The sequence below is a fragment of the Abrus precatorius genome, unplaced genomic scaffold (assembly GCF_003935025.1).
Source record: "Abrus precatorius isolate BTA unplaced genomic scaffold, Abrus_2018 Scaffold3, whole genome shotgun sequence".
Taxonomy (NCBI): domain Eukaryota; kingdom Viridiplantae; phylum Streptophyta; class Magnoliopsida; order Fabales; family Fabaceae; genus Abrus; species Abrus precatorius.
Genome location: NW_020874373.1, coordinates 19708987 through 19781075, shown reverse-complemented (window position 1 = coordinate 19781075; position 72089 = coordinate 19708987). Strand labels below are relative to the sequence as shown.

Here is a 72089-nt window from a genome sequence, read left to right as displayed (position 1 = left end):
TTCTCAAAATGCCATCTACTCCAATTTTGAATAGATGAGGATCTTCCCAAATATAGAACTTGCTGTCATGAAGAAATTTCTTTCTTTGCTGCCAATTCATTCTCTTTGGAATGTGTTGAGTGGCCTTAAAATTCGCTATATCAGCAAACCAAGGTAATTCATCCACAGTTAGCAGCTTTTCATCAGGAAATTCTTCATTAATATCCAAGTAATCTGATGACATTGTATGCAATGGAATTCTGGATAGATGGTCTGCAACACCATTCTCTTTTCCTTTCTTATCTCGAATTTCTAACTCAAATTCTTGAAGTAATAGAATCCATCTCAGCAGTCTTGGTTTAGCATCCTGCTTAGAAAACAAATATTTCAGAGCAGCATGGTCAGTATATACCACAACCTTGGACCCTACTAAATAAGACCTGAATTTATCAAAAGAAAATACTATAGCAAGTAACTCTTTTTCAGTGGTTGTGTAATTAATCTGTGCAGAGTTTAAGACTCTACTAGCATAGTAAATCACATGTAGTCTTTTATCTTTTCTTTGTCCTAATACAGCACCCACTGCATTGTCACTTGCATCACACATTAGCTCAAATGGTATAGTCCAGTCAGGTTTAACAAAAATTGGAGCAGAAATCAGTTTTTCTTTTAAAATAGTAAAAGCATGCATACAAGATTCATCAAATACAAATGCTGCATCCTTTACAAGCAAGTCACTCAGAGGTTTGGCAATTTTAGAAAAATCTTTAATGAACCTCCTATAAAACCCAGCATGGCCTAAGAAACTTCTAATTCCTTTCACATTCATAGGTGGAGGTAATTTACTAATCACTTCTATTTTAGCTTGATCAACCTCCATCCCTCTAATTGAAATCTTATGCCCAAGCACTATTCCTTCTTGCACCATAAAGTGACATTTCTCCCAATTCAACACCAAGTTGGTGTCTTGACATCTCTGCAAAACAATGGACAAGTTAGATAAACAATTATCAAATGAATTCCCAAAAACAGAAAAATCGTCCATGAATACCTCAATTATTTTCTCAACTAAGTCAGAAAAAATAGCTAACATGCACCTTTGAAATGTAGCTGGAGCATTACACAGCCCAAAAGGCATTCTTCTATATGCAAATATTCCAAAGGGACAAGTAAAAGCAGTTTTTTCTTGATCAATTGGATCTACAGCAATTTGGTTATAGCCAGAATATCCATCTAAAAAGCAGTAAAATGCATGTCCAGCTAACCTTTCTAGCATTTGGTCTGCAAAAGGTAGAGGAAAATGATCTTTTTTGGTTGCATCATTCAGCTTTCTATAATCTATACACATCCTCCATCCTGTGACAGTCCTTGTGGGTATCAACTCATTCTTTTCATTTGGTACTACAGTCATTCCACCCTTTTTAGGTACCACTTGCACAGGACTTACCCAATTGCTGTCTGAAATAGGATATATGATCCCTGCATCTAATAGTTTAATGACTTCCCTCCTTACCACTTCCTTCATGGCAGGGTTTAATCTTCTTTGAGGTTGCATAACTGGTTTAAAATTTTCTTCAAATAAAATTCTATACTTACAAAAGGATGGATTTATACTTTTCAAATCTGAGATGTTCCACCCTATTGCTGATTTATGGGTTCTTAAAATTCTCACAACTTCTCCTCTCTTCTTCCTTGAGTTCATTGCTTATGATAACTGGATTTTCATGTTTATGATCAAGAATGCATATCTCAAGTAAGATGGAAGTTGCTTTAATTCCAGCTTCTGACTTTTCTCTTCTTTCCTTCATTTTTTAACTCCTCTTTGATTGATTCTTCTGCAGGTATTAAAATAGGGAGAGTTCCAATTGCTGCTCCATTTCAAATACGTTTTCATCTTCAAAATGCAGAGATTTAGTATTTCCTGCAGCTATGGTTTCTCTCAACACAGAAATTTCATCAAATCCATTTAAAGAATAAGGAGTGATCATAGAATCCAATGTATCTACTCTCATACATGTGTTATCATCAATTGGATATTTCAAAGCTTCAAATACATTAAATATTACCTTTTCCTCTTGAACTCTAAGCATTAACTCTCCTTTTTGCACATCAATGAGAGCTCGTCCAGTTGCAAGGAAAGGTCTGCCCAAGATTAATGGTATGTTTGCATCTACCTCCATGTCCAATATGACAAAATCTGCAGGAAAAATAAATTTGTCAACTTTAACCAACAAATCCTCTATTACTCCATATGGATAAGTATATGATCTATCAGCTAATTGCAATGTAATGTTGGTTGGTTTCACTTCCTCTATCCCCAATTTCTTCATAATGGCTAATGGCATCAAATTAATGCTTGCCCCAAATCACACAATGCTTTTCCCACAGTACAATTTCCTATTTCAAAGGTATACTAAGGATCCTGGGTCTTTTAATTTTTGAGGAAGTTTTCTTCTAAGAATAGCACTGCACTCCTCTGTCAAGGGTATAGTCTTATCATGTTCTAACTTCCTTTTCTTGGAGAGTAGTTCCTTCATGAATTTGGCACAAGATGGCATTTGCTCCAAAGCTTCAGCAAATGGGATGTTAATTTGCAGCTTTTTGAACACGTTTAGAAACCTCTCAAACTGCTCCTCTTGCTTAGGATTTTGCACTCTTTGAGGATAAGGTAGTCTCTTATATTTTTCTGGATCAATTAGCTTGTAAGTGTCCTCAAATAATTACTTCATTGTCTTTCTTTCAGGACTTTTATGAACTTCTTCATTCTTTTCTGAATGTTCTCTCTTTAGTAGCTTGAAGTTCCTTGTGCAATTCTTCTTTTAATCTCTTTCTCTGCTGCATTTTCTACTTGTTTTTCTGCTGCAACATTATTCAGATTCTTTTCAGCTGGTTTTGGACTGGCTACAACAGCTCCATTTCTTCTAACTATAGCTTGACATTGTTCCTTTGGATTCACTACTGGTTGCTTGGAAATCTTCCTTCCTCTCTACTTGTTAATTGTTTAGCCAGCTGTCCAATTTGAGTTTCTAACTTCTTCATAGAAGCTTCTTAATTCTTTATGCTAGACTGAGTGACTTTATGAATTGTAACATTGTTTCCTCAATCTCGTTCATTCTTTCACTCATTGGTCTAGCTGAATGTTGACTCCTTTGAGGTTGAGTAGAAGAATTTCCTTGAAAGTACTGCTGTTGTTGGTGATTTCCTGCATTTGAAAATGCAAGAGATGTATTAGTGCTTTTCGTTGCAGAATTATGAGGATTCCATTTATAAAATTGTTGATTCCTATTATTAGAATACTGAAATCCAGGAGGAAATGATTGTTGAGGATAAGATTGTTGCTGTCTTTGATAATTCCCCATATAATTGACTTGCTCTTATGGTTCAGGGGTAGGTACATCACATGCACCATTAGCATGATTCCCTCCACAAAAATCGCATGTCAACTAACTTGTTACCACATTTCCAGTCTGCAAATTATTAATCTGCTAAGTCAAAGCTGCTATTTGATCAGAAAATAATTGGTTCTGCAGCTGATTCTGTGCAAGAAAAGTTTCCATCATCTTTGCTTCATATTCATTGCCTCTTTTTGTATTCCTCAAGTTGGAATTCTGATACATGGATGAAGCCATCATCTTAATGATTCTTTGGGCTTCTTCCAAGGATTTCATGCTCAAAGATCCTCCTGCAGCTGCATCAATCATAGTTCTAGTTACTACATTCATTCCATTATAAAAAGTTTCCAGCTGCATCCATTCTGGAATACAATGATGTGGACATCTTCTAAGCAACTCTTTATATCTTTCCCATGCTTCATAAAGTGATTCTCCTTCCTGCTGCACAAAAGATGTTATTTCTCCTCTCAGCTTAGCAGCTTTTGAGGGAGGAAAATATTTTGTTAGAAATTTATTCACAAGTTCAGTCCATGTGATGATACTTCCCTGAGGCTGTGCTTGTAACCAACATTTGGCTTTGTCTCTTAAAGAAAATGCAAATAGCCTCAGTCTTATAGCATCTTCACTTACTCCATTCATCCTTATAGTATCACACAACTGCGGAAAATTAGAAATATGCAGATTAGGATCATAAAAATTCCACCAGAAAATTGGTCCTGCTGCACTAGGTGAAGTAAGGCTGGTTTTATCTCAAAATGATTGGCTTGAATGGTTGGTCTAACAATTGAAGAATTATAGCCTTGCATATCTGGAATTGCATAATCTCCTAGTGTTCTCATTCTATGTTGTTCTGCCATTTCAACTTTTGGAGTTGGTTGTCTAAAAGGTGAATGTTTCCTATTTGCAAAAGGAGTGACTTGAAATTCTGGAGAATGTATAACCTCTAGATCACTGTCACTTCCTAAAGATCTCTCTGCTCTAGTCCCTTTTCTTAATCTCCTAAGAGTTCTATCAATGTCAGGATCAAAGACAAGAGTAGATTTATTTTTGTTTTTGCCACACATATACAACTAAACACAGATATAGTATAATGAAAACAGAAAACTGCACATGTAATGTAATATTTGCAGAAAATTTAAAGAAACAAATGCTCAATCTAGTTATTTTCCTGTTACTAATGATATTGGAACAAATTATTCCCCAGCAACAGCGCCAAAAACTTGTTACTCTTACAACTGCTGTTGTACTGAAAGTAAACTGACTAGAAAGTGTACTAGTGTTGTTGTAGCAAGTTATAAAAAATCTTAGAATCAAATTAAGTTCCAAGTATCGTCCTCAGGGAATAAAGTTCTCAATTACCACTTCACAAGATCACAATTAGTTGAGCTTTACAAATTTCAGATGGATTTGGTATGAATGTATCAAAAATGAAATTAGAAAGTAAAACAGAAAAGTTAGTACAAAAGTATATAGTAAACAGATGTAGAAAAAGTAGTTAGGAAATTGTTTCATCAAAACTTCAACATTGAATCAATAAAGTTCTGAACTTTCAAGCATTTAGATGGAATGACAATCAGTTTCACGTTATATTAATCAAAGGACAATCCCTTGCCTCAATGAATCTAACATTTAATCAAATCACTCTAATCCCTTAGATCTAATCCAATCAAATGCTACATTAAGTTTGAGAAACCAAAAGATTACAAGATTAAGATATCTTATTGCTAAGAAACCAATAACCTTGGCAATTAATTCAGATCTGAGAAACAAATTCAATTCCCATTGATAAGAGTTCCTCTATGATTAGTTGATCAAATTTCCATTCAATCACTACTTTAACAGCAGAATCAATCACTCAATCCAATCCAAAACTCAAAGTTCAGATCTAAAATCAATTCAACATTTCCATTTCAGATTCACAGTTCCTAACCACAAAGAGTTTAAGCAAACATTACAAAAAGAGAAGAGAAGAGGAGAAGAGAATGAACAAAGAAGAAACATCTTCAAGCCAATCTCCAATCTGATCCCTCAAGAAATGAAGCTTGGTGTTCGTCCTCAATTTCCCTCTCTGACTCTCTCAAAATCAAAAACAAATGGAAAATGAAAAATGAACAAAAAACTCTCTTAATTCCTGAGCTAACTGCCTTTTATAGAATTCCCGCTCTGATGGCGTGATCACTTTTTCCAGCAATAGTAATCACGTAGAGGCTAATTCTTCATTTCCACTTGCGCGTGTTCACTTTTGCTGGTGATAGTAGCCATGCGCACTTCAAAGTGTTCACTTTTGTTGAAAATAGTAGCCACGCAGAAGCTTCCCTTACTAATGTCATGCGCGTGTTCACTTCTGCTAGAAATAGTAAACACGCAGAGGCTACCTTCTTGCGCGTGCTCACTTTTGCAGATAATAGTGAACACGTGCAACAACTCTTCTTGGAGGACTCTTTGAAACGCTCACTTTTTTCAGAAAAAGTGATTACGCAGAAGCTCTTCTCCATTTTATGGTTCTGGAGTGATCACTTTCACCAGCGAAAGTGATCACTCAAAAGTTGTTCTTTAATTATCAATTTCTTTCCTCCAATTTTTGCTACTTTTCTTATATTTTTCCTTTGATCATCCAATCCTCATGAACTTAGCTCAGAATTCCCTACAAAAGCATACTTGAAATGTCACTTTTTACATAGAAAATCAATAAATTTTAAAATAACTATGTTTAAAAGTGACATGCAACATTTTATTATTTTTTTAAGGGTTTTTTACTATTTCTAGCATGTTTTCTTTATTAATTGCACTAAAAACTATTGTAAAATACTAGTAAAATATGGATTCATCATAATACATTCTTATTTGAAATATTTTAATGAATTATGTATTGGGAAGTATTTGAATGAAAAATTTTATTATTCCTATTTTTGTGAAATTTATTTATTCTAGAAATTAAATTTAAGGTGTTATAGTAGACATGTCATTGGTTGATAATGAATAATGTGAAATGATTGAAAATACATGTGAATGGCATGATGATTGTGTTTGAATATGTTGAAAAACTTTGAATGGTTCAGCGATATACTGGGGTGCAGAAGATGGGGGCGGTAGAAATACCTTGGGAAAGTGTCACACTTGAGAGGAGAAGTTAATTTGACTAGCAAGTGTACTAGTGTTGATGTAGCAAGTTATAAAAATGATAGAACTGTGTTAGAGTCCTAAGTATCGATCTCAGGGAATAAAAGTATTCAATTACCACTTCACAAGGCCACAATTAGTTGAGCTTAACGAATTTCAAAGAGTGTTTGGAATTAAAATTGACAAATATTGAAATCAGAAGAAAAATAGAACAATGAACAAGCAAATGTGAGAAAACAAAGGTAGAAACTATAGCTAGGGAGTTGCTTCACCAAAACTCCAATGTTGAATTAATAAAGTTTTGAACTTACAAGTAATTGGAAAGAATGGCAATCAGTTTCACATTGTATTATTCAGAGGTTAATTCCTTAACTCAGTGAACCTAATATTCAATTAAATCACTCTAATTCCTTAGATCTGGTTCAATTCAATGTTTCTTTAAGTGTGAGAAACCAGAGGATTGCAAGATCAAGTTCTCTTATCCCTAAGAAAGCTATAATCTTGGTGATTGGTTTAGATCTGAAGAACAAATTCAATTTCCATTGATAAGAGTTCCTCTAAAATTAGTTAATCAAATTTCTATTCAATTACTATGTAAGGTGCAGAATCAACCACTCAATCCATTCTAAAACTTGAAATCCAGATCCAAAATCAATTCAACATGTTCGTTTTGGATCTACAATCCCTAACTATGAAGAAATTACACAGCCATTTCAGTAGAGAAAGAAAAAGAAAGAGAAGAAGAGGAAGAACACAGAAGATCCATCTTCAGTCGATCCCCAATCTGATTCCTCTAGGTTGGAGCTCAAAGTTCGTCCCCAATCTCTCTCTCATACTCTCTCCACACCCAAGAACTAAGTAGAAATGAAAAATAAACAAAAGATCCAAAAATCTGAGCGTTTCTGCAATTTATAATTTTTTCTGACTTTGGGCGTTGTCACTTTGCTTCATAAGAGTGGCCACGCAAAGGCTTATGTAGTTTCTGGAAAACTGAAAATTCACTTTCGTTGATAAAAGTAGCAACGCAGGAGATCGAAGAGTGCGCATGATCACTTTCGAGAGCAAGAGTGGCCACGTGCAACTTGCAGAGCTGAAAGTCTCTCTGGAACGTTCACTCTTGCTGATGAGAGTGACCACGCGCTTCTTGCTATGGATGGGGTCTCTCTGGAGCACTCACTTTCGCCAGCGAAAGTGACAACGCGCAAGTCTGCTAAGTTTGAAGTCATCTAGAATACTCACTTTCGCTAGCGAAAGTGACAATGCACAACATGCAATGTTTGGAGCTTCTCTGGAACGCTCACTTTCACCAGCGAAAGTGACAACGCACAACATGCAATGTTTGGAGCTTCTCTGGAATGCTCACTTTCACCAGCGAAAGTGACAACGCACACTGTGTTCTTCTGAGAAACGCTCTAGAACACTCACTTTCACTGATAATGGTGACTACGCCCAAACTCTACTTCTCAATTAAGCTCTGGATCACTCACTTTCACTGGCAAGAGTGATCACGCCCAGCCCAAACTCCATACATCTTGTTCTTTGAGTCCAGACTTGCTACTTTTCTTCTTTCTCTCCATTGATCTTCCATCTTCATGAACATTGCTCAGGATTTTCTACAAAAACATGCTTGAATTACTAATTTCTATGCAGAAAATACACAAATGCTAAAATAACTATGTATTTAAAGACAACCTTTAATCCTTCTATTTTTATGAGTTTTTCTGCTTTTTCTAATATATTTTCCATATCAAATGGATTAAAACTATATTAAAATATTAGTAAAAATATGGATTCATCAGAAAGAGAGGGTGATGGTAACATTAACAGTAAGCAGGGGTGCGCCACAGGCCACACTCTCCTCTTAACTCTACCTCTGACTAACACCTTTGTTTGGGGGCTCAATACTACACACGTTGTATTCGTAGAGCAGGAGCTATTCGGCGACCATTCATAGTGTGAATTGAGTAAATCCCTAAGGTTGAGGGCATCAGGAATCTGTGATTACAGTACCACAGTAATGAGCGCACGTGTGTGTGAATTGTTTGATGGTGTGTGAATGAGAATGGAACGATGAAATGATTACTTGTGTTTGTTAATGAATGATTTAAATTCTATTAGAAAACGTATGGAATGGGCAAGTGAGACTCTATACTTGTGTATGTGTGTGTGATAGTGTAGAGTACTCTCCTTTATAGTTATTTTTCAGGTGACAAAGATGATCAGCATCGGGCTTAATGAAAGGATGAATGAAACTGCTATAGGACTTAGAAAGTTATTTTGAAAACTCTGATGTATTTAAATTAGTCTTGTAGCAATCATTTGATATAAACTTGTAATCCATCCTTATTTTGAAATACTTTATTGAACTATGTATTGGGAACCATTTGAATGAAAATTTTATTATTCCCATTTTTATGAAATTTATTTATTTGAAAATTAAATTAAGGTGTTACACAAAGAGCAAAGCAAACAACCAAAAATCTCATCTCAAACTTATATTTATGAAATAAAGAAATACATAATCACACTTATATGAGCATGAGCAAAAGGAGTATGTGATGTTTTAATGATGAGATAGAGTTCTCTTTACCTTGAGTAAATGATTTGCAAAGGATTTTGCGTAAGATATCGTTTAAAAGACCAAGTTCTTCCTAAGTATTACAAAGTGGAGTAACTTTTTGAGATAGAAGGAAATGAAGAAATAGAAGTGAGATCTGAAGATTAAGTTCTTATAAACTTACATGGAATCAAGGGAAAAAGACATTCAACCTTGGATTTGAGAGAGGTTCGAGTTCTTAAGGTGATTTGACTATGGAAGGGAAGTGAGAGAACAAAGAGTAATGTGAGAAATGGTTGCTTGGCTTATAATCCAAGTTTTAAAACATCAAAGTTACTTATATTTCCTTTTTGCTCACAGCTTCTCGCCTAAGCGGGACCATTCTCACCTAAACGAGACAACCAAACAGAAGTTTTTTATATATTTTATGATATTCTCTCTTTGTTGAGCATTTTCAGTGTATTAAGCTTATATGTAATTACATTTGTATTTACATTATTACTATGGCTATTTATTTTGTAAGTTCGCCCTTGCATTTTATCTATATTGGCATGTGTGTTGCAATGACCATACGGTAGTACGTAAGCAGGAGTAACACATAAAGCGTCCACTTCCCGTACTAGAGGGTCTGCCTGAGGAAGGATCCGTGTTGAAAATCTTTGGTATATGTAGTTTTACTTTTGTTAGTCTAGATCTTAGCTGTGAGTCTAAACTATTTAGCTATAGATTTGATCATGGAATGTAAATTTTGATATAATTTGTATTTTGAGATCCGTGTCGAGCAACTTTGGTGTTCAAATTTTATAACGAGACCTTATTTTACTATTGAGATGTCGAGTTCTTTATTTTTCGTTGATCATCTTAATTAACTTTTAATTCTTCTTATATGCTTAAAATTTATATAAGTTTAAGTATGTTACAGATCCTTCCTAAAAAAGGTGTTGTGACAATTCAATCATTAACTTAAGGAAATTTTCAATGAATTTTGATAAACCAAACCTTTTTCCTCATTAGTACACTTTACTATAGTTGATTCTTTGTCCAATTTTTGACAAATTAGATCTCTTTCTCATGCTAAAGTCATTTATAAAATTTTTTGATAATTAATTTCTTTTAAAATTAAATTATTTTAGTATTATTTTATCTGATTTTCTTTAATTTAACTCTTTTTCGAGTAAATTTCACCAAATGTATTTTGATTTCTAACTTTTTATATATTATTTAATTTTAATTTATTTAAATTGATATGATTAGTAATTAATTTAGAAGTAGTGAAATTTTAGAGTATTATAATAAATATAACTTTTTCATATGAAATAGATAAGGTTTGACTTACATTATTAATTAATAAATATTTTTATTAAAATTAATATAAATAAATACATTGTTTTATTTTTAGGAAAAATTATTTATGTTTCTTCTATCAAATCTTAATATTAATTAATATTTAAAATATATATATATTAATTAACAGACAATCTTGGTGATTTGAAAACTCATTTCTATGCAATTAAACATAAAATTATTATAAACAATAAAACTCTTTTTTTAAATATTTAATACAATTATATTTTTTAAAACTTTCAAACTAGAAATCACATAAAGTGAAAGAACTCAAACTCCTACTAATTAATTATGTGCTCGATGAGTAATTGCAATACTAATACGATATTTTTTAACTGAAATAAAATAGAGTGAGATTGATTTCGAAATTGATTTAGATGTTCCATACAAAAATCATCATACCTGTATACTATCAAAATTTTCACGGATAACATTACTCGGATTCCTAATCTAAATATATTAATTATATGAAAAAGTTTGCTGTTACGATTTTATTTTATTACAACAACTTAAAAAAAACGTGGTCCATTTTTGTGTTCTATTAATTTTTTCACTAATTTATTCATGAACTAATAAAAAATCACTTCTCAGAATCGGCACCCACTACCTATATTATATTAGTGTGGTAATCTTGGTTAAACAAAACAAAATAATATTTTTATTCAAAATCATGATAAATTATGTTAAAAAAAATTATACTAATAATGTTTTTCATAAATAAATTCATGAAAATCATTCTAAATCTTTTTAATTTTTTTATTAACTTAATTTTTTATTTTAGAAACTTAATAACTAAATAAAATAATATAAAAGTTTTTATATATTAAAATAATATATAAATAAATTTTTATTTAATACTTACTTTATAAAATAATATAAAATACTAATTTTTTAATTATCCCTGTAAACATTCTTATTTCATTAATATTTAAACATTGTTTTATGAGACGACAAATAAGCATTACGTGTACGCAGGTGACACTAAAGAATGTACGCGGGTGATAAAATTTACTATAAGATCGTTAACACAAAATTATATTTATTTAAAATATTACTATTCATTCTCTTAAATATTTGGCATTATTAATCATTATATTAGAATTAAAATCTTTAATTACTTTTTAAATATAAATAATTATTTATCTGAGAAAAATTATTTATGAATTTTGCTATTGTTTGAGTTTTTGTTATTATTATTTTAATTTTAACTGTTTAGATTTATATAATAAATAATTATAAATTATTAATCTCTTAATTTATTAAAATATTCTATTAAAAGTATAAAAAAGATTGGTTAACAAAATCTCGTAATAAAATTACTTTTTCTGAGAAAGTCATGACCGTTTTCCTTTGTTGAAATGCTCGGCCTCTGGTTTATAAGAAGCAGTTTCCACGTGGGTCATTGATTACTCTTTCATTAATTAGTGGCTATCCTGCATCTTCCTTCCTTCCTTTAAACTTCCGAGTAATACTTAGTAACGGTTGTTGCCAACAACCCTCACTCACTCAACACTTTATTTTCTCCTTATAAAGCCCCTTAAATTCGTAGATTCAATCTAAACAAACAATCCATGGCGGCGCAAGTTTCCGACCACCTTGAGCCGTGGCACACCCTCGCCGGAAAAGTGGTGATGGTTACCGGCGCTTCCTCCGGCCTCGGCCGCGACTTCTGCCTCGACCTCGCCCGCGCCGGCTGCCGGATTGTCGCGGCGGCACGCCGCGTCGACCGACTCGTGTCGCTCTGCGCCGAAATTAACCGACAGTTGCCGCCGCAGGAAATCGGCGACGCTGAACGGAGCCTCCGCGCCGCTGCGGTGGAACTGGATATCACAGCCGACGGCCCTGCCATTGAGAGGTACGTGCAGAAGGCGTGGGAGGCGTTTGGCCACATTGATGCGTTAATCAACAATGCCGGTATTAGAGGTAATTGGAATTTTCTTTTGAACCTTGGGATGAACATTTTAGATGCATCGAGGTTTGAGAAATTGATAATGGTTTTGAACAATTGGGGACTCTTTTGTCTGAGCAGGTATTAGTAGATATGAAATTTGATTTTTATAAATTTTATATAACATGAGTTTTTTTTTTTTTGCTAAAATATAACTTGAGCTTTAGTTGATATGAAATTATTGTTTTAATATTTGTCAGTAACGATTTAACTTTAACTTTGAGATTTTTTTTTAATTGATACTGATTTGCAATTTATTTTCATTGTATAAGATTGATAATTTGTTTTGAACTCAGGATTGTCGTTTTAAACTTTTACGGTTGAGATTAATATTTTGAAATTTCGCAATTTTTTTATATATTAATATATACTAAAAATGGATAATTTTGAACTCCACAAGTCTGTAATGTTTTTAAAAGTGGTTGTGTTTAATTGTTGGTGTGGTGTAGGAAATGTGAAATCAGCCTTGGAATTATGTGAGGAGGAATGGAATCAAGAGTTCAAGACGAACATAACTGGGACCTGGTTGGTGTCAAAATATGTGTGCAAACACATGAGTGATGCACACCGGAAAGGGTCAATTATCAACATTGCTTCAATTGCAGGTTTGAATCGCGGTCAATTGCCTGGAGGTGTTGCATATTCATCTTCGAAAGCAGGCGTTAATATGCTCACAAGGGTAAATTATATAATCATGATTATCTAAACTGATTCTTGAACAACAAATAAAAAAGAACAACAGTAAAGTTATTTTGATTCTTAAAAATTTATCATTTAATATTTTAATATTATTTTTTAATTTTCTGAAAATAACTAAATATTTTTAGACTAATTTAATGATCATGATAAAAGGACAGGATGTAATATTTTATTTTATTTTTAATATTTATTAAACAATATGATATGATAGTCTATTCTGTCAAATTATTTTATTTTCTATAGTAATTAATAAAATTAATTGTTTTTAAAAGTATATGGCTGACATTAAATGCATCTAAAATAAAATAAAGATAATATATTATGATTTTTATGTTTGTTGAGTGATACTTGACAGGTGATGGCATTGGAATTGGGGCCACAGAAAATAAGAGTGAATTCCATATCACCTGGACTTTTCAAATCTGAAATCACTGAGAAATTAATGGAGAAAAATTGGTTGAATAACGTGGCCTTGAAAACAGTACCCTTGAGGAAATTCGGCACTGCCGATCCAGCATTAACATCGATGGTTCGTTTTTTAATTCATGATTCTTCTGAATATGTGTCAGGCAACAATTTTATTGTGGACGCCGGAGCCACCTTACCAGGTGTACCTATTTATTCCTCCCTTTAAATGAAAGGATGTATTCTTCTTTGGTCTAAACTAAGATGATTGATTTGTCATGATTTAAACAATTGTTTTGATGAAAAGAAAATTATTTTGGAACACAAGTTATGATGATCTCACTTCCTTGTATCTAAAGAAAATATGTTCATTTCATTCTTTTTCAATTGCTCAAAATGTCTCAAGTATGTGTATTTTTTTTCTTAAATTTACCCTTATTTAGTGCGTTAGGTATCGATAAACATATAGTATGTTTGAATTTATACCAAAATTACTTTTTAAAATAATTATAAGCGTCATAAGTATTATTTTAATAAAATTAGATATAACTTAAGATGTAATTAGTTACATTTTAAGTATTAATTAAATTATTTTTTAATATTCTTATTTATTTTTCTTTAATTTAATTTATTTTATTTATAAAACATTTAATATGAATTTATTAAACTTTTATAATAATATAAAAATATTTATATAATTTAAAAATCACGTTAGCAAACGCATTCTTTTAATTACAATTTGTCTATTTTATGAACAGATTGATATCGCATTCGATTAAATAAAAAACAATTTAAAAACAGTAATTAAGAGACATTTAAGTACTTTAATTAAAAACGCTAAAAATGAAACAGAAAATCAGGAGAAATTTTAAATATAAATAAGAAAATAATCAACAAATTAAAATATGGAAAATTTTAATAAATCAAAAGTAATTGATTTATGATTTCTACTCAACAAAATAGTAAATGGTTACAAAATAATCTCAATTTGTGAATTCAATTTAAATAACAACCGTCTTTAATTCGAATTCTTTAAATATTGTTTAATAGGCATTCTTAATTCAAATTTTTTTAATAGTCATTGAACATGCATCAATAGATTTAACATGGTTCTTTTAAATTTGATCTCAAAAGTTTGAATTAACGAACAAATATTTTGATATTGCACGAGTAATGAATTTGATACGTGCAAATTATTTGGAATCATAACAACGTGATTTGAGACCGAATTAAAAGTATTTGTAATAAAATTGAGAAGGTAAGAAATAAGGTTTTGAATTAGATTGAAGTGAAAAACATTACCTCAAATTCATAGATCCATCTAAGAAATTACTTATCCATCATAATGTAAACACAAACCCAAGTTTAGAGACAATTATCATGGAAAAACTAAAATAAATTAGCAAGAAGGAAGAGAATAAATAAGAAATAATTCAAATGTTAACTCCAAATTGAAATAACTACAAAAACGTAAAAAGAAAAAAGTCAAAAATATATTCTCAATTCCTCCAAAGCTAACAAATTCATAAAGTAAAATGGATCATAAAGTTTAATTAGGCCTAATCCTAATTACAAACTACTAATAGACACTTCATCTCGTAATTTTGGTAACAATATGAGGAGGTTAATTTCAAATTCCTTTAACTTTCAACTTAGAACTCCAAATATGATAAATGAGATGTTAAAATGAAACTCTAAGTTATCTTTCTAACGTAAAAGGAATCACTAAAAAACTTTATCTATATCAAAAGTTATAGCCAAAATAGTGAGCACGTGTCAATGTACTAAAATACAAAAAATATGTAGAATTACTAATTAAGACCTAAATAAGACCAAACATATAAAACTAGCCTAAACAGTGAAGTAATCATAAAAATAGTGTCAAAGTAGTGTTAAAGATATTAAAGTATCACTATAATATAATTCATCACATATCTATACAAGTACTACAACAATATTCATCCAATACTATTAAAAACAAATCTAGAATAATGTGAGCAACATAGTTTGTAATTTTTTGAATTCTCAAACTAGTTATTCTAAGAAAATAAATATTATATTTCTTAACTTTTCACTCAAATATCAAATTAGGGTATGTAACGCCCCAGATTTATGTAATAATATATTGATATATTAATATAAGGGTATATGTGAAATTTTCATATGTTTATATATTTGATATATATATATATATATATATATATATGATGTGTATGAATATGATTGTGAAGAGGTTCATATAGTGTGGTTGAAATGTGATATGGATTTGATTGAGCTGTAATTGATTGAAAATTTGGCTAAGTGTGTAATGCAGGGCCTTCTCGCTATAGCGAGAAGGCCCTGGGCAAGCTGGGTGATTCTGTTATGTTCTTGCTGTAGCGAGAGGCTCCTCGCTGTAGTGAGAAGCCAACAGAGAGGGGTGCATTTCTGGGCGTAGTCTCACTGTAGTGAGATTCTGCAGAAATCAGAGTGCAGTTTCTTTTGAAATTTTTGCAAATATCTCGCTGTAGTGAGAGTATCGCGACCAGAAGGGTATTTGAGAGATTTAGGGTTTGGGAAACACGTTCCCACTCTTTTGGCTTCATCTCTTATCCGATTCTCTCTATTCCTAACCCGTTCTTACTGATTAAACAGCCTTCAAAGTTGTTCGTGAGTTGGATTGAATGGTTGGAAATGTGTGTGAATGGCATGTTGATGTTGATTGTGAATGTGTTTGAATATGTTGGAAGCTATGAATGGTTCAACGATATACTAGAAATGTGGAAGATGGGGGCGGTAAAATTACCATGGGGAAAAGAGGGTGGTGGTGACACCAACAGTAAACGTGAGTGCACCACAGGCCACACACTCTCCTCCTGACTCAGCCTCTGACTAACACCTTTGGTAAGGGACCCGTGACCGCACACTTTGTATCCGTGAGGCAGAGGTTATCCACTAGTGCCACAGTGAGCCTTGATAGCGTGCAGTGAGCGTACGTGGATGTAAATTTTTTGATGGTACAGTGAGCGCATTTGTGTGTAGATGAGAATGAAATGTTGAAATTATTGCTTGTGTTTGTATAATGAATGATTTATATTATGATTGTGATAGGAATGTGTGGAAGTATGTCAGATGAGTCTCTATGCTTATGCATGTTGGATAGTGTGGAGTACCCACCCCTACATTTATTTTTCAGGTGACCAAGACAATCAACACCAAGCTCAATGAAGGGACGGATGAAACTGCTATAGGACTAGAAAGTTATTTTGGAAACTCTGATGTATTTAAAATTAGTCATGTAGCAATCTTTAATATAAACTTGTAATTCATCCTTATTTGAAATACTTTATTGAACTTATGCATTCAAAAATCGTTTGAATGAAAAATTTTATTTATTCCCATCTTTACAAAATTTATTTATTTATTGAAAATTTAAATTAAGATGTTACAGGGTACTCTATTTTCCTCTCTCTCTAAATGTCTAGAGACAAAAGGAAACATCACTCAATACCTCCAAAGAGAAATATACTACTATAGGCTTTACCATAAATCAACTCTCTATTAAGGAAATTAAATGTGAGTAAAAATTATAAGTTTTTTTCCAGGCTGGAAAAAGTGATTATAATTGATGAATGAATAATTTTTGTTTTGCATAAAAGATTTGTTGTCAACTTTCATCAAAATATGCAAAAAAATTTATGTAGTCTAGGATGCAAGCCTAGGTTGTCTCCAATGACTTTGGTTTGTAACATACATTGAACATGTTGTAAACATTTACTATGAAAGCAATTAAAACAAGGGGGTTTTGTGTGATTCCAATTTTAATGTAAAGGCAAGTAATGAAATTAATGAATCCAATCAATGAAATGTGCAATCCTTAGTTTGTTCATGTAATTCTATCCCTATCCCTCTCAAGATTCAATACTTTTCCTCTTTCTTTGAATTAGGGTAACTCAAAACGTAAGAATTAACCTCAAAGTCCCATATGAATTAAGCAATTTACATGGGCTCCAACCCTTTTCCTAAGATTACGCAACCTTAGAAACTAACTTAGGATTAACCAAACCAAGTTAATTAAGCAATGTTCCTTTTTTCAAACATTAATTCAATTCAAAGAGTTGGGAAATAAAATTCATAAAGGAAAGGGAATTATATTGACATTCATACCCAGGAATTCAAGAATCCATGAACTCACTAAGGATTACAAGAAAGTTTAGCCCTCCATGAGGATGGGTCTTACAAATTTAAGATGAAAGCAAAAGGAATTCAATGACATTAATGCAAGAATTAAAGGAAAGTGAAGAGAAATTGTAAATCAAACCCTAAGATTGGCCTTGGCTGTCACCCAAGGATCCTAAGCTCTGCAAAATGCTCCCAAAGTGGCAAAAGAATCCAAAATTATGAAAAGGTCCATACCCTAATTTCTAAAAATCTATATATGCTAAGCCTGATATGGCCCCATAGTGATTACTCTGTAAACAAGAGTGTTTACGCGTAGCAACTTCAAATTTTTTTCCTTTCTAGAGTGATCACTCTCACTTCTGAGAGTGTTTACGCGCAGGTACTTTGAATCTGGAGCTGTTGGAGTGATCACTCTCACTTCTGAGAGTGATTACGCGCAGGCCTGGTGGTTCTCTCTAGCTCTGGAGTGATCACTGCTACTTCTGAAAGTGGTTACTCTGGTCTACCTCTTGGAATAAGCTCCCTGGAGTGATCACTATGGTACCTGAGAGTGATTACTCTCGGTTCATATTTTCCCCAGAGCCAAAAATTCATGAAATTTCTAGAATTTCCTGCACAATTATTCAAATGATCAAAATTGCAAAATATATTCACAAAAATTAGTGGAAATAAGACAAAAATTAAGAAAGCTATAATATTTGACCTAAATGAGGTTTTTATGTTATTTACAATCTCTAAGTCTATTTTTCATATTAAAATTCTATAAAAAGCTAGACAAAATATCTATAAATTGTGGATTCATCACAACCCCAAACTTAAACTTTTGCTTGTCCTCAAGCAAATCAAAACTCAAGAAAATTGAGGGTAAAGGATTGGATTTATCTAAAAAAATTTCTCAAAATTTTCATCCCAATATTAGACCCTAATTGGCACTTCCAATATTTCCAAAATCATGGATTCATTCAATAAAGCAATCACACTCATATCAATTATTTTCATGCAAAGTCCCACTAAACTGAAACAAAAATCCAATAAGGTTTCATGCAAATTACACAATGCAAAGAAACCATCTAGCTCACAGTATTTGTGTTTCACTCTTCACTCATTAATGTTTTAGGCTAAGTGTTTTCCCTCAATTCATGCATTTTACCTCATCCTACCATATGCTTGCCCATATTCTCAATCTCCTTTGCCTAGATACAATGAACCACCTATCATAAGGGCTTTGTTAGTCACAAATGTGGTTAGATTAGGTTCAATTTATTTTGTTATTATCAAGGAAGGGCAAAAGCTCAAGTGGGTTTATAAGAGGAAGGAATTCTTTTGAGTGAATGAGTACAACAACTAGAATGGAATGCATTAAATGATGCAGTTAGTGAGATTCAAGCACTCTTTCACCATGTTTTTCATTATTTTGCCTTATGTGGGAATTTCTTTTTCCATAAAAAATGCCTTGCTGTATTTCTATATATATTTTTTCTTTTTCTTCCATTCATTCATTTTTGTAATTTATTGGACTTTGGCAATCATTCTTTTCTTCAAATTCAAGCATTTTTTTTACATGTAATATTGACATGTATAATGCTCACCACCCCAAACTTGAGATCTTGCTTGTCCTCAAGTAACTACAGTCATAATTAGCACCCCAAACTTAGTTTCTTGCAATCACTCTTGACGCAACTTAAAAGAAATACCTCTCCTAAGGGAAGGAAATTATGTTTGCAGAAGGGCGTGTAAAACAAGGGAAATTTAGTGGAAGGGTGTTCTAGGGTGGGTATGTGCAAAGAAGGCCTCAATCATCTAGATGAAAAATTGCACAATGCATATTCAATTAAGAAGCAGGGCAAGTTCTAGAGGATAGATGCAAAAATAAATGTAATGTGCACACAGAAAAGAAATTTAAGGCCTAATTCTCTACCATGGTAAAAGATGATAATTACTTAACAACATGTGAGTACAATTCACCTTACAAGAAACTATGTTCAATATGGTAGGAGCGGTAATTATTTACAAAACATAGAATGATTGAGTTGAGTAGGAAGTGCAATCAGAATATAAAATCAGAATTAGAAAACTGAACTTCATAAAAAATAAAGAAACAAAGAAATTGTTTTTGTATTTTATCTATGAACTACGCAGGAAAACAGATTAAAATAATGTGAAACAGAGGCAAAGAGATCACCCCCTTTCAAAGTCACACTCAGAGATCAATTTCATGCTCCTCTTGATGTTATTGAGGGCATTCTTTGCACAAAGACGCATAGTGGATTCAACATAGAGTATAATAATGGAAATTAAACTGCAAATAGTATATATGAAAGCGTCAAATATCGTTCAAAGGGTGATGCAGAAAAATAAAGGGGAAAGGGTACTAAAGATAGTAAAGTACGATCTTTACAAGGAAAATAGTAGTTACTAAATACAGGGAAATAAACTAGAAATTGCAAAAATGTAAATGACATAAGGGAAAGTAGAGCTAAATGAGATATTCATCTGAGATGGAGGATGAAAGGTTGTCATCGTCCTCATCATCATCATCTTCCTCCTCTGAAGAACTGGAGCTGCTATCTTTTTTAGCTGCAGGTGCATGGGTGGTGGCTGTGAAAGGAGCTAAATCCTAGTTAACTGCTGCTTTAAGGAAATGTGCAATGAATGTAGGAGTGTCATAAATTTGTTCTGATGTCATGCCTAGTTTCTTTCCTATGTTAAGTGACATAGTTTCCAGGAGGGTCAGCATGGATTTCTGGCCAGCATGGATTGCATCCTGCCTTAGTGCTATTTGCTTGACTTGTTCTCTGAGGTTAAACTGGGTTCTCTTCCTATATTCAGCAGGTAGGGAGAGACCTGGGTCAACAGTCTTCTTCTTAGCATTAAAAAGATCCTTCACCATGGCAGTAGTGATGGGAGGGGGCTGCTTTAATTCTCTGCTGGTATTCATGTATGTCTACTCCAGCATCCTGGCAGAGCATGATGATGATGGATGGAAAAGCAAGGGAGTCCCTCTTGGTACTTAGGATTCCCATGATGAAGTGACTGATAATGTCTCCCACATAGATGGGCATGCTAGTGAGGATGGCATATATAAGTTCAGCTCTCTTGACAGCCAATGTAGATGAATGGCGTACTGGCATGAAGGAGCTCAGAAGGAAGATGCTCCATACCTTGGCTGGTGAAAGGAGGTGTTTGGTGGTCAAATTCTTGGGCATGAACTACATATCAAACTCCCAATTTTCCCTGGTTTACAGATGGCCTGGAGTATAGGCTTGTAGTCCTTCTCTTCCAAATAGCTGAATGTGGAAAAATCAAGTTGTCCAGTTCGCCTCTCCACTAGAGGTATGTTCAGAACCTTTTGAATGTTGGATGGGGAAAAATCAATTTCTACACCTCGCACCATGGTGTGTCTGAGGGGCAGCTAGTCTCCTTTCACCCTCATTGCATTAGCATAAAATTCCTGGGTGATCTCCTTCCACCCATTTCCAGCACAAGTGGTAAATAGCTCCCAGCTCTGTGTCTGAATTTCTTCCTAAAATTGAGTGTATGTGCCCTCCTGGATCTCAAAATTACGATCCTGCACTATCTACCTTCGCAGGATGTTGGTTTTGAAGTATTCTTCATGAGCCAGGGATCTAAACTTCGGGTCATGGGCAAGAGGGGGTCTGGATGATGAAGCTCCAGCAGCTCTGGCTCTCTTGGTTCTAGGAGTGTTCTTCCTGGGTGTATTTGCCATATTGCTGCTGGGAAAGAAAGAAAAAAGTGAGTTGGTTATATAAGGAGATAGTTACAAGCATTGAAGTTGACTTTATCAGATTCACAGTTTAAGTGGATGTCAGAGTGTGCACTGTGAGGTTTGTGCTTCCAAAGTGTTCACTATGTAGAATGACAGTAACTACTCTGGATACAGGGCAACAAACAATTGATGCAGAAAAGTTAAAACAAATCAGTTCAAAAGGGCAGATTGCACAATAACTAGTGTGCAGAACAACTGATGCATGTGTGGTGGCAGATATGCTATACATATGCAGTAAAGAACATTGCAAATGATGATTATGGCACACAGTAATCACTCTGGAATCTAGTCCTGGCAAGTATTATGCAGCAAATTTCATAAATAACTAGGCTAAGCTTGTGGATTGGGGTTCAAAGTAACTATCCAGGCTCCAGAAAATTCAGACACAGTCAGTGAATGCATTTGGGCATGAGAGTGAACAAACAATTATGCATTTGCAAAATGATGATTATGCGCCTAAATGCTCAATATGAAGAAGAATGGTAGATAGTAGCTACTTTGAGTTTTAACTCTGTCAAGTGTTACTCAGCAGTAATCCAACATAGTGTGGCAATATGGAAATTGACAGGAGTGAATGAAAATGTAGAAGAATGTGCTTATTAGAGGTTGAATTGGTGCAGCAGATAACAAAAACAATGAGTTCAAGCAAATGGAATGCAGTACAAAATAACTACTCTAGCTTCAGAGATTGTATACATGGACAGGGCATATTTGTGGACATGAGAATGACCATTCTCAATGTGCAAAGCATTAAAAAGGATGTGTATTAAGTGTATGATCACGCAGATTTCCAGCAACATGAAAGAGGTGCTCAAGGGTGATTGAATGTGTATAATAAAAATGCAGCAATGATAAAATCTGTCACATTCAAAACAGCAAAGAATCCCAAAATATCACACTGTGGTGAGGGAAAGTGCAGACAAAGTGGTTCCTTGTGTTCATGGCAATTAACACTATAGGGCATATTTGCTGCCAAAACAACTAGGATAACACAAGGGACAATGTAATTAGCTGTAAATTTAGGAAATGCAGCATAAATGAAGAATTACACATCCTAATTGAACCTAGGTTAAGCACTAACACAACAGAACATGCAAAGTGAGCAGTCTCACAAATGGGAGTGACTACCCTAAGGTTCAACACCCCTAATTTCAGCAAAACAATCAAATTAAATGCTCCCATCACCCTTCAATGACACAAAAATCCTTATAATGACTACTGTAAGTTACCAATTCCAGTCCAAAAGTTCCCAATTCAGGACATCTGACATCCAATTCAGGACAAGGTTATTACCCTAGGGTTTAAAATGGCCAAAGTTTAGCAATGAAATGCAATTAACTGGTTCCATTAAGTCTCAATCGTAGAAATACTCATGGAATTACAAATTAAACCATTGATCGCGAGTGTCGCTCTCGGACAAATTAATAAAAATCGAATTGCATAAAAATTATGTAGTAAGAGGTGCAATCCGAGTCGTCTCCCAACGATGATAACGTTATACGATTATAAAATTTTTAGAGGGGGTTTGATTTATAGAATAACTAATTAGAATCAAAAGTTAAAAATAATTAAAAACTCTAATCCAAAAATTTAGAAGAACTACGACCACTCTATCACTGGATTCCAAGAAGATGCATCAACCAACAAATTAGTGATTAACATTAAATTCGAATGAAACCTCAATTCAAATTAAGCATTCACACGAGAACCCTCATGCATTCGATTAACACACAATTTGCTCAAAGTTCAGAAACCTCTAGAACCTAATCGATTTGTGTTAATTTAATTCACCAATGCCATTAATCTTACATCTCAAACATGAAAATCTAATTCACACTCCTTCAAGAATTAATTACATACATCAACCGAATAATATGTAATCAAACAACTGCACAATTATCAATCCAAACGAAGAACTTCAATTCAAAATCATAATTAGCAAAAGGAGAAAGAAGGAAGATATGAAACCAAATTTGTTGTTGAATAAATTGCGAAACCGATCCTCAAGAGTGTCTTAGTCCTTTTTCAATCCTTGGACTAGATGAAAGTCTAAGCCTCCATGGATGGAGGGAAACAAGTCGTAAAAGGGGAGAAAAAAACGAAAAAGAGAAGAGAGGAGAAGAGAGGAGAGGAGCCAAAAAATTAAAATTCAAAATTCAAAATTCCGTTCGTCACTTTGTTCCTTTTTTTCAGCTATGAAAACGGCCTCTTTTTGGTTCATGGCCTGAAGGACAATTGTAGCCTTGGATGTTAGCTTCAAAACACCACTAGAATGGGCTTAATCGGATGTCTGTGGACTGAGATATGGCCCAAATACTGCACCTTACTCAGAATCCGCGACTGCAGTGTTCTGACTTTTTCCAGGCCCAGTTTCAACTTCTTATCATCAAAATTGGTTTCTTACCTCTCATAGGAATTATGCACCTTTCTCTTAGCTTTTCTACAAATCAAGAATAATAATGAAAGGAGTTCTACAACTCAAGATATGGTCCAGAAACCAAAATAGTATTAAAATTTGCTAAATACTGGAAAAATTAAATAAAGCCCAAATAAAATTCAAACATCATAAAATGATCCAATTCAAACCAATTAGGCACAAAAGAGGATTAATGAGCTAGGAATGAGAGAAAATAAGGTTATAAAATTCCAATTGATCAACCATACAATTACAGTCCATAAGATTGCGAATTCGAAATCTCCAATTTCATAGTAAGGAACCCTAGTGAAAGAGAATGAGGGGTGAAGGAATACATGAATCAGCTGTGCAGAACACAGGAAAGGTGTAATTAAAGTGAATCCTTGGTGCAAGAGACCAAATATGAATGAGGAGAGGGAAGGAATTTGAGAATGGAAGTGAGAGATGTTCAGAATTGGGGTGAGAGTGTGTGTGAGAGTGAGCACTATGTATATATATATATGGCCAGAGTGTTTACTCTAAAAAATTAATAGTGAACGCGCGCACCAACTTTTGGTGTATATGAGCTGTGCATGTTCACTCTGCTTTTTAAGAGTGAACACTCCAGAGGCACCCAAGTTCAAAATGAATAACGAGCACTGCGTGTGTTTACTGTCAATTTTGCAAGAGTAAACACTCCAGAGAAACCCAAGTTCAAAATGAATAACGAGCATTGCTAAAGTGCTTAGGCGTGTTCACTATGACTTTTTAAGAGTAAACACGCGCATCACCTTGGGCTTACATGCAATGGAAGTAATCATTATATAATGTGAGAGTGCTCACTACAGAGAGTGAATATGCAAGTTAGAATTGAAAGTGATTACTTTTGTTCAGGAAAGTGCTTACTTTCAGGATGAGCTTTTGTTTTCTTACCAAAGGGATTGCCTGAAGCCTGAAAAATATTTACCATCCTACTGCATCAAAACTTCCTTGACTTTGTGCAGCATTTAGCCCCCACAATCACAATCACAATCTCACCCTACAAAAATGGGAATTATGCAGAAAAAACCATATTAGGTGATGCAACAAGGTACCAAGATAAGGAAGTATCAAAATAAAGAGGCTCAAATGCATAAGACCAGCATTTATTGCAGAAAAAATAATTAAAATTCCTAAGATCATTGTGAGTTGTCTCTCACACAGCTCTTCTTTAATGTCACTAGCTTGACATATGAAGTGAATTACTCAGGCCATAGGTTGTAGGAGAGATTTGTGCATGGTGAGTGCAGTTCAATCTCCTCAACTTCCTCCAAGGTAACTGAATTTTGCAAGAACGACTTCAACCGCTGTCCATTCACCATAACGTTTTTGCTAGTGGAGTCACTTATGATTTCCACTGCACCATGGAAAAATACCTTTGTAACAGTGAAAGGTCCAAGCCACCTTGATTTGAGCTTTCTAGGCATAAGTTTGAGGCGAGAATTGAACAAACCTTTTGACCAACGTAGAATTCTTTGCTCTAAATCTTCTTGTCATGGTATTGTTTAGTCTTTTCCTTTTAAATTCTAGAGTTCTCATATGCCTCAAGATGTAGTTCTTCTAGCTTTTGTAGTTGTAATTTCCTTTGTTCTCTAGCTGAGTCATAATGGATGTTGCAAGTATTTATTGCCCAGTAAGCTTTATGTTCCACCTCAAATGGTAGGTGGTAGACTTTTCCATAGACTACCCTGTATGGTGACATTTCCAAGGGTGTCTTAAACACAGTTCTATGTGCCCACAAGGCATCATCAAGCCTGCAGCTCCAGTCTTTTCTATGGGGCTGTACTACTCTCTCAAGTATTTTCTTGATTTCTCTATTAGAGAGCTCAGCCTGCCCATTTGTCTGTGGGTGGTAGGGAGTGAAAACTTTGTGCACAACTCCATATTTCTTCAACAAGACTTCCATAGTCCTATTGTAGAAGTGACTTCCTTGATCACTAATGATGGCTCTAGGGATTCCAAACCTACAAAACAAGTTACTACAGATAAAATCTGCAACAACTTTAGCATCATTAGTCCTAGTGGCCTTAGCTTCCACCCATTTTGAGACATAATCAACACCAAGAAGTATATACAGAAAATCAAAAGAGGAAGGGAATAGTCCCATAAAATTAATACCCCAGACATCAAAGATGTCATAGTACAGGATGGGTTGCTGGGGCATCTCCTGTCTGCAGGTAATTACTCTGCCTGCTCTTTGGCATCTTTCACAAGTGGAATGTACTTGTTATGAATCCTTGAAAATGGAAGGCCAATACAGTCCTGCATCCAATACTTTTCTTGTAGTCCTCTAGGGTCCTTGATGACCTTCTACAGCTGAGGCATGACAGAACTATAGTATGGATGGGATCTCTTCATCAAGAACACATCTTCTAATGACTTGGTCAATGCAGAATTTCCATAAATACGGTCATCCCAAACATAGTGTTTGGCATCACTCCTTATCTTATCCTTTTTAGCTTTTGGTGCACCTGCTGGAAAAACTCCTATAGTAAGAAAATTAACAATGTCAGCATACCAGGGTGCCTGTGAAGTATACAACTCTAAAAGTTGTTCATCAGGAAAGTCATCTAAAATTGGAATATGGTTAGGAACTCCCTCTATCCTGCTCAGGTGGTCAGCTACCACATTTTGAGTTTCGCTTCTATCCTTGATCTCTAGATCAAACTCTTAAAGTAGAAGCATCTATCTAATAAGCCTAGGCTTATAATCTGTCTTTTTTGGCAAATGCTTCAAAGCAGAGTGATCAGTAAAAACCACAACTTTTGACCTTAACAGATATGATCTAAACTTGTCCAATGCAAATACTATGGCCAATAGTTCTTTTTCAGTTGTGGTGTAATTACATTGTGCTGGATCCAAGGTTCTAGAAGCATAATAGATGATGTGAGGAAACTTACCAACCCTCTGAGTCAACGCAACCCCCACTACAAAATTGGATGCATCACACATCAATTCGAATTGTTTGGTCCAATCTGGGGGTTGGATGATGGGTGTGGTGGTTAGAGCTTCCTTAAGTATATTAAAGGCCGCGTTGCATTTGTCATCAAAATTGAACTCAGACTCCTTTTGCAACAGCTTGGACATGGGAATGGCAATCTTGCAGAAACTTTGGATGAATCTCCTGTAGAACCCTGCATGGCCAAGAAAAGCATGAACCTCTCGAACACAAGAGGGATAAGGCAGTTGTGCAACAACATCAAGTTTTGCAGGATCTACTTCAATTCCTTTTTCATATATGATATAGCCTAATACTACACCCTGCACTACCATGAAATGACATTTTTCAAAATTTAGTACAAGGTTAATATCAATACATCTTTTCAAAACTTTTTCTAAACTAACCAAGCATGCAGAAAAAGATGGGCCATACATAGTGAAATTGTCTATAAAGACTTCTATGCAATGCTCCACTAAATTAGAAAAAATACTAAGCATGCATCTTTGGAATGTGCCTGGAGCATTGCACAGGCCAAATGGCATTCTCCTATAGGCAAAAGTGCCGAAAGGACATGTAAAAGTGGATTTTTCCTGGTCTTCAGGTGCTATGCAAATTTGAAAGTAACCAAAAAAACCATCAAGAAAACAATAGTGAGACTTACCAGCCAACCTTTCCAACATCTGATCAATGAAAGGCAATGGGAAGTAATCCTTCTGGGTCACTTGGTTAAGCCTCTTGTAGTCTATGCAGACTCTCCAACTGTTCTGGACTCTGGTGGATATCAACTCATTTTTTTCATTCTTAACAACAGTGAGTCCAGATTTCTTTGGGACCACTTGGACCGGACTGACCCAAGTGCTATCTGATATAGGGTAGATAATCCTAGCTTGCAATAACTTGGTGACTTCCTTCTTCACCACATCTAAAATGATGGGATTTACCCTCCTCTGAGGCTGCCTCACTGGCTTAGCACCCTTCTCCAATAATATTCTATGCATACAAAGAGAGGGGCTGATTCCAAGAATATCAGCAAGAGTCCAGCCTATAGCCTTCTTATGCCTCCTTATCACTTCTAGGAGTTTCTCCTCTTGATCAATATATAGCTTGGTGGAAATGATCACTGGGAGTTTCTCATTTGCCTCTAGATAGGCATATTTCAGATGTTCTGGAAATGGTTTAAGCTTTAGTGTGGGAGGTTGCTCCACAGAGGAAAGTAACTTGGCACTTTCAGTAGAAGAAATTTTTGCAACATTCAAATCAAAGGGTTTAGATTCAATTGTACTTGCTGAACTTAAAACATCACATTCTTTCCCTATTGATTTTCTAATTTCCTAAATAACAGAAGTTGTAGAATTTATATTCAAAAAGTCAAAAATACCATTATCAAATACAGAAGAATTATTACAGTATTCACAAATGGAATTGTCTATAAAATCAAAAAAATTAAGAGCAAAATCCTCTTCTAAAAATTCAGAAAATTGATCATCTATCAAATCATCAAATAAATTAATTTGGAAAACAGAGTGTTCTTCCAACGGATGCTTCATGGCATCCAGAATGTTGAAGCGCACAATGCTGTCCCCAAACTCCATAGTGAGTGTCTCGGCGTGCACATCAATTTTTGTTCTTGCGATCTTCAAGAACGGTCTTCCAAAATGATTAGTGCAACACCCTTCATTGATTCTCCCTCTTGCATGTCCAAAATGTAAAAGTTGGCTCGGAAGAAGAGATCATTCACTCTGACTAATACATCTTCAACAATCCCAACTGGGTTTGTTATGCTTCTGTTGGCTAACTGAATAACCACACCTGTAGGCTATAGATGGCCAAGAGACAGTGAAGTAAAAATGGACAATGGCATGACATTTATAGATGCTTCTAAATCTAGCATGACATTCTCAATCCTATTATTACCAATAATGCATGGGATAGTAAATGTTCCAGGGTCCTTACATTTCTCAGGCATTATGGACCTTTGTTTCTCAAAAAGTACAGAAACATTTCTACCCATATTTACCTTCTCATTACCTTTAAGACGCCTCCTGTGGGTGCATAGGTCTTTCAAGAACTTGGTGTACTTAGGTATTTGCTTGATTGCATCTAGTAGAGGTATATTCACCTCTACCTTCCAGAAGGTCTCTAAAATCTCTTTCTCAGCCTCTTCAATCTTTTTGCTTGGCTGGATAACTCTTTGAGGAAATGGGAGGGGAATTGGCCTTTCAAAATTTTTTGCCACCTTTGGTTGGGCAGGTGTAGGTTCTGGTTGTTCTTGAGTCATTTCCTCTCCATTTTGACCAACTGTAGCTGGAGTACAGCTTGAGTCTTCCTTCTCCTTGGGAATTGTGGGCTTTTGCATCACTTTTCTAGATCTCAAAGTGATTGCACTCACTTTTTTAGGACTTGCTACAGTTTATACAGGGAGATTTCCTGAACCTTGAGATTGCATCTAGTTCAGAGACGAGGCTAACTATCCCATTTGGTTCTCCAAAGTCTTGATACTAGCCTCGGTTCTTTGCTGGAAGTGATGTTGTTCATGGTCAATTGCTTCATGAGCTCCTCCAGTAATGGTTCATTTTTCTGGAGTGCACTTGGTTGTGAGGAAGATGGTTAGTGATGGTGCTGGGCTTGTTATGGTGGGTGTTGGGATGGATGGGATCTATTTGGGCCAGCATGATGTGCTTGATATTGAGTGCCTTGCTGCTGGTTGTGCTATTGAGAATTGTTCCCCCATCTCAAATTTGGATGATTCCTCCAGCCTGGGTTGTATCTATTTGAAGATAGATCCTAGTTGGGCTGCTGCTGTGAATTTGGAAAAGAAAATTTATTAGTATAAATATTTGCAGCATAAGCTTAAGGATTACCTTCTAGAGTATCAGACTCTTGCAGTGTAGGACAGCTATCAGTGTAATGGTCTGTAGTTGAGCAAATGCCACACAACATGGCTAGAATGGGTGGTGGTGGAGGTGAAGATGTAGCAGCACTCTTTTGCAGGGAAGCTAATTGCTTCACCATGGATGCCAATTTATCAAGCTTATGTTCTATCTTACTAGACTCAGTAACTTGGACTTCACTCACATTTCTGGTAACACAAGAGTTTTGCCTTGTTGCAAATTGTTGTGAGTTGGTAGCCATGTTCTCAATCAAGTTCTGGGCTGCAACTGGAGTTTTGTCAACCAATGCCCCTCCACTTGCAGCATCTATCATGCTTTGGTCCATAGGGTGCAATCCCTTATAAAAGTATTGTATCAACAATTGATCACTAATTTGGTGGTGAGGGCAGCTGACACATAATCTCTTGAATCTTTCCCAATATTCATAAAGGGTTTCTCTTTCAAGCTGCCTTATCCCACAGATTTCCTTTTTTATGGATGCAACTGTTGTTCGCAATCTAACACTAGCAAGTGCACTAGGATTGCAGCAAGTAATGAGTAAATTTAAGATCCAAATATCGTCTCCACAGAGAATTTAGGTTTCAAATACCACTTTATAGAATTATAACCATTTAAGCTTTTTCGAAATTAGAAGGAGAGTAGTAACATGTAATAATAGCAAACTAAAACAATTAAAAGTAAAATGAACTTGCAGAAAATAGAACAACGAACAAACAAGTAGGTGATAACAGAGGAAGAAACCATAGCTAGGGAATTGCTTCACCAAAACTCCAATGTTTAATCAATAAAGTTCTGAATTAACAAGCATTTGGAAAGAAAGACAATCAGTTTCACGTTCTATTGTTCAGAAGTTAATTCCTTAACTCAGTGAACCTAACATTCAATTAAAACATTCTAATTCCTTAGATCTGATTTAATTCAACATTGCTTTAAGTATAAGAAACCAAAAGATTGCAAGATCAAAGTTCCTAATCCCTAAGAAAACTATAATCTTGGTGATTGGTTCAGATCTGAAGAACAAATTCAATTTCCATTGACAAGAGTTCCTCTGAAATTAGTTAATCAAATTTCCATTCAATTCCTACGTAAACTGCAGAATCAATCACTCAATCTATTCCAAAGCTTGAAATCCAGATCCAAAATCAATTCAACACATTCGTTTCAGATCTACAATCCCTAACTATGAACAAATTACACAGCCATGGCAGCAGAGAAAAGAAAAGAAAGAGAAGAAGAGAAGAAGAAAATCAGAATCGCTATAGAAGCTTGCTCCACTCCAATTCCTCTTCGTGAAGCTCTGAAATTCGAATCCCCATTCCTCTCTCTCACTTCCTCCAACAAAAATCTAACTAAAAAAACTGAAAATGAACAGAATCCCTTTTTTCCGGATTGTTTCTGGTATTTATAGAATTTCCCAGATTTTCACGTCATCACTTTTATGAGAAATAGTAGTTACGCAGAGAGTTTTTGGTTGCGCGTTAACACTTTTCCCAGAAATAGTGGCCACGCGTAACTTCCTGATATTGAGAGTTCTCTGGAACTATCAGTCTTGATGATAAAAGTGACAACGCAGAGCCAAGGTAGTTGCGCGTTATCACTATTGCTGATAAAAGTGACTACGCGCAACTCGCCAAGTTAAAGACTCTCTGGAACGATCACTTTTGATGACAATAGTGGTTACGCAGAGCTTTCCTGATATTTTGCCTTTCTGGAACTATCACTTTTAATGATAAAAGTGGTAACGCCCAGGCTTCACTTCTTCTTTAAGCTCTGAAGTGATCACTTTCACTGACAATAGTGATCACGCCCAGTCTGCAATTTCTTATTCTTGTGTTTTTTGGAGTCCAGACTTGCTTCTTTCCTCTTCCTTGTCATCAAACCTCCATGGATATGATCCTTGCTCAATTTATTCCTTCAAAAACAAGATTAAAAACTTAATTCCTAAGCAAAAATTTCACAATTGCTAAAATAACTATAAATTTAAACAAAACTTCAATTCCTTCTCTTTTTTCTGAGTTCTTTATATATTTTTCTTATCAAATGTGTTAGAATTATGCTAAAATATCAGTCAAAATATAGATTCATCAGCAGCTCTTGATGCTGAGAAAAATTTCTCCAGGAAAAGTCTCTTCAAGTTGTCCCAACTCAATCCTTGGCTGCATCCATCAGAGAGAACGGGAAAGCCTCTAATTTGACATGCTCCTCAGGCACACCTTGTGGCCTCATGGTTGAACATACAATATGGAACTCCTTGAGGTGCTTGTGTGGATCTTCACCTGCAAGGTCATGAAATCTTGGCAACAAGTGTATTAGTTTAGTTTTTAGAACAAAAAGAGCATCAATATCAGGATACTGTATGCATAAAGTTTGATTTGTTACATCCGGTGTAGCCAGTTCCTTTAATGTTCTTTCATTGTCAGCCATTTTTTCAAATTTAGATTCTAAAGAATGAGGTGATGAATAGATAGATAGATGAAGGAGATGAAGGTTCCTCAAAATATTCAGAATTATGTCTATGTAATCTAATGCTACTATGAAATGTCCTATCAATCTCTAGGTCAAGTGGATACAAGTCTCCAGGATTCAATCTGGTCATGCACTAGAAACTAACTACAAAGAATGAAAAGAAGTATGCTAAATGAAACAACAAAAATGCAGAAAAATTTGGATGATAATTATGCAGAAAACTAGTATCTAATGGCAGTAAAATGAAGCATTAACACTAAACAACAAAACAGAAAGAAGTTAAAAACATATGGCACGAAAATATGCAACACACTAGCACAAATTCTACAGAATTATGCAGCAAAAATAGAACAAAGTGCAGGAAAATTAAAAACAGAACACTAAAACAGAGCAACTAACAAGTCTAACGCAAAATTAACACCAAAGTCCCCAACAACGGCGCCAATTTGATGAACGGATAATTTTCATTTTGCATAAAAGATTTGTCGTCAACCTTCATCAAAATATGAAAAAAAATTTATGTAGTCTAGGATGCAAGCCTAGGTTGTCTTCAATGACTTTGGTTTGTAACATACATTGAACATGTTGTAAACATTTACTATGAAAGCAATTAAAACAAAGGGGGTTTTGTGTGATTCCAATTTTAATGTAAAGGCAAGTGATGAAATTAATGAATCTAATCAATGAAATGGGCAATCCTTAGTTTGTTCATGTAATTCTATCCCTATCCCTCTCAAGATTCAATACTTTTCCTCTTCCTCTGAATTAGGGTAACTCAAAAAGTAAGAATTAACCTCAAAGTCCCATATGAATTAAGCAATTTACATGGGCTCCAACCCTTTTCCCTAAGATTACGCAACCTTAGAAACTAACTTAGGATTAACCAAACCAAGTTAAGAATTTCATTAAAACGAATTAGGGTTAATTAAGCAATGTCCCCTTTTTCAAACATTAATTCAATTCAAAGAGTTGGGAAATAAAATTCATAAAGGAAAGGGAATTATATTGACATTCATACCCAGGAATTCAAGAATCCAAGAACTCACTAAGGATTACAAGAATGTTTAGCCCTCCATGAGGATGGGTCTTACAAATTTAAGATGAAAGCAAAAGGAAGTCAATGACATTAATGCAATAATTAAAGGAAAGTGAAGAGAAATTGTAAATCAAACCCTAAGATTGGCCTTGGCTATCACCCAAGGATCCTAAGCTCTGCAAAATGCTCCCAAAGTGGCAAAAGAATCCAAAATTATTAAAAGGTCCGTACCCTAATTTCTAAAAATCTATATATACTAAGTCTGACATGGCCCCATAGTGATTACTCTGTAAACAAGAGTATTTACACGCAGCAACTTCAGATTTTTTTCCTTTCTGTAGTGATCACTCTCACTTCTGAGAGTGTTTACGCTTATGGCTTTTTATCCTGAAGCTCTCTGGAGTGATCACTCTCACTTCTGAGAGTGTTTACGCATAGGTACTTTGAATCTGAAGCTTTTTGGAATGATCACTCTCACTTCTGAGAGTGATTACATGCAGGCCTGGTGGTTCTCTCTAGCTCTAGAGTGATCACTGCTACTTCTAAAAGTGGTTACTCTGGCCTACCTCTTGGAATCAGCTCCCTGGAGTGATCACTTCTGAGGGTGGTGAACGCTTAGTGTGAACGAGTACACATTGATTTGCTGAAAATGAAAGCATTCACAGGCTACACACTCATTTCTTGACGAGACTCCTGACTATACCTTTGCTAAAAAGGGCTGGAGAAGCACACATGTATCCGTGTTGCTGCGGTAACTAGCAACTATCTAAGCTGTGAAGTCCTCAAGGGATCCTGGGGCATTGAATGTGAATGTGAAATAAATGTGAAAGTGTGATGTGTATGAAGTAGTATAGAGATTGTACAGTTGTAATATACGCATTGTAACATGTCGATTGATGTTGTCATAATATATGTGTTATAATACATCGATGGGTGCGATTAGGACACATGTGTTGTGACATATCAATTGACATGGTATAAAACATGTATTATGACGTGCCGATTAGTAGAAAGATACATGATTTGAAGTGGTGAACATGATTGATTGTTTGTCCTGTGTGCTCCTTTATGATGGTGATTTGGTGATTGAGTGTCATTGCTGATACAAATCCATGTAAAATAATATTTCTAGCATTATGTATATAGCCATGTAATTATCTTGCTTTTGTTAACCAGAGATTTAGTGGGACGAGAGGTACTCACTCTTACTAATATTTTCAGGTGATGAAAGTGAAGAGATAAAGGTGTTGGGTCCTTCCTAGGATCATAATTTAATGGTATTGGAAGGAAGACTACTCTGTAGGAACTAAAGCTATATGAGAAATTGTGTTGTTTTATCTAATTATAATTTGTGTTGACCAAAATTTGTAAATGACTCTAACGTCAGATTTTAGAATTTAAATCCTTGAGCAAATTTTAGTTGTAAAGAATATTTTGGAAATGTTCTTAGTGGAAAAGCCAAAATTTATATGTATTCAAAATGAACTAAATTATTTGCTAGAAGTAAAGTTAAGTTTTATTTTATTATTTTAAAGTTTTACCCTTGGAAGCTTGACTCTGTTTTTTTTTTTTTTTTTTGAATCTTATGAAACTTTCATAAGAAGGGAAAATAAAAGAAAAAATTGTCTTTATTCTACTATTAATTCCATGAATAAAAATATATTTATTTTCCAATTGCAATAAAAATATATTTATTCGAATAAAGAAAAGAGGATGTTACAATTCAAAGGATGTTACAATTCCTAACTCCATTCTATATATCTTTTCATTACCTAATTCGAAGCTTTGTTTTGCTGTGATTTTCTGATTTATGCATTTTATTGCTTTTGTTCTCAAATGATTCAAAACATCTCCAATATTTGTTTGGCTCAACTAGTTAGTAATTTGTGAAGTGATACTTGAGAAAATATAATCCTTGAGGACGATACTTAGGACTTAAATTGAATTCCAAATTTTATTGTTTGCTACTGTAACACCTTAATTTTAAATTTCTGAATAAATCTGTTTTTGCAAAGTTCAAAGTAGTAAAAATTTTCCATTCAGATAATTGTTCAAGCACAATTTCATAAAATGTTTCAAATCAGAAATTAGAGTACAATTTGCATAATTACTTGCCATAGGACTTCAATATACATCAGATTTTAAAAATAAATTTTTAAGTCCTATAGCAATTTCATCCTTCATTCCTTCAGGGGTCTTGGTGCTGATCGTCTTGGTTATCTGAAAAATAAACGTAAGGGTGAGTCCTTTACACTAGTATAAACACACAGACGAGTATTAGACTCACTCGACTCATTATACATAAATTTTAATCATATTAGGAGCATACATCAACGACCATTATGCATCCAAATTTTCAATCACCACAGGTGCGCTCACTGCGCCAATTACAAATCCATACATTTACACAAATACACGTGCGCTCACTGCACGTAGCCACGCTCACTGTGGCACTATGATCACAGATTCTTGATGCCCTTAACCTCAGGGACTTACTCAGTTATACTATAGATGGTCGCCCGAATAGCTCCCACTCCACGGATACAACATGTGCAGTATTGAGCCCCCCAGGCAAAGGTGTTAGTCAGAGGCCGATTCAGGAGGAGAGTGTATGGCCTGTGGTTCACCCATGCTCACTGTTGGTGTCACCACCACCCTCTCTTCTCCAAGGTATTACTACCGCCACCATCTTTTACACCCCCCAGTGTATCTCTGAACCATTCATAGTTTCCACATTCAAACACGTCGCAATCACATCCAAACATACCATCACACTTATTTTCAACCATTCAAGTTATTCAATCATTCACCCATAGCATGCCAACACAAATGTACAATCACATTTTACTCAACATTAATCATATTCTCATTTCTATCACATGCAACATGGGTTTCTCACACAATGCCTACCACATTCAACTTATCACACAATTCAGACAATGTGCCGGAGGTCGAACACCTCCGAACTCAACCCAACTTGTACAGTCCATCAAGATACATAACCTCACCTCCTATTTCTATCACTTTACCATATTCATTCAAATAAACTTATTCCGAACAAATGTAACTAGAGTAAAGTCCTCCCCTTACCTCAAAATAAAGGCTCGACATGAAACGTTGATGGAATCACCGCCCCACACGAATTTCGTCCCTAAAGCACACAGAAATTCCGAGGAAACTTAGGGGGAACTTCAGAAAATGAAGGAGAGGACGAAAATCGAGACCCTAACCATAGAACTTACCTCCAAAGACTCCAAACGTATTTCTAACCTTCAATCAAGCTCCCAAACGTCCTTGGAGGGCTTTTAATCGGTAGGAATGGGTTTGGGTAGAGAGAATCGTGAAGGAGAGAGAGGGAAATTATGAAAATAACCCTCTCCTCGAACCCTAATACCTCTCTGGTCATGACACTCTCGCTACAGTGACTTCCCTCGCTGCAGTGACGCCCTTTGTCGCTACTGCAAAAAACTCAGACAAATCTGCACTCTAGTTTCTGTAGAATCTCACTACAGTGAGATTGCACCCAGAAATGCACCTTAAACTGTCTCTGTCGCTACAGCGAGAAGGCGACAGTCGCATGCCTTCCTCCCAGGGACATCTCGCTACAGTGAAAATTATCTCGTTATAGCGAGAATGCTTTGCACCAAGACTTAACTTATTTCTTTCAGTCTAAATTCCAATCACACACACCTATACATACATTCACATATTTCTGTATTCACACACACATTCCCATCAACTAAGGCATGCTCATATCACCATTAAGTCAATCAATACACCAACACGTGGCAAAACACGTATCCACCTAAATTTACATACCATTAAATCATATTACAAAATTTGCGGTGTTACAGCTACAACTACCTAGCATACTTGTTAGTTAGTGTTCTCTCAGCTTTGTGACACTCTTCTCAAGAGCTCAAATCTCATAGATTTTGTCCAAAAATTAGTGCACAAGTATTCTAATTAGCAAAATTACAAAAGATAATTGTAAAACTTATGTAGATTGAACTAAATTAAGAAAATTGAAATTAATAACAGAATTGATATTTTTATGTTATTAACATTTTCTAACTTCATTTTTTTAATAAAAAATCTATTAAAAAGATAACTAAAATATTAACAAAATGAACATTTAAGCATCAATAATACCTATGCTTAAATGAATGAAATGACATTCAAGCATCAAATAATACTTATGCTTAAATGAACATAACAATATTCAAGCATCATGCAATACCAAGCTTAAATATTATCCATGCTTAAACCAACGAAACAACATTCAAGCATCAATCATTCAATGTCTTTTGTTTGTAAATTCCCCATAGAGTAATTAATTGATTATTCAACATTTTATTACAGGTTGAGATTGGGAGTTCCGTGTCTGCAATTTAGCAATTGTCATAGGTACATCTTCTCCCTTTATGAGAGACAGAACATAAGTACACGATTATCATTTTATGATCACTACCAATAACCCGCACCTAAACCAATCTTGGTATGCTTTAGTGTTTATCAAGATCGGCTAGCAAAGTTTTCACTGCCTACGACACAAGTTAGCTCCTATACCATGGCGTATTCAACCTATTTCATAATCATAAACATAAATAATATCATACCCCATTAAGTATCCAACAGGTGCATTATAACATCTCTATTTCAAGAGAACAATCAATCACATGGAAATGGCTAACAATCAAAATTTTTCAGATTTCGTGAAATAACTTGTAAAATTCATAACTAATTCGATACAAGTCCAAACATCATGAAACCATCAAAGTTTTCTTCCTTTAAATGTCTACTATAATATAAAATTACATTCAAAATACAAAAGCTTCCAAAGAATCAATCAAGTCTCATTTTACCTCTGTTATTGTTAGGTCATTTCACTAAACAACAAGTATATTGAAAAATTTGTAATAAATTCAATTCTCATCCAAAACACATGTGACCAGTGAGATTATTTTCTTTGTTATGTATATTTTTAAATAAAAATACTTTCAAAATCAAAATATTTACATATATCAATTCGTGCTTTAATTTCTCAATACACGTCACAGGTTAGCATAATTCAGCTACAAATTATTGGAAAAATCATAAGTCACTAATTCACCATCAAAATTCATGAATCCAGTGGCATTCTTTCACTTTGGTTATATAGTTTCACAAAAAAATACAAGCAATAATTCATCACTTTCATATTTCAAAACCAGTCCTAATTATTCTCTATTACTCACAGTAACTTACTTCTCAGAATATGTTAAATAGAAAAATCATAACTATTTTATTTTAAGTCCAAAATTAATCAAACAAGTGATGATATTTTCTATATAGTATCTATTTTAGTTAAAAATAATAATAATAAAATAACTCCATATATATATCCTTAAAAAAGAAATCAAGTTTCTCAGGAACATGCACAAAACATTACTTTCATATAACAGAATCTTGAGAAAATCATAAGTATTTTGTTTTAACTCCAAGTTGAGCAAACTTACTCACCATGATTTACTTATGAAGTCTAATTTTGTACAAAAATATAAATAAAATAATATCATGCATGAAATTTAAGATGAAAGGAATTTAAAGCGAGCCATTCTAAGGAAATCATTTACACACAGCATAATATTCAAAAATTCATATGTAATTTGTTTCAAATCCAAATCAAGTGAAATCAGTAATAAATATTCCACTAAGAAGTATATTTTCATAAAAAATAAATATAAAATAATGCACAATATTAAAATGAAATTGAATCAAGACATATTGCTCCTAGAATACTATTTTCATGTAGCAGAAACTTAGAAAAATCATAACTCATTCAATTTAAATCCAAATAAAGTAAAATAAATAAGTAATTTCTCATCATTCAGTCATCTATTCAAATAAAATATCAATAAAAATTTTCACAAAAAAATCCTTGTAATGATTTTAAAATTACAGTTTAGTCCCAACTTTACATTATTTGCAAGAGTCCTTTTATCAATTTTTGGTAATTTTTAGATAGTGTAGCACATTTCTAATGAGTTTATGGGTCTTGAATAATGTCTCTACAAGTTCTAAAACATTCTCTTGGTTCGACCACACATGTGGTCAAGTGTCTTGCACTTTTAAGGTATATTTTGGTCCAAAATCATAGTCCATCATCATGCCAAGATTCAATCATTCATATTTATTCTTAGATCTTTATTTTTATCATATTTCTCATATATTCCAAAGGTTCCAAATATGTTGAAGGTTCCATAGGTCCTCCTCATAGTCATTTTTCATTTCTAGTCCATTTCTTATTAAAGTTTCATATGAAAATCTTCAATAATGTCCTTAAAAATACTTTTTAACTCCAACATAATCCAAGCCAAAGAGAAAACCATAGATCTTACTTAATTATTCTCAAATCAAGTCACACAACATGGATCAAAGAGAAAAATTTCAGAATACACATTTAGAAACCTTTTTTTTTTTATATAGAAAACCTATATTTATTCCATGATAGAAAATATGCAAATTCATAGAAAATTCCTAAAGTCCATCTAATCAATTTCCAAAGCATAAATCCACATGAATATATCATGGATTTATGAAAATAACACATAGCAACCAAAGTCATCAACAAAATTCCATTAAAATACTATTTTATAGTTAATTTTGATTTTTCTGCAAAACTTCCTCTTTTTGCTATTTTAATGGTTTTCTTGTGTATTATTTTTTCAATCAATTTTTCTTTCATATGTACACTAAGGGCACAAAATTTTCATCATATAAAAAAGGTTAAAGGCTCCCCTTTGACTAAAAAATTCATTTAGCAAAGTATTCCCTAAATTTATGAAATAATACTCCCGCCTTACTTGATTTTTGGTTGATCGTAGCTTGATCTTGTGAAGTCTTCTTTCTCTCCTTCTCTTACTCTTTTCCTCCTCTTGAAGTTGATCTTCCACCTCCTTTGGTCTCCTCTTTAACAGGATCAAGGCCTCCATCAAGAAAGTTGGTTGCTTTGTCGATTTTGTGGGGCTTAATGTCTACTTTAGGACTTTTATGGTAAGTTGATGGATGATTCAACTTGGTGGAGTTCAAGGGATGGATGTGACACTGATTGTAGAAATGTTTGAAGGTTGATAAGTTTGGAAACTCAACCTTCCTTACTTGATTGCTCCATTCTTATGTGAAAGTGGCTTTCTTTCTATGCATGGAGTTTTAAAAATTTTTGGCTTCTTTCTCTCTCTCTCTTGGCCCCTCATGGTTGCTCCCTCTTGTTGAAAGTGTGGATATTTTCATTTGGGGTCTAATTGAGGCTTCTCTCATAAGCCTAGACATGACCATCTTTCTTAATGCCAAAATTTCTCTCCATCATGACTCTTGTCATTAGATTCCTCATCCAATTGTACTCAAATCCTCTTAGTTGCTTTCTAATTCTTTTATTTGCTTTAGAATGTATCTTCTAGTCCCATTTGGCTAGGGTAATCACAGTTCCTAAGTTTAAAATTGGAGGAAAATTGAATCTTGCACCTTATTCAAGCTTTTAATCATGAAACCTTGACTTGCCTTCCTTTCTTATTGGTTACTTCATTTCAGCTTCTTCCATACTTCAATTACTAGTCAATTGACTTCTCTTTCAAGCCAAGAAAACGTGCAAATTGAATTGGGTTGGGTAGGTTACAAATTTTGCAAGTTTTTGGCATAAAATAGGTCTTTTTTCACATCATATTGGACTGTTTTTGAGGAATTTGATTTGAATTTTATACTTGAATTTTGGCTTATTCTTGAATGTCCATAATTTTATTTGATCCAATAACATATCATAAAAATTTCAGAATTCATCGCATTCATTTACTTGTCCAAAAGCTAGGTGTTTTAGAAGTATTTTGGTCATTTTAGTCAAATTTTTTATATTTATTTATTTTATATTTTTGATTCTGTATAAATCTCTCATAATTAATATAAAACTATTCTAGATAGTCTAAAATTGTTAAATAATTTTTTTGGATATTTATTTCTTTTTTTATTACCTGATTTTTTATTGATCAAACCTATTTTGTTAAAAAAATTTAGTTATAAAGATTCTATACTCTATTTAAATGAAATTGATATAATTCAACAATTATTTATAAAGTGAAAAAAATTTGGAGTGTTACTTTGAAACTAAGTCCTACTTTTGGTTAAAATTCCTAATCATGCAATATTGACTTTGGCTGACTTATCTTCATTTCCCATTGGTTCTTCCTTTCCAGCTGGGTTAAGGCATTAATAAAATCTTGACTTATCTTTCAAGAATAATTAGCTGTCCAAGTGGTTCCCAAATGGTCTTGGATTGTTGCCTAAGTTTTCACACAATTTTGGGTCAAAATCAAGTTAATTCAAAAATTATTTTGCAAGATTTTTATGCAATTTTTTCTTAGGCTTTTAGGTCTCCTCCTTACACACCATTCTAAAGCCTATTTTGAACTATTTCTTTGTTTTGATTAATTTTGTAACCTGTATTTTCAATTCCTTTTTTGTCTCTTCAAAATTAATAAAAGTGGAGCATTTGCATTTCTCTCACAGCACCTTGGAATTAGGAATGTACTGATTCAATACCACGTGAAGCATGTCCAATGAATGAGATTGACATCTCCTGTATCTAGATCTCCTGCAGTTTGTATATCCATTTTAGGTGCCCCGTGAGTGGTTGCTGATTGGTCAACTACGGCTAAAATTTCAATTGGGTGGAACCAAAGAATCTCATAATTCTATTTTAATATGCGAAAACGAAAGAGCGGCAGTGAAGCTGTTCCCATCTATGATCCATCCCTTTGGCTCACATCTATAACCGGATTTTCAGATATTTGTTTGCTGTTAAAAAAATTATTATACTTTGACATTAGTTTTCATTATATAATATAAGAGAAAAATACATACTGACGCTTATTATTATTTATATAAGATTCATCAGTTTTATTGCCCATTTCTATCTCACAATATAATATGAAGATAAAAACTAATTTCATATAAATACGATTTAATTAATTTTTATAAATTTTTATAAATTTTATTGTTTACAAGAATAAAAAATGAAAATTTGAATAAAATTATAATAAATTTAAAAAAATAATACCAAGCAGGAAAAACTTTACTACCGATAATGACATTAGGATTACTTTCGGAGGAGAAATCCCATTTTTCAAAAAGAAATATTAAATTTATGAAATAATATTATCTGAATATTTTTTAACATTAGAGTATCTAAGTCTATAAAATTAAAATTACTATGAATCCTGACAACGAAGACATCCCAATCCCAAATAATTGAAGGATCTTTTCCCCTTTTTCATAGCTTGTTTAAATCGCATTCAACATTGTCGATACTATTCAACGAGCGCATGGCTCTCTGATTGCTAACACGCCAAAAAGACAAAGGACCCTTTAATAATTTGTTTGAAATAAAACAATAGCAGCACCAAATGAAGTCTGAATAGGCGTGACAACAATCAAGCACTCAAGACATTGGGTTTAGCACCAAATTTTATTTGAAGTGGCATGGACCCACTATTCACGTTCACACATACTATAGTAATATAATAACTAATTCAAATCCTCTCACGCTGAACAAATATTGTATCAGATAGAGAGAAAAATATACAATTTTTATTAAATAGAAATTAAACTTACTAAGTAAAATTAATAAAAATGTCCTTTAAATAGTGAAATAGTACCTTACTATATTCCTTGCTTTGCATTCAACCTTCATCGCCATCACAGGATCAGTGCGGAGACGGAGAAGGCACAACATAAAGCATCCCCAAAGCACAACTGCTCAGATCTTACCATGCCATCTCACTTATGTGTTATGGTTGAAACATTGATATTGATTGTTCTAGCACAAACAGTTGTGGGAGTGAATTCACTTTCAGAAGCTGATAAGATAGGCACTTTGCCTGGGCAGCCACAAGTCAAATTCCAGCAATATGCTGGTTACATTACAGTAGATGAGAAGCAGAAGAGAGCTTTATTTTACTACTTTGTTGAAGCAGAAGTACAACCAGCTTCTAAGCCACTTGTTCTATGGTTAAATGGAGGTATATATGTGCTGTTATGGATAGAGGTGCTTTTGTTTTAATTTATCAAACGTAGGTTGGTTGAAGTGACAAAGGAATTTGGTTCTCCATAAGTAAGGAGACTCAATATGGATTTAGATACCATTTATGTTACTACTTTTCTTTTCATCTTTTGTTAATCTGGATGAAGCTTTTATATTAATTGGAAGCAGTTAATAAGGTGCTTTATGGGTTTTGAAGGGCCTGGTTGTTCCTCTGTTGGGGCTGGAGCTTTTGTTGAGCACGGCCCTTTCAAACCAAGTGAAAATGGTCTTGTGAAGAATGACTATAGTTGGAACAAAGGTAATTCAACAACTCTGCTACTCTTAATTTGTAGTTCAAAGTATGCTAACTTGCAAAATTTCTTTGTTGCAGAGGCAAATATGCTGTACGTGGAATCTCCGGCTGGTGTCGGTTTCTCCTACTCTGCCAATAAATCTTTCTATGACCTTGTGAACGATGAAATAACAGGTTCTTCTTCCACTTCATTTTGTGTAAAATAGCTTTTAAACAGTGCCCAGAGAATCATAATTTAGTTATTAGTAAGCTTGATTGAAGTGCTTAACAAGTCTTATAATTTAGTTTGCATTGAAATTAGCCTTAATTACCCTTTTACTCTCTCTAATTTGGATACTCGTATAATTTTGCTCTTAAATTGTTTTGCGCTAACTAAGTCGCTGTAGTTTTAAAATTATAGATATTTGATCCTTCATCAATTTTTTTTTCGACTTTAAATCCTCAAATTGCTATTTTCTATTGAGAAATTTGAAGGTTTATGATAAATGTGGGATACAAATTGATTTTAAAGGTTTAGAATCATAAAATTTATAATTTGAAGAGGAGAAAGTTTGATGCTATTTTATGTATAATTAGATGTGTTGCTTAATATTTTTTGGGAGAAAATAATTTAATTAGTTCAACTTATAAATATTCTGATTAGAAAGCAAAATTTGTGGACTTTAGGTAGTAAAAACTTATAGGGAGACTAAATTTGCTTAATGTAATCCAAATTAGAGGTAAAACTGCAATTAATCCTTGAAATCATGATATCATGTTTTTCAAGATCTGATGTGTTTTCCATGTCATACAGCAAGGGATAATCTTGTTTTCTTACAGCATTGGTTCACTAAATTCCCAGAGTACAAAAACAATGACTTCTTTATTACAGGGGAGAGTTATGCAGGTAATATATATCTTTGTGGTAAATGAATGATAATTTTTATTTGGAGCTACTGCAGTAGGATAATGCATACCTCGGGCTTGTTTTCAGGTCACTATGTACCCCAACTTGCACAACTCATTGTTCAAACCAAGACAAAATTCAATTTAAAGGGAATAGCGGTGAGTACCCAGAAGAGAAAATTTTGATAAGAGAAATGCTTGCAGACACTATTTTGAACACACTCTTCAGCTCAATTATTGATCAGTTTTTGAAAAAGTTAAAACTATTTTGAAACATCATGGTTAATTCGAACAGAACAATTTATTCATAATGTTTTATATTTACAGATAGGGAATCCTCTTCTGGAATTTAACACTGATTTCAACTCCAGAGCTGAGTTTTTCTGGTCTCACGGACTAATATCAGATTCAACCTACGAAATCTTCACTAAAGTATGCAACTATTCCCAAATTAGGAGACAGCATCAAAGTGGGAAACTTACCCCGGTTTGTGCGGGAGTAAATAAACTAGTGTCATCAGAGGTTAGCAGATACATTGATACATATGATGTTACTCTTGATGTCTGTCTATCATCAGCAGATCAACAGGCTTATGTTCTGAATAAATTAACTCAACTGGTATGCACATGCTCCATCCATTTTCTGACCATCTTAGTTCTCTTTTGCTTATTTTCATTTGCTTTTTTGCTTGCTTTTTCATCCATTGTATAGCAAGAGGGAGCGAAGATAGATGTTTGTGTGGAAGATGAAACTATCACATACTTGAATAGGAAAGACGTGCAGGAAGCTCTCCATGCTAAGCTCGTAGGGATCACCACATGGTCAACCTGCAGCGAGTATGTTTTTTTAGCCTTAAAGATGCCATAGCGCTGATTACACAGCCTTTGTTTCTTTCTGATTTATATCTAAAATTTAGTTTTTGAGGTTATTGGTAGCTGATGTTAGACACCTTCACATTGGTGCGTGAATTTTAGAGCATTTTAATTTCACTTGGAGAATGAACAAAATAGAACGTTCCATTCCATTTTATGTGCGTGCCATAGGCTCGAAAACAGGGTCAGAGTGCATAAAAATATTCTTTTATATGAGACAACTGGGGAGCTATTAATACATTCCCTTTTGTTACAGTGTTCTCAATTATGACATGCAGAATCTAGAGATTCCTACCATTTCTATTATAGGGGCAATTGCTAAGACAGGTATCAGGGTTCTGGTATACAGGTAGGAGTTTTTTTTTATTTTTTTTATTTCATTTATTTTACATATTTTCTATCACCAACATCGTAATTATCTCTTTGCATTCTATCATTGTTTTCATCAAGACAAACCACTTTTAAGTAAGCAAAGCAATTTCTCTGTCTACAGTGGAGATCAGGATTCAGTCATCCCACTACTTGGGACACGATCCCTTGTAAATGGAATAGCCAAGGAATTTGGATTGAATACTACCGTGTCCTATAGAGCTTGGTTTGAGGGAAGACAGGTTAAGACTTTCTCTCACTTGGAATTTAATTTTTTGAAATATGTTAAACGTAATTTTAAAAAGTAAATTTAAAAATCATTTATAAATTACTTCCGTTGCTTAAATTGAAAATAATAGTACTATACGATTGACTTTTAAGATTAAATTTTAATAATATATTAAATAATTTGAAAAATTAAAAAAAAAAAACAAAAAAAGAGATAGTACAAATATAATTTTGTTAAGGGCTTCACTGCATTTTTATGTGAAGCTTCAACTCCACCTTTTGGTGATATTTTTATCAGGTGGCTGGGTGGACACAATTATATGGAGACATGTTATCATTTGCCACTATAAGAGGAGCAGCTCACGAGGCTCCGTTTTCACAACCAGAGAGATCATTAGTGCTGCTAAAAGCATTTTTGGAAGGAAAGCCTCTTCCGGAACCATTCTCTTAAATGTGAATTGATAGATAACACAGCACAGGTGTTCTAAGCTCAATGAGTAAAGAAACTCACCTAATACCGATTATTGTCATTGGATCCCCTTTCACTTGTTATCAACATTAATACTTCTAACTTTCTGCTGTTCTTTCTTTCCGCACAATGAGGAAATGCTACATGTACTGCCACATACCATAAAATATATTTGATCCTCCGAATGTTCCAACTAATTTATTGGTTTAACTTGTTGTTTATGGTGAAAAATGAATATTTGTAAACAAATAATCCAAAGATCAATCTGGGGATTGGATTTAGGTCCTCTTTGGGTTCTTTTAAGTGTGTTGTTAACGAGATGCTCAAATTAACGGCGTAAAAGAGTATTAAGCAAGAATAGGGAATAGTAATTATGCAGAATTGAATCAAACGTAGATGTTTTTACAAAAATGTAGTAAGCAGGAAATAAACAGCGTACAAAGATATAAACAGCAAGAATTTAAATTAAAATGCGGAAGGGTAAATGTGCAGGAATGTAAACGTACGACTCCTCACAACGGCGAACAACGGCCACCATGGGTCTCCTAACATAGCTGGTGTCTGGCGCGGTGCAGGGTTTCAGCGTCTCAGAGAGTTTAGGTGCGGTGTTTGGGTGCAAAAAGTCGTCCCTTGTAAAATGGCCCTTTGGAGTATTTATAGACATGAAGACCACCACCGTTCTCCTCTTTTTGCGGGCACTTCTTAGTAACTTCCTTCAACTGTTGATGACCATTACCCACGATTGTTTGTGATCGTGTTGTTGGTTGCGGCTTTTTCCGTAACTGCTATAGCCCATGATCTCCTTTGTGTAGTGGTGAAATGTTGATAACTGGTGGTAACCGCTTTTGGATTTTGCAATGACTTGTTCTATCTTTCGAGTATTTCTGGGAAAAACCTGAGAGACTCACTTAGTGTTATGGCCTTAGAATGATTTCTTCTTGACTTCTTTTTTCGAGCAATTCTGAAGTTTTGAGAGCTTGTCTTGGTCTTGTGGACTTAGAATATTTTCTTTGCTTATTTCTGTTTCTCGAGCAATTTTGGAGGGACTTCGGAGCTTAACCGGGTTTTGTGGACTGAGAACATTTTTTGACCACTTCCTATTTTTCGAGCAGTTTTGGGTGTCAAGGACTTGAAACATCCTCGAAACTCCTCGAAAAAGCCTTTAGTTTTATGGACTTAGAATATTTTCTTGTCAGTCCTGCTTTTCGAGCAGTTTTGGGTGTCAGGGACTTGGAAGCTCCTCAAAAACGCCTCGAAAAAGCCATCAGTTTTTGTGGACTTAGAATATTTTCTTGTAAGTCCTCCTTTTCGAGCAGTTTTGAGTATCAGGGACTTGGAAACTCCTCAAAACGCCTCGAAAAGCCATCAGTTTTGTGGACTTAGAATATTTTCTTGCCAGTTCTATTTTTTGAGTAGTTTTGGGTGTCAGTGACTTGGAAACTCCTTAAAACTTCTCGAAAAAGCCTTCAGTTTTGTGGACTTGGAATATTTTCTTGTTTTTCAAGCAGTTTAGAGAAAAATCAACAATGTGACAAAAAATCTCCTAACATAGCTCGAAATGTGTCCCTAAAAAACTAAAGGTTTTAGATAATCTCCCAATATTCTCTTATGTTCAGCCTATTTTTTAGCTCCTTCTTGACCCTCAAAATTTTGTCGAATTGTAACTTCCTTCAAGATGATTTTTAACTTGGAAAAGTTTCCTTATCCTAAACACTTGTAAACATGAAATGTGATTTTAATATTATTTAGAATTTGGAATTCACATACGCGGGTAAGCAACATTACTAGTATGGTATCCAAGGCAACGGAGAGCATTTGACTAAAACATTCGCTTTCTATCCGCCACGGGATTTGCTTAAATAAAATTTTTAAACATATAAGGACAAAAACTTTTTAAGAATAAATATTGTTGATGTATTATTTTAAATAATTTTTCATTCTTATAAATCCATTTTAATGAATGAAAAAGGAATGTTTTTCTAAAAGACAATTTTATAGCTCCACTTTCATTCACCATTATATGGTTAAATTATACATTCAATTTCTAAAGTAGACACTTGTTTACAAGTTAATCTTTATAATTAATAAAGTTACATTTTAGTTTACGTACAAATACTTTGTTATGTTTTAGTCTTTGTCATTAATAATGTTATTGTAATGTCTTTACTTTATTATTCAAATTATGTAATAATTTATAATAAAAAGAGAAAAATAAAATGAATTTTCAATATTGTAACACCCTAATTTTTTGTTTTTAAAATAGAAGAATTATTTTTTAAAATTTCTTTTAGCTTTAGCTCGAGCAAAATTTTTTAGCTCAAACGAGAATGGAAAAGAATTGTCCATCTAAATTTTAGCTCAAATGAAAAATGTCTTGTTCAAGCAAGAATGGGCGCAAAAAATAGGAGCTCTCTCGTGGATTTTCGCTCAAGTGAGAATAGTCTCACTCAAGCAAAAATATCAGCAAATGTGCAGTATATTTTGTCTAGTTTTCTCACTCAAGTGAAAATCCTTGAGAAAAAGGGGTATATAAGTAACTTTAATGTTTTAAAACTTGTATTATAAGCCAAGCAACCATTCCTTGTCTCACACTCTGATTCCCCAATTCCCTTCCACGGCTAAAACATGTTAAGAACTCTAAACCTTTTCAAATTTGAACTTGGATGTCTTTTTTCTCGTGATCCCAAGTAAGTTCCTTGAAACTTAATCCTTCAATATCACTTGTATTTCTTCATTTTCTCCTTTCTCAAAAGTAATATACTTTGAAATATATAGGAAGAACTTGGTCTTTGGATGATATCTTGCATAAAACTCTTCACAAATCATCTCATCAAAGTAAGGAGAGCTTTATCCCATCGTTAAAATATTGTATATATTTTTTGCTCATGAAAGTATAATAATGTAATGCTTTACTTCATAAATTTATGTTTAAAATTAGATTTTTGACTATTGTTAAAGTTGATGATGCATGTTTGATTGTTCTTGAGTGATTGAAATGTGTTTTCTTGAAATATATACAATTTGGACTTAATCCGAAGGTGCTTGATTTAAGCACTATTGTAACACCCTAATTTTCATTTGCATTTTCTTATTTTCAGAATGAAAGAATTTTTTTAAAAGAAGAATAAAAGAATATTCCTTTTAGCTCAAGCAAAAGTTTCTCGTTCAAGCAAAAAAGGATTAAGCGAGAACTATGTCACTCAAGCAAAAATTTCTCACCTATATTCTCACTCAAGTGAGAACTATGTCACTCAAGCAAAAATTCATAACAGAAATGGGTAGCTCTCTGCCATGTTTTCTTTCAAGCGAAAATACTTTCACTCAAGCAAAAATATGAACAGAAAAGTAGTAATTTTTGTTTGATTTTCTTGCTCAAGCGAGAATCCTCGAGAAATATGGGTATTTAAGTGATTCTGGCTTTCTAAACACACATATCTCAAAGCAAGAAACCACACTCATCTCTTTCTTAGAGAAAACACCTTTGAACTATAAATCTCTTTCAAATCTAAGCTTAGATATCTATTTCTCTTGATTTCAAGTAAGTTTCCAGAGCCTAGCTCTTCTATTTCACTTTTATTTATCTATTTCTTCTTTTCATAATAGTACTCTACTCTGTGATGTTAGGAAGAGCTCTAGTTTTTGAGTGGTATCTCTGGTCAAAATGTGAGCTTTCCTCTAAGATCTCATGAAGAACTTAGTCTCAGAGACCTATTTCCATGTAAGGAGAGTTAATCTTAAACCTTAAGTTCTATTTTTATGTTGTAGCTTGAAAAACCCAAAATACCCTATTTTAAATAGTAAATCTAAAGTATTTTCTTGAAAATATAATGTTAAAAATCTATCTTTGGCATGGAAAACTTATGGTTTAATTTAAGAATCACCTAAAACAAAATTTAATGATAACAATTTGAACGGATAATGTCTTAAGAAATTTTTATAGGCAAGTTACTCATGATATTTATATATGTACTGGTGATATTGTGAATTATTAATTTTTAATAATATATATGTTAGATAATGAAAAAGTAGAAAATGTTAAACTTTAGGATAGAAGATCTCACTAAGACCAAGAAAGTATGATTTCTAGCGATATACTAATGAATTGTACGATTGGTCTGAGTCTGAAGGTGTCTGACCTTCGGCACTTTGTATAAAATTGTATGATGATAGGTTTCTTTATTCCACCAATATGTGCCTGAATAAGATCTTTGACTGTTGATAAGTGCCATTCCATAGTGGTTTTTGGTATACATTTTGGCACTTATTTGGGTCCTTTCTAACTAGTTTATACTTCAAAGTCCTTTTAATTTGATGCAATTTACAAGTCATACCAATTAAAGTCTAGCTACTTAAATGTAGTAGTTATTTACCTTTGTTTATGTGATTATATAAAGGCATTTGATCATCTTTTCTTGTGTCAAATATTAAGGGCAAGACATGATGGAATGAAGAGTGAAAAGAAGAGAAGTAAAGTCCCCAAAACTAGCAACTCTCGCCTGAGCGAGCTATGGGTTGCTTGAGCGAGAATGTCAAGATACAATGTCTGCATTCTGCCACGTCCTCGCTTTAGCGAGAGCGAGAGGAGAAGCTTGCCTGAGCGAGATAATTTGGGACTTTCAAAGCGCCTTCGTATGAATCTCGCTTGAGCAAACCATTTCTAGCTCAAGTGAGAATTTATTAATTGAGAATCAAATGCCATTGACCTAACTTAGTTTTGGGAATGCAGAGCAAGCGGAGGATATGAGAAGGTGGCTACACCATTGAAGAGCTAATTTCTATCTGTCATGACTCTTTTTTTTATAAGAAACCGAGAACATTATTTCTACATCTCTTACTTATTTGACATAGATAGATAATAGAGATTATAACTATAAAATTCACTTCTCATTACCTTACAACAAATATCCAACAGAATAACATAATATTATATTTAGTTCATAATACTAAAAAATACATTAAGTTTTTACTACATTATTCCCTCTATATGAGGTCTCAAAATATAATGAAAAGGACTTTAATGCACAATAGTTTGAGATTCTAGGAATGAGTTTTAATTTATTGTATACTTAATAACTTATCATTCAATAAATATATCTTAGAATATGGGGTGAGAGAAATCCAACGAGTGAATATAATGGGAGTGCATCGTAAGACCTTGGTATTTGTTCAAATTATATTATGACTAAAATACAAAGTTAGTAACAGATGAAATCCGATCCCTTGCTTTTATTATTGTAGTAAATTTGTATTTTATCATCTCATCTTAATTTTCATGAATCTAACCAATCAAAGCCAAACAATTAGTTGTAAATTTGTGAATATTTAGGATTCATTAATTTTAATTTGGATTTTGGAAATTGCTTAAGTATAAACACTCCCTGTGGACATGACAATCTCTTATATTATATCAAAAACTTGGTACACTTTATATATATATATATATATATATATATATATATATATTGTGATGTCCCTAATACAGATTCAATAGCCCACCTGGGTGCCTCGCACCTTTATGCAGGAAGTGGCATATATGCATGCTTAGGTAGGTAATTTACATGTAGCGGATAAGAGAATTAATGTGTATTACACATTTGCACTTAATCATCTTAGTATTCATGTATACAAAGTATATACTTGCTGTATTAGTATATGACACTTGGTCATAAATTATAAATTATACATATATATGTACATGAATACTGAATAACTCTTATCATTCATAAGAACACATATGGAAATCCTCTTGTTTCTCAAGCGTAAACCATGGTTTGAAAATAACACCATCATTATTAAATACGTAAATGATCATTTAATACAAATTAATCTTGATGTCAATAATAAAAAAAATACAATAATTGATACTTACAAAACACAAGGTACAACTCAAAATAGTTATTAACTCTATTTAAGCCTAAGAGCAGTCCCAACACTATAACTATACAAAGACGAAGCTCCCAAAACAAAACAAGTAGAGGGAGTGAACCCCTCTAAAGAATTTGACCATACGCCTTCAAGGACTTAACGAGTTGGACTTAAGGTCACCAACGCACGGAAGATACACTGTCGTGAGGCTGGATTGTAGAACCACGTGTCTTCCTTTAATACTAAGGTCCACGCCTTGATTTAGTCTAGTTCATCTACACACACACACACAAACACTGTTGTTCGCAATCTAACACTAGCAAGTGCACTAGGATTACAGCAAGTAATGAGTAAATTTAAGATCCAAATATCGTCTCCACAGGAAATTTAGATTTCAAATACCACTTCATAGAATTATAACCATTTAAGCTTTTCTGAAATTGGAAGGAGAGTAGTAACATGTAATAACAGCAAACCAGAACAATTAAAAGTAAAATGAACTTGTAGAAAACAGAACAATGAACAAACAATTATGTGATAATAGAGAAAAAAACCATAGCTAGGGAATTGCTTCACCAAAACTCCAATGTTTAATCAATAAAGTTCTGAATTAACAAGCATTTGGAAAGAAAGACAATCAGTTTCACGTTCTATTGTTCAGAGGTTAATTCCTTAACTCAGCGAACCTAACATTCAATTAAAACATTCCAATTCCTTAGATCTGATTTAATTCAACATTGCTTTAAGTATAAGAAACCAAAAGATTGCAAGATCAAAGTTCCTTATCCCTAAGAAAACTATAATCTTGGTGATTGGTTCAGATCTGAAGAACAAATTCAATTTCCATTGATAAGAGTTCCTCTGAAATTAGTTAATCAAATTTCTATTCAATTCCTACGTAAAGTGCAGAATCAATCACTCAATCTATTCCAAAGCTTGAAATCCAGATCCAAAATCAATTCAACATATTCGTTTCAGATCTATAATCCCTAGCTATGAACAAATTACACAGCCATGGCAGCAGAGAAAAGAAAAGAAAGAGAAGAAAAGAAGAAGAAAATCAGAATCGCCATGGAAGCTTGCTCCACTCCAATTCCTCTTCGTGAAGTTCTGAGATTCGAATCCCCACTCCTCTCTCTCACTTCCTCTAACAAGAATCTAACTAAAAAAACTGAAAATGAACAGAATTCCCTCTTTTCGGATCGTTTCTGGTATTTATAGAATTTCCCAGATTTTCACGTCATCACTTTTATGAGAAATAGTAGTTACGCAGAGGGTTTATGGTTGCGCGTTAACACTTTTTCCAGTAATAGTGGCCACGCGCAACTTCCTGATATTGAGAGCTCTCTGGAACTATCACTCTTGCTGATAAAAGTGACAACGCAGAGCCAAAGTAGTTGCGCGTTATCACTCTTACAGATAAAAGTGACTACGCGCAACTCGCCAAGTTGAAGACTCTCTGGAACGATCACTTTTGATGACAATAGTGGTTACGCAGAGCTTTCCTGATATCTTGCCTATCTGGAACTATCACTTTTAATGATAAAAGTGGTAACGCCCAGGCTTCGCTTCTTCTTTGAGCTCTGAAGTGATCACTTTCATTGACAATAGTGATCACGCCCAGTTTGCATTTTCTTATTCTTGTGTTTTTGGAGTCCAAACTTGCTTCTTTCCTCTTCCTTGTCATCAAACCTCCATGGATATGATCCTTGCTCAAATTATTCCTTCAAAAACAAGATTAAAAACTTAATTCCTAAGCAAAAATTTCACAATTGCTAAAATAACTACAAATTTAAACAAAACTTCAATTCCTTCTCTTTTTCTGAGTTTTTCTGTTTTCCTTATATATTTTTCTTATCCAATGTGTTAGAATTATGCTAAAATATCAGTCAAAATATAGATTCATCAAACACACAGAGCAAACATGCAAACAAAGAAAGATACAAAACGTACAAGAGGGTGAGTCCATGTAACAGATAGAACAAGTCAAGTCACACAACAATCCATACAAAGGGTTTATTCTCAATCACATCCATAACACCTAATACCAATCAATCCAATAAATCGAACAACATAACATAGCCAAACATATGCTGGATGATGCATGATACAAGTTCCTTATGAAATTCATTCTTTATTTAGTCACATTATGCAATACATGGGGATCCCAGTCACTCGAAACATCATCATCATCAATTTCTTTCATTTACCGTCAAAGGTGGTCGAAGGACTTCATTCCTTACTTCACATCACATTACAGCACAAGTTTCATAAAAATAATTGTCGACAACACACGCCAAAGGAATCCTCTGTTCAGGAATGGACCTACCACGACCTTGGTAATGCTTGCTTTCATCAGGATTAGTGAAGGTTTACTAGCGACTTTGCTCGGTCACGCTAGCTACTTCATGCCATTGGGGCAATCCCCCCTCACTACTCCCAAGGTTCTTCCCTTAAACTTGAACACTCCGCATTCTCTAGTTGTGCCAAACTGCAGCCTCGACAACTTCCTTAGCACATGTCATGATGGATGGACAAACAAATTAATTAATTAGCCTTACATATTTCATCATTACTGCTTCTTCATTCAACTTTCTCTTTTTTTTTTTTCAAAATATATCACACTCAGGAACATCATCACCCATCTGGGTGTCAATTATCACACACACGTCTTTGTCAACAATCGTACACATTCATTACCATCCATTTCTCATTGAGGTTTTCAGTCCTTGTACAAATTCAAGGATCAAGTCCATAACATATAGAACAAATTTGGTAAAAACATAACACTTTTAACATCTCCATTGAGTATTAAACCATACATAAATAAAAAGGAACCAATCATTCCAAAACTAGATTGTGGCTCAAGCAATTGCAAATGTCTACGTATACATTTGTGTGTATTTATAAGCCAACCAGTAGTTCAGGAGCTAATAATATTTCACATATTTTACCGGGTTGAGTGTGACACTTTAAACTTGCAACCTCAACATAATTCTGTAGAGATCTCAAACTATCATCACACCATAATTTCAAAATTAAATGACCTTTCTCTTTCTACAATTATAAACTTTCATTTTACACACACCAGTGCATGAGCTTATATACTCAAATTAGAACTCATTCTAAGAGTGGCAATCACATACTACAAGGTAGGACTACATACACTTACTAAAATCATCATGCTAACTTAATGAATTAGAAATTGATCAAATAATTAAATTCTTCCAATCCAACAAAGAACACCAATCAAGCAACACCAAAAGACATTCATTTCCATGATGCTATGTAGAATTTGGATGCAATTAAGTGCAGAAACTGCCCCTTTTTATGCAAAAATAGGTGGATGGAATACTGTACTAAAAATGTTTCTTTTAAGTGTAGAATCTGGCATACAACGTGTATTAAAAAGTATGTTCTTAGGGTAGAATTATCTATATACAAAATCCAGAAAAATAAGAGAATAAGTCATTTGGTGCTAAGACGGTTAAGTAATAGGGTGCAACATGCAAGGTGTACTAATACGCTAAATAGTTCATTCTTTCATATTAGAAATGATAAAGCAGTAAAGTGCAACATGCATTTTGGTATTGTAACTAACAAGTGGACAGTTGAAAAGTTAGATTATACTATCAACTAATGTAGAAGACCTCAATATATGGCATAGGATTTATAGATCAAGTGTGTAAATTTGTGGTACAAAAATATTAGTGACTTTCTGAAAAGAGTAAAGTAAACTATACAGAGATGTAGTAATATCATTGTTGAATCATGCAGAAAAATGGAGGTAATTTCAAAGAATAGGAGTATTGTAACGCCTCAAATTTTGTAATATAGTTTGATCATTAATATAAGTGTTTGCGTGGAGTTTTCTGTGTTGTGTATTTATTATATATGTACATATAAATATATGTTGTAATGAGGATATATGTATATGTGGTGATGTAGACTTGTATGAGTGTGTGGATGGTTGGAATTGGACTGAAAATTTGGCTAAGTATTTGGTGTAGGGTGTTCTCGCTGCAGCAAGAGATGTCTCGCTGTAGCGAGAGGGCCATGGGAGGAAGGCGTGAAACTGTCGTCTGTCATACAATTGGAGAACTAACTAGCAAGTATACTAGGTAGTTGTACCAAGTAATAAAATTTGGAAATCAATGTGAGTCCCAAGTATCATCCTCAGGGATTAGGTCTATCAATTACCACTTCACAAATCAATAACTAGTTGAGCCAAATGAATTAGGAGTGTTTTGAATCATTTAACAAACAAAAACAATAAAGTGCAGAAATCTGAAAAATACAGCAAAAATAGAAATACAAATTTTGTATTAAAATGCTATATGGAAAATTGTTAGGAATCACTTCACCAAATTTTCTATTGCAATGTAATAATGTTCTAGACTCTTAAGAATTCTAATTGATTGATAATCAATTTCACTTCTTTAACCAAAGGACAATTCCTTGCCTCATTGATCCTAATACCTAACAAAAAGAAATCAGAACATGTTCCTAAAAGAAAAAGAGAGAGAAAGAGTAGAAGAAGAGGAGCTGCAGAATTTCTTCATAAATCCAATCCCCAACCTGATTCCTTAAGGTCCAGAGCTTGGAAGTCGCCCCCAATCTCCCCCTCTAACTCTCCTAAGGTGTGGAAATGAAAAGAAAACAAAAAATGGCAAAAGACTCTCAATTCTAAACTCTTAACTTCTATTTATAATGTTTTCCCGCCTTTTCCACTTCCACACTTTAATCTTTGAGGATTATAGCATGAAAGGTCTTCTAGAAGCTTTTACAACTGAAATAGGAACTCAAATCGTCCAAAGTTGACAGTTAAAAGTGTTTTTCAAGATTCTGTTATTTTGCGTAGACACTCTCAGCACTTCAAGTATCTATGCACTCTCAGCACCTGGAGTAGCTACGCGCTTACTGGCGTAGCTACCTTGAGCACTTGAAGTAGCTACGCACTCAATTGCATAGCTACTCTAAACACTTGAAGTAGCTACGTGCACTGTGCAATTCTAAATTAGCCTTGGGCGTAGCTACTCTGAACACTTGAGTGTGTCAGGCTAGTGATTTATTATTGAATAATCTATAATATTTTATACTTGTTCAATGTTAATTGAAGGATTATTTGGTATTGGAATAGATTTAGATGGAGTTTGAAATTATTTAAAAAAAAAAAAGTGAACAGTACCGTATGAACAGTGTCAGATGAACAATAAAACTGCTTATTAATAGTGCAAACCGCGTATGAACAGTGACTGCTGACGTCATCAGTGACATCATCATGACGTCATGGCTGACGTCACATACGCGTACAGTGCGTGTACAGTATGTGTGCACAGTATTTCTGGCGTGAATAGTGCTTTGAACAGTGCTTTCGGCGTGAACAGTAAGGCGGTAAACAGTGTTTCTGATGATGAACAGTAAATTCTGGCGGTGAATAGTAAATTTCAAAAATTTTCTATAAAAAGGGGGCTTCACACAAAATTTTCATTTCTTCACTCCTCTCCAAGGTTTTCAAAGGTTCTAAGGTCAAATACCACCATTTTCTCTCATACTAAACCCTCATAAACTTAGATTTCTCGCCAGATCTGAGATTCTACGTCTATTCTGAAGGATTTGAGGTAAGTTTCTTTAAGTTTGAAGCTAGATTTACCATTCGTTTTTCTCCTCCTTCCCTTTCTCATAGAAGTTCATGATGTTCTTAGGAGAAACTCCGTTCTAAAGCCAAATCTTTAGTGAATCTTGCGTTAAAATAAGTAATATTCGATAGATCTGGTGTGAATCATCATTCTGAGGTAAAGGGAGCTTACTTTAACTGATGAACTACGTTTTGAATGGTTTAATATGTTATTTTAAGATGTTTTGATATGATTTTGTTAGATCTATTGAATAAAAGCTATTTTTTAAGCTGTAACTGCTGTTAATTGATTTAAAATGCTGAGATTTTGGCTGATCTATTATAAACTTGCCTTAGTTGAGCTGTTAAAATAATTTTGGCGGTGTGCATCATGTTGAGATATATGTTTTGCATCATTATAGAGCCGAGTTACATGTTTAGGTGGGTAGACGTGTAACGGTAAGTTCATGCTGAGTTGCTGTGCTGTGCTGTTTGGATCTAGATACTGGAATGGGTCGCTCCCGGACCGGCTCGGTTCCTTCTGGATTACTTAGGCTATGAAACTAGTTGGAAACTGTTTTCATGCTGTGCATTAGATGGGCTGAAAATGCATGGGGTTGTTGCTGTGAGAAATATATTTTGCTCTATATATATGATTTTATTTTATGTTTTGTAAGCTCACCCTTGCATTTCTTTCTATGCGTTGTGTGCGTGTATACTACGATGATCATACGGTGGTACGTGAGCAGATGTAGCAGGTGTTGCATCTACTTCACAGACTGAGGGGCCAATGAAGAAATGTTAGAAGCTGGAGTCGAGTAATATTGCATCAAAGTCCTGTTTCCTTATATTTTGAGACCTCATGTAGAGGGAGCTACGTAGTATAATTTTGGGTATTTTGAATATTATGAACTAAATGTAATATTATGTTTTTTTATTGGATATTTGTTGTAAGAAACTTTGCTTTAATTTGAATGAGAAGTGAATTTTATACTTATATTCTTTATTAATTATTTATCTTAAATAAGTATGTAATGTAGAAAACAATGTTCTACTAGCACCTTGCACGCTATAAGGCCTAAAGCGACTAGAGCTCCACCGATAACTAGATCGAGAGCAGAGGGACGTGTATTCACTACTTTTGCATCAGAGGCAGCCCAGGCGACAGTCTTCGTTCAGGGGACAGCGGTTGTGGCAGGTACTCTCTTTCTGTATTGTTTGATTCTGGAGCCACGCACTCTTTTATTGCGGACATTTGTGTTGTGAGAACCTTAGGGTTACCGGTGAGCGATCTAGGATGTGAATTGGTAGTATCGACACCTACTTTAAGTTCGATTAAGACTTCAACGGTTTGTGTTAGGTGCCCTATAGTAATTGAGGGACGAAAGTACAAAGTAAATCTTATTTGCATCCCGATGTCAGGGTTAGATGTAATCCTGGGTATGGATTGGCTAACTGCCAATCGTGTGCTAATTGATTGTGGATAGAGGTGTTTAGTCTTTCCTGAGCAGCAAGGCTGTGCGGAATTAATTTGTACTCGCCAAGTAGAAACATTCTTAGGTGAGGGAGTATCTTGTTTTGTTTTGTTGGGATACAGAAGTGGAGCAAAGCCTTGAATCAATACCAGTAGTACGGGAATTCCCTGAGATTTTTTCCAGAGGATATTCCTGGAATACCTCCATGTAGAGAGGTGGAGTTTGCTATAGATTTAATTCCTGGAGCTGAGCCTATGTCTGTAGCACCTTATAGAATGGCGCCGAAAGAGCTGATGGAGCTTAAGGAGCAGATTGAGGATATAATGCGGAAATAGATGATTAGGCCGAGTGTATCGCCTTGGGGAGCACCAGTTCTTTTGGTGAAAAAGAAGGACGAAAGTTCTAGATTATGTGTTGATTATCACAAGTTGAATAAGTTAACAATTAACAATAAGTACCCGTTGCCGCGGATCGATGATTTGATGGACCAGTTGAGAGGTGCTAAGGTATTCTCTAAGATTGATTTGAAGTCTGGATATCATCAGATCCGAGTGAAGGATGAAGATATTCCTAAGACTGCTTTTCGCACTAGATATGGCCATTATGAGTATATAGTAATGCCCTTTGGAGTCATAAATGCTCCAGCTGTGTTTATGGACTACATGAATCGGATCTTTAGACCTTTCCTGGATCGATTTGTGGTAGTCTTTATTGATGATATTTTGATCTATTCTAGTTCGTCAGAGGAACATGCAGATCATTTGAGGACTGTACTTAGTGTTTTAAGGGAGAAACAATTGTATGCTAAATTGTCTAAGTGTGAGTTTTGGCTAGAGGAAGTAAAGTTCCTTGGTCATGTTATTTCAGCTAAGGGAATTGCAGTTGATCCTTCCAAAGTTGAAGCGATGTTGCAGTGGGAAAGGCCGAAGACAGCCACAGAGATTCGTAGTTTTGTGGGCCTAGCAGGTTACTACCGGAGATTTATAGAGGGATTTACGAAGATAGCTGCACCATTAACACGGTTAACTCGCCGTGATTAACCCTTTGTATGGACTGAGGAATGTGAGCAAAGCTTTAATGAGTTAAAACAGAGACTAACTTCCTCACCAGTGTTGATTCTCCCTGATACTAGTCCACCGTTTGAGGTGTATTGTGATGCTTCCCATCAGGAATTGGGATGTGTGTTGATGCAAGATAAGAGAGTGGTAGTTTATGCATCTCGCCAATTGCGAACTCATGAGCGAAATTACCCGATCCATGACCTTGAGTTAGCTGCTGTAGTCTTTGCTCTGAAGGTGTGGCGGCACTATCTTTATGGAGCTCAGTTTGATGTGTATAGTGATCACAAGAGTCTGAAGTATTTATTTGATCAGCGAGAGTTAAATATGAGGCAGAGACGTTGGGTGGAATTCCTTAAGGATTATGATTTTCAGCTCCAATACCATCTAGGAAAAGCTAACGTGGTGGCCGATGCATTAAGTAGGAATGTGGTTCAGGCATTCTCCTTAAGAGTTAGTGAAACCCTTTTGGTAGAACAATTTCAAGACCTGAACATACATATGACTTATCACCTGAAAAGATTAGTTGTAGCCGAATTGTGATGACTAATAATTTCTTACAAGAAATTAAAGACAAACAATTGTGGGATCCGATGTTATGTCGGATTGTATTTCTCTTGGGGACAGATAAGATAAAGGGTTTTAGTAAAGGTGCTAATGGTATTCTCAGATGCCAAGGTCGAGTTTGTGTCCCTAGAGATATTGAATTAAAGAGAGCAATTCTAGAAGAAGGACATAAGGGTAGTCTCAACATTCATCCTGGTGTTACCAAGATGTATCAAGATTTAAAGCAAATGTTTTGGTGGCCAGGCATGAAGCGAGAGATAACTGAGTTTGTTAAAGCCTGTTTGACTTGTCAAAAGGCAAAAGCGGAGCACCAGAGCCCTCCAGGAGAGTTGCAGACAATGGAAATTCCAGAGTGGAAGTGGGACCATGTGACTATGGATTTTGTGTCCCATCTACTAGAACAGTTAAAAATCATGATGCCGTGTGGGTCATAGTTGATAGGCTAACCAAGAGTGCGTATTTCTTGCCAATTAACATGACCTTTAGCTTGGAGAAATTAGCAGAATTATACATTAGAGAAATTGTCAGGTTACATGGAGTGCCTTCTAGTATTATCTCTGATAGAGATCCTCGATTCACTTCCCAGTTTTAGCAGAGTTTCCAAGGAGCTATGGGCACACAGTTGAGGTTGAGTTCTGCATATCATCAACAGACAGATGGTCATTCTGAGCGTACTATTCAGACCTTAGAAGACTTATTACGGACTTGTATTGTAGAGCAGAGGAGTAATTGGGAGGATATGCTTCCTTTGGTAGGATTCACTTATAATAATAGCTATCATTCAAGTATAGATATGGCACCATTTGAGGCTCTATATGGCAGAAGGTGTAGAACCCCTATCTGTTGGTTCCAAGATGGAGTACATTTGATGGTTGGACCTGAAATGCTGCAAGAAACTAAGGAAAAAGTTGAACTTATTAGAGAAAAGCTGAGAGCTACCCAGAGTCGACAAAAATCTTATGCTGACCGACGTAGAAGATCCCTAGAATTTGAGGTTGGTGATCACGTATTCCTGAGAGTATCACGCACTACAGGTGTGGGGTGAGCCTTAAGAGCTAAGAAGTTAACACCTAAGTTCATAGGGCTGTATCAGATATTACATCGCAGAGGACCAGTAGCCTATGAATTAGCATTACCACCTTAATTGTCAGGACTACATAATGTTTTCCATTTGTCGCAGCTAAGAAAGTATGTTCCTGATTCGTCTCATGTAATCGAGCCTGATGTTGTGAAGTTAAGAGATGATTTGTCTGTGGAGGTTCCAACTGCTCGTATTGAGGAAACTAGAGTTAAGAAAATTAGAGGCAAGTCCATTTGGTTAGTAAAGGTTGTTTGGGACCCAGTAACTAGTGATGCAACATGGGAATTAGAGGAAAGAATGAGAGTTGTGCCCTTATCTTTTCTCTGAGGGATGGAATTTTTGAGGATGAAAATTTGTTTTCGGGGGCAGAATTGTCAAGCTAGTGATTTATTATTGAATAATCTATAATATTTTATACTTGTTCAATGTTAATTGAAGGATTATTTGGTATTGGAATAGATTTAGATGGAGTTTGAAATTATTTATAAAAAAAAAAAAGTGAACAGTACTGTATGAACAGTGTCAGATAAACAGTAAAACCGCCTTTGAACAGTACAAACCGCATATGAACAGTGACTGTTGATATCATCATGACGTCATGGCTGATGTCACATACGCGTACAGTGCGTATACAGTACGCGTGCACAGTGTTTCCGGTGGTGAATAGTAAATTTTGAAAATTTTCTATAAAAAGGGAGGCTTCACATGAAATTTTCATTTCTTCATTCCTTTCTAAGGTTTTCAAAGGTTCTAAGGCCAAATACCACCATTTTCTCTCATACTAAACCCTCCTAAACTTAGATTTCTCGCCAGATCTGAGATTCTACGTCTATTCAGAAGGATTTGAAGTAAGTTTCTTTAAGTTTGAAGCTAGATTTACCATTCTTTTTTCTCCTCCTTCTCTTTCTCATAGAAGTTCATGGTGTTCTTAGGAGAAACTCCGTTCTAAAGCCAAATCTTCGGTGAATCTTGCGTTAAAACAAGTAATATTCGGTAGATCTGGTGTGAATCATCATTCTGAGGTAAGGGGAGCTTACTTTAACCTATGAACTACGTTTTGAACTGTTTAATATGCTATTTCAAGATGTTTTGATATGATTTTGTTAGATCTATTGAATAAAAGCTATTTTCTAAGCTGTAACTGTTGTTAATTGATTTAAAATGCTAAGATTTTGGCTGATCTATTATAAACTTGCCTTAGTTGAGCTGTTAAAATAATTTTGGCGGTGTGCATCATGTTGAGATATATGTTTTGCATCATTATAGAGCTGAGTTACATGTTTAGGTGGGTAGACGTGTAACGGTAAGTTCATGCTGAGCTGCTGTGCTGTGCTGTCTGGATCCAGATACCGGAATAGGTCGCTCCCGGACTAGCTCGGTTCCTTCTGGATTACTTAGGCTGTGAAACCAGTTGGAAACCGTTTTCATGTTATGCATTAGATGGGTTGGAAATGCATGGAGTTATTGCTGTGAGAAATATATTTTGCTCTATATATATGATTTTATTTTATGTTTGGTCACCCTTGCATTTCTTTCTATGTCATTGTGTGCATGTGTACTGCGATGATCGTACGGTTGTACGTGAGCAGATGTAGCAGGTGTTGCATCTACTTCACAGGCTGAGGGGCCAGTGAAGAAATGTTAGAAGTTGGAGTCAAGTAATATTGCATCAAAGTCCTTTTTCCTTATATTTTGAGACCTCATGTAGAGGGAGCTACGTAGTATAATTTTGGGTATTTTGAATATTATGAACTAAATGTAATATTATGTTATTTTATTGGATATTTGTTGTAAGAAACTTTGCTTTAATTTGAATGAGAAGTGAATTTTATACTTATATTCTCTATTAATTATTTATCTTAAATAAGTATGTAATGTAGAAAACAATGTTCTCGGTTCCTTATAAAAGGGGTCATGACAAAGTGGCTACGCCTAACACATAACACTTGATTCTTCATTTTTTAAGCTCAATTCCTCTACCTTCTTCACTTCAATCTTCAACCTTCTTCACTTCAATCTTCAACTCAAACATCTTCAGCTCAAGTGTCTGCACAAAATTAAGTCTTTTTAAGAAAAATTGTATAGAATTGAAATAAAATCTAAAATTCTAAACTATTTATACCATTATGAATATTAATGCAATTTTATGATATTTTCAAGTTTATTTACTATTTAACTATTTATTTACTAACAAAAGCTAGGCTAAACATATAGTAAAATGTGAATTTATCATTGCCTTCTCGCTGTAGTGACAAAGCGACAGTTTGGGGTGTATTTCTGAGTGCAGTCTCGCTGTAGTAAGAAGGTCTCGCTGTAGCAAGATTCTGCAGAAACTAGAGTGTAATTTCTGCTAAGATTTTTGCTATAGTGAGAGAGGGTGTCGCTGCAACGAGGTAGCAAGAATGTCGTGACTAGAGGGGTATTTAAGGAGTTAGGGTTTAGGGAAAATCATTTCTCACTTCTCTCTTCGAACTCTCTCTCATTTCTGTTACGTAAAATTTAAGAGGGATACTAGCTAGCAAGTGTGCACTAGGTAGTTGTAGCAAGTAATAAATTTTGGAAATCAATATAAGCCCCAAGTATCGTCCACAAGGATCTGATTTTCAATTACCACTTCACAATTTGACAATTAGTTGAGCAAAACAATTCATTTGAAAGGTTTGTAACATGTAAAAGTAAGAAATAAGAACAATAAAAGGTAATAAACTTGTTGTAAAAATAGAGTACGAATTTTGTATTAAAAATGTTATATGGAAAATAGTTAGGAATGCCTTTGATTCATGAATGTGGATTATGTTGAATGTTGTGTGCATAGAATTTGCTATGAGTTAAATGTAACGCGAATAAGTATGGGCAATTGTGTCGTGTAATGTGAATGAATGTGGACCTGAGTGTCGTGTACAAATATGAATATTGTGTGCAATAGAAATGTGTGTGAATGAGGCATGTCAACACCATTGTAATGATGCTATGAATGGTTCAGCAATACACTAGAGGTGTCGAAGAGGGGGACGGTAGAAATAACTTGGAGAAGAGAGAATGGTGGTGACACCAACAATGAGCATGGGTGCATCACGGGTCACACACTCTCCTCTTGACTAGACCTTTGACCACTACCTTAATCGAGTGACTCGTGACTACCCACGTGGTATTAGTGAGGTGGGGGTAACCGGCGACTATCCATGGTGTGAAATGATGAATCCATATTTTTACTAGTATTTTACTATAGTTTTAATCCATCTGATAAGGAAAATATGTTGGAAAAATCAGAAAAACTCATAAAAATAGAATGATTGAAGGTTTTCTTTAAATACACTGAATAGAAATTAATAATTCAAGAATATTTTTGTAGAAAATCCTGAGCAAAGTTCATGAAGATGGAAGATCAATGGAAAGATAGAAGAAAAGTAGCTAGTCTAGACTCAAAGAACAAGGTTTAATGGAGTTTGAGCTGGGCGTGATCATTATTTCTAGTGAAAGTGATTGTTCCAGAGCCTAAATGAGAAGTGGAGTCTGTGCGTTGTCACTTTTGCTGGCGAAAGTAAGCGTTCCAGAGGACTTCAAACTTAGCAGACTTACGCGTTAACACTTTCACTGGCAAAAGTGAGTGTTTCAAAGAGACCCCATCCATAGCGAGAAGTGCATGGTCACTCTCGTCAATGAAAGTGAATGTTCCAGAGAGAAGTATAGCAAGGCAACTTGCGCATTGTCACTTTCGCTCATGAAAGTGAACACGCGCACAACTCGACCTCCAGCGTTGCCACTCTTATGAATGAAAGTGATCATTCCTATCTTCCAGAACACCATAGAAGCCTCTGCGTGACTACTCTTGTGAGTGAAAGCGATAACGCGCAGAGGCAGGAAAATCTATAAATTACAGAAACGCTCAGATTTTAGGATCTTTTGTTCATTTTTCATTTTCACTTAGTTCTTGGGTGTGGAGAGAGTCTGAGAGAGAGAGTGGGGACAAACACTGAGCTTCAACCTAGAGGAATTAGATTGAAGATCGATTGAAGATGGCTCTTTTGCGTTCCTTCTCCTCTTTTCTTTCTTTTTCTTTCGCTACTGTAATGGCTGTGTAATTTCTTCATAGTTAAGGATTGTGGATCCAAAACGAACGTGTTGAATTGATTTTGGATCTAGATTTCAAGTATTGGAATGAATTGAGTTGTTGATTCTGCACTTTACGCAGTAATTGAACGGAAATTTGATTAACTAATTACAGAGAAACTCTTATTAATGGAAATTGGATTTGTTTCTCAGATCTGAATCAATTACTAGGATTATAGCTTTCTTAGGGGTAAGAGAACTTGATCTTGCAATCTTCTGGTGTAACACCTTAATTTTAAAATTTCTGAATAAATATGTTTTTACAAAGTTCAGAGTAGTAAAAATTTTCCATTCAGATAATTGTTCAAACACAATTTCATAAAATGTTTCAAATAAGAAATTAAAGTACAATTTGCATCATTACTTGCTACAAGACTTAAATATACATCAGTTTTTTCAAAATAAATTTCTAAGTCCTATAGCAGTTTCATCCTTCCTTCCTTCAAAAGTCCCGGTGCTGATCGTCTTGGTTACCTAAAGAATAAACGTAAGGGTGAGTCCTTTACACTAGTATAAACACACAGACAAGCATTAGACTCACCTGACTCATTATACATAAATTCTAATCATATTAGGAACATACGTCAACAACCATCATGCATCCAAATTCTCAATCACAATAGGGACACTCACTGCACCAATTACAAATCCACACATTTACACAAACACACATGTGCTCACTGCACGTAGCCACGCTCATTGTGGCATTGTGATTACAGATTTCTGATGCCCTCGACCTCAGGGACTTACTCAGTTATACTATGGATGGTTGCTTGAATAGATCTCGCTTCACGGATACAACATGTGCGGTATTGAGCCCCCAGGCAAAGGTGTTAGTAAGAGGTCGAGTCAGGAGGAGAGTGTGTGGCCTGTGGTGCACCCACGCTCACTGTTGGTGTCACCACCACCCTCTCTTCCCGAAAGTATTACTACTGCCCCCATCTTCCACACCTCCAGTGTATCTCTGAACCATTCACAGTTTCCACATCCAAACACATTGCAATCACATTCAAACATACCATCACACTCATCTTCAACTATTCTAGTTATTCAATCATTCACCCATAGCATGCCAACACAAATGTACAATCACATTCACATTTCTATCACATGTAACATGGGTTTCTCATGCAATGCCTACCACATTCAACTTATCACACAATTCACACAATGTGTCGGAGGTCGAACACCTCCGGACTCAACCCAACTCGTACAGTCCATCAAGATACATAACCTCACCTCCTATTTCTATCACATTACCATATTCATTCAATTAAACTTATTCCGAACAAAGGTAACTAGAGTAAAGTCCTCCCCTTACCTCAAAACAAAGGCCCGATACGAAACGTTGATGGAATCGCCTCCCCACACAGATTTCGTCCCAAAAGCACACAGAAATCCCGAGGAAACTTAGGGGGAACTTCAGAAAATGAAGGAGAGGGACGAAAACTAAAACCCTAACCATAGAACTTACCTCTAAAGATTCCAAACATATTCCCAACTTTCAATCAAGCTCCCAAACGTCCTTGGAGGGCTTTTAATCGGGAGGAATGGGTTTGGGTAGAGAGAATCGTGAAGGAGAGAGAGAGAAATCATGAAAATAACCCTCTCCTCAAACCCTAACCCTTCAAATACCCCTCTGGTCGCGACAGCGATGCCCTCATCGCTACAGCGAAAAACTCAGACAAATCTGCACTCTGGTTTCTGCAGAATCTCGCTATAGCGAGATTGCACCCAGAAATGCACCCTAAACTGTCACTCTGTCGCTACAGCGAGATGTCTCTCGCTATAGCGATAAGGCGATATTCGCATGCCTTCTTCCTAGGGACCTCTCGCTACAGCAAGAATGCCGTGCACCAGGACTTAACCTATTTCTATCAATCCAAATTCTAATTACACACACGTATACATACATTTACATATATCTGTATTCACACACATATTCCCATCAAATTAAGGCACATCCATACATCCATATCACCATCAAGTCAATCATCATCCCACAAAATAGTAAATATATATATTTATATACTCAAACAATATTACATTTTCGGGGCGTTACAACTCTCCTCTCCTTTAAGGAATTTCATCCCTGAAATTCAAGCAAACTACGTAAACAAGTGTGGATATAACTCTCTCATTCGGCTCTCCGTCTCCCATGTGGCATCTTCTTCATCACTTGAGTTCCATATCACCTTCACCAATGAGATCTCCTTGCCCCTCAGTTGCTTAATACAATGATCTGCAATCCTCACCGGGTACACCTTATACGACAAATCCTCCCTCACTTGAACCGGGTCGAGATTAATCACATGAGAAGGATCTGGCACATACTACCTGAGTTGTGACACGTGGAACACTGGATATAGGTTTGAAAGGTTCGGAGGCAATGCTATTTGGTATGCTGCAGAAGCAATCCTACTCAGTACTTCGAATGGCCCAATGAATTTAGGAGATAGCTTCTGAGATTTTAGAGCTCTCCCAACTCCCGTCACAGGTGAGACCTTCAAAAATATGTGGTCATCCACCTGAAACTCCAAGGGTTTCCTCCTCTTATCGTACGTAGTAACTCTTTTGCCTATCCTGTGCAGCCTTCATTTACTTTTTGATCATTTTGATCTGTTTGTTCTGTTTTTGAATCATATTTGGTGCACATAGAGTAGCCTCTCTGTCCTCATACCAACATAATGAAGTTCTGCACCTTCGTCCATACAAAGCCTCGAACGGCGCCATCCCAATACTGGCATGATAACTGTTGTTATACGTGAATTCCACTAATGATAAACATTCTTCCCAAGTCCCTTGTTGTTCGAGTACACAGGCTCTCACCAAATCTTCTAGAGACTGGATAGTTCGCTCGGTTTGGCCGTCAGTTTGTGGATGGTACGCAGAACTAAGCTTCAACTTAGTGCCCAATGCCCTTTGCAGGCTCTCCCAAAACCTTGAGGTAAACCTCGGGTCTCTATCCAACACTACACTAGTCGGCACCCCATGCGGCCTGACTATCTCCCTCACATACAATTTTGCAAGCCTCTCCAATTTATACTTCATATTGATTGGGAGAAAATGTGCGGCCTTAGTCAACTGGTCTACTATCACCCAAACAACATCATGGTTGTTCCTGGTCCTCGGCAACCTAGAAACAAAGTCCATAGAAATGCTATCCCATTTCCACTTAGGGATCTCCAACCGTTGCATCAATCCAGGTGGACGCTGGTGTTCTACCTTCACTTTCTGGCAAGTTAAACATCTAGCTATGTATTCGGCCACATTTCTCTTCATTCCATCCCACCAAAAACTCTTCCGGAGGTTCTGATACATTTTGGTCGCACGAAGATGGAAACTCATTCTGCTCTTATGCGCCTCTTCAAGTATTACTCGCTTCAGTTCGTCCACTTGGGGAATACATACTCGATTCCGAACCTTAATCACTCCGTTCTCGTCACAGTGGAACTCCAAGTTCTTACTTTCACCCTTTTGCCTCATCACGTCTTGCAAGAAAGTATCTCCCTGCTGAGCATCTCAGACGTACACCAGAAGATCATTGTGAATCGTTGTCATCCTGAGATATAGACTCCCCGACCTCACTTCCATGGGCAAATTCATGTCCCGAAATTTCTCAATTAACTCTATCTCTCTCACCATCATTCCTGCCACATGCAATGATTTGTGACTTAACGCATCGGCTACCACATTTGCCTTGCTAGGATGGTAAGACAATGTGAAGTCATAGTCCTTGAGGAATTCCATCCATCTCCTCTGTCGCATGTTCAACTCCCTCTGATCAAACAAATACTTCAGGCTCTTGTGGTCACTAAACACCTTAAACCTCGCTCCATAGAGATAATGCCTCCACACCTTAAGAGCAAATACTACCGCGGCTAACTCCAAGTCGTGAGTTGGATAATTAACTTCGTGCGGACATAACTATCTTGAGACATAGGCAACAACTCGCCTGTCCTGCATCAAGACACATCCAAGTCCATGTTCGGATGCGTCATAGTATACGTCAAACTTCCGTTTCGGGTCGGGTAGAGCTAACACTGGTGCCGAAGTCAACTTTATCGTCAGCTCCAAGAAGCTAGCCTTACACCCCTTGGTCCACTTAAACTTCTCTCCCTTGCGGGTCAGCTTCGTTAGGGGCAATGCTATCTTAGAAAACCCCTTAATGAACTTTCTGTAATAGCCTGCCAACCCCAAAAAACTACGGACCTCAGTCAGATTCGTTGGCCTCGGCCAATCGATTACCGCTTCTACCTTTGCAGGGTCTACTCTGATTCCTTCCTTCAACACTACATGTCCCAAAAACTGAATCTGTGTCAACCAGAATTCACACTTGAAAAATTTTGTGTACAACTGTCTCTCCTTCAGAATTCGTAAAATAATTCTTAAGTGCTCGGCATGCTCCTCCTGAGGTTTTGAATAAATTAGGATGTCATCGATAAACACCACCACAAATTTATCTAAAAACTCATGGAAAATTCTGTTCATGTAGTTCATGAACACTGCAGACGCATTGGTCACTCCAAACGGCATTACCAAATACTCATAGTGACCATACCGCGTCCTAAACGTTGTCTTAGGGACATCATCCTCTTTTACCCTGATCTGATGGTACCCCGACCTCAAATCAATCTTTGAAAACACCGCAGTTCCCTTCAGCTGGTCCATCAAATCGTCAATTCTTGTTAATGGGTACTTGTTCTTAATTGTGACCTTGTTCAACTGGCGATAATCTACGCATATTCTCATACTTTCATCCTTCTTCTTCACCGATAACATTGGCGCTCCCCATGGTGATACACTTGGACGCACAAACCGTTTTTGCAACAAGTCCTCCACTTGCTTCTTGACCTCTGCTAACTCCACCGGTGACATCCTATAAGGTGCCACAGAAATCGGACTTGCCCCCAGAATGAGATCAATAGTAAATTCTATCTCTTTTTTGGGCGGTAACTCAAAAACATCCTCTAGAAACACTTCCAAGAATTCTCTCACTACCGGTATACACTCTGGTTCCACCGCCCTCTCGGCCTCCATTGAAAACATGACCATGAAGGCCTTGGCCTTCATCGTATTTTCCCTCGCTCCACGGCTTAAAAGTCTCAAAATTTCAAACATTGATGTACAAAAGATCAACGTCTTTTCTCTACAGTCCAATAACACCTGGTTGGCGGCTAACCAATCCATCCCCAAAATTACATCTAACTTAGAAAGAGGCAAACAAATCAAGTCTACCTCAAACTCCCTACCATGCACCATAATTGCACATCCCAAGCATACCCACGACGTCACAACCGGTTTACCCATAGGGGTAGTCACTATGACGTTACACGACAATTCAGTCACATACAAATTTAGACTCTTCACACAATCCGCAGAAATAAAGGAGTGCCTAACATTCGAGTCAAACAACACATCCAACAACTGGCCCTTAATAGTGCATTTACCTCGGATCAGCTCCTCAGACTGTGATGCCTCCGCTCCACTCATAGCAAAGACTCTTCCTGGTATGCTCGGCTTCAGCCCAGTGCTCGGCCCAATACTCCCTCTGGATTCAGGTCTCTGAGCTGAGCTTGTACTGCCGCTTCTCTTTGGGGACCAGAACATATTGGCAGTGTGCCCCAACTTCCCACAATTTCTACAGTTTGTTCTTAGATGTGAACAATCTCTCAGTATGTGTGGCCCCCCACATTGGAAACATTTAATCGGCTCTGAAAGAGCTAGTACCAGAACACTCCCACTGCTACTCTTCTCTTGGGATGAACTTCCTCTAGAGTGAGACTTGCTTGAGCTTGAATATGGTCCTTTCAAAAATCTAGGGGTCTTCTATCATGCCTCATTGGACCACTTCCTCTAGTGTCCACTGTCTTGCCTTCTGAGTTGGCCTAAAAAATTCTGCTCTTACTCACTAGGGTGGGTAAGTCCATCAGCTGAAATACACTGACTACAGCTTTAATGTCTGGCTT

At 35.2% G+C, this 72089-nt stretch overlaps 2 protein-coding genes and 1 non-coding gene across 4 annotated transcripts; all 3 read left to right on the top strand.

Annotated features, from left to right (window-relative positions):
- The first annotated feature begins 3738 nt into the window (after nt 1–3738).
- LOC113863988 lies at nt 3739–3845 on the top strand. Its single transcript, XR_003504598.1, has one exon. It is a non-coding gene; the product is annotated as a small nucleolar RNA R71 (small nucleolar RNA).
- Nucleotides 3846–11796: 7951 nt separating this feature from the next.
- Nucleotides 11797–13776, top strand: LOC113863378 (3-oxoacyl-[acyl-carrier-protein] reductase FabG-like). The gene is made up of 3 exons (XM_027496938.1): nt 11797–12315; nt 12790–13019; nt 13395–13776. Exons 1-3 carry the CDS (start codon nt 11964–11966, stop codon nt 13671–13673), a joined length of 861 nt encoding a protein of 286 aa, XP_027352739.1. The 5' UTR covers nt 11797–11963; the 3' UTR covers nt 13674–13776.
- Nucleotides 13777–42738: 28962 nt separating this feature from the next.
- LOC113861654 (serine carboxypeptidase-like 45) lies at nt 42739–46535 on the top strand. 2 transcript variants are annotated; one of them, XM_027494615.1, is made up of 10 exons: nt 42739–43209; nt 43429–43530; nt 43603–43698; nt 44318–44410; nt 44498–44568; nt 44737–45027; nt 45121–45245; nt 45538–45630; nt 45775–45892; nt 46177–46535. In XM_027494615.1, the coding sequence occupies exons 1-10, from the start codon at nt 42960–42962 to the stop codon at nt 46327–46329; spliced, it is 1392 nt and encodes a 463-aa protein (XP_027350416.1). In that variant the 5' UTR covers nt 42739–42959; the 3' UTR covers nt 46330–46535. The 2 variants fall into 2 exon arrangements, with proteins under 2 accessions (XP_027350416.1, XP_027350417.1); XM_027494616.1 differs by having other exon boundaries at nt 42891–43209; nt 45127–45245.
- Nucleotides 46536–72089: the final 25554 nt, after the last annotated feature.

Bases quoted from the DNA above. Each gene is read 5' to 3' on its own strand.
- LOC113861654 (XM_027494615.1), top strand. From the start codon at position 42,960: ATGCCATCTCACTTATGTGTTATGGTTGAAACATTGATATTGATTGTT. The intron at 43,531-43,602 runs GTAATTCAACAA...TCTTTGTTGCAG, and splicing joins TGACTATAGTTGGAACAAAG to AGGCAAATATGCTGTACGTG. The intron at 44,569-44,736 runs GTGAGTACCCAG...TTATATTTACAG, and splicing joins TCAATTTAAAGGGAATAGCG to ATAGGGAATCCTCTTCTGGA.
- LOC113863378 (XM_027496938.1), top strand. From the start codon at position 11,964: ATGGCGGCGCAAGTTTCCGACCACCTTGAGCCGTGGCACACCCTCGCC. The intron at 12,316-12,789 runs GTAATTGGAATT...GGTGTGGTGTAG, and splicing joins CAACAATGCCGGTATTAGAG to GAAATGTGAAATCAGCCTTG. The intron at 13,020-13,394 runs GTAAATTATATA...GATACTTGACAG, and splicing joins GCGTTAATATGCTCACAAGG to GTGATGGCATTGGAATTGGG.